The sequence below is a fragment of the Heptranchias perlo genome, chromosome 6 (assembly GCF_035084215.1).
Source record: "Heptranchias perlo isolate sHepPer1 chromosome 6, sHepPer1.hap1, whole genome shotgun sequence".
Lineage (NCBI taxonomy): Eukaryota > Metazoa > Chordata > Chondrichthyes > Hexanchiformes > Hexanchidae > Heptranchias > Heptranchias perlo.
Window position 1 is genome coordinate 1,002,774 of NC_090330.1, and position 72,089 is coordinate 1,074,862.

Here is a 72,089-nt window from a genome sequence, read left to right on the forward strand (position 1 = left end):
AAACTTGCAAGGGATATCAAAACCAATACGAAGAACTTTTATAGTGATATTAGGAAAAAGAGGGTGGTCAGGAGCAGTGTTGGCCCCTGAAAAACTGAAAGTGGGGATATTGTCATTGACAATGGGGAAATGGCGGACATGTTGAATAATTACTTTGTGTCAGTATTTACAGTCGAAAAAGAGGATAGCATGCCGGAAATCCCAAGAAAACTTATATTGAATCGGGGACAGGGACTCAATAAAATTAACATAAGTAAAGCAACAGTAATGAAGAAAATAATAGCACTGAAGAGTGACAAATCCCCAGGACCGGATGGTTTCCATCCCAGGGTTTTAAAGGAAGTAGGTGAGCACATTGCAGATGCCCTAACTATAATCTTTCAAAGTTCTCTAGATTCAGGAACTGTCCCTCTGGATTGGAAAATTGCACATGTCACTCTGCTTTTTAAGAAAGGAGAGAGAGGGAAACCGGGGAATTATAGACCAGTTAGCCTAACATCTGTTGTGGGGAAAATGCTGGAGTCTATAATTAAGGATAGGGTGACTGAAAACCTCGAGAATTTTCAGTTAATCAGAGAGAGCCAGCATGGATTTGTGAAAGGTAGGTCGTGCCTGACAAACCTGATTGAATTTTTTGAAGAGACGACTAAAGTAGTGGACAGGGGAATGTCAATGGATGTTATTTATATGGACTTCCAGAAGGCATTTGATAAGGTCCCACATAAGAGACTGTTAGCTAAGATAGAAGCCCATGGAATCAAGGGAAAAGTACGGACTTGGTTAGGAAGTTGGCTGAGCGTAAGGCGACAGAGAGTAGGGATAATGGGAAGATACTCACATTGGCAGGATGTGACTAGTGGAGTCCCGCAGGGATCTGTCTTGGGGCCTCAATTATTCACAATATTTATTAACGACTTAGATGCAGGGATAGAAAGTCTCATATCTAAGTTTGCCGATGACACAAAGATTGGTGGCATTGTAAGCAATGTAGATGAAAACATAAAATTACAAAGGGATATTGATAGATTAGGTGAATGGGCAAAACTGTGGCAAATGGAATTCAATGTAGACAAATGTGAGGTCATCCACTTTGGATCAAAAAAGGATAGAACAGGGTACTTTCTAAATGGTAAAAAGTTAAAAACAGTGGATGTCCAAAGGGACTTAGGGGTTCAGGTACAAGGACCATTGAAGTGTCATGAACAGGTGCAGAAAATAATCAAGAAGGCAAATGGAATGTTGGCCTTTATATCTAGAGGACTGGAGTACAAGGGGGCAGAAGTTATGCTGCAGCTATACAAAACCCTGGTTAGACCGCACCTGGAGTACTGTGAGCAGTTCTGGGCACCGCACCTTCGGAAGGACATAATGGCCTTGGAGGGAGTGCAGCGTAGGTTTACTAGAATGATACCCGGACTTCAAGGGTTAAGTTACGAGGAGAGATTACACAAATTGGGGTTGTATTCTCTGGAGTTTTGAAGGTTAAGGGCTGATCTGATTGAAGTTTATAAGATATTAAGGGGAACAGATAGGGTGGATAGAGAGAAACTATTCCCGCTGGTTGGGGATTTTAGGAGTGGGGGCACAGTCTAAAAATTAGAGCCAGACCTTTCAGGAGCGAGATTCGAAAACATTTCTACACACAAAGGGTGGTAGAAGTTTGGAACTCTCTTCCGCAAACGGCAATTGATACTAGCTCAATTGCTAAATTTAAATCTGAGATAGATAGCTTTTTGGCAACCAAAGGTATTAAGGGATATGGGCCAAAGGCAGGTATATGGAGTTAGATCACAGATCAGCCATGATCTTATCCAATGGCGGAGCAGGCACGAGGGGCTGAATGGCCTACTCCTGTTCCTATGTTCCTAACAATTAAAACATTGTACCTTTTGCATAGATTTCACTGTCTGTCTACGCACCCGGACTCCTAAAGCTAACAGACAGCACAGACCAAACACTGTGGGACATGGGGAAGAGAGGGAGTAAGGACTCAGGCGAGTGCCACCTTGGCAGTCGATCAGATACCAGCCCCGCATCAGAAGAGGTGCAGGATCACTTGAACAAGTGGAAGTGAGGAGAGCGGGTGAATGAGGGATCAGCTGAAGGGGGAATCAGGGAATCGTATTAACTGTGGGAGCATCTGGTCACAATTTATATCAACACCTGTACTCCCTCTTCAGAGACCCAGACAGTAAGTAAACCTACAGGTCAGCTCTCTAGTGTGTGAAACCAATCTTACACCAGGGGCCCGACTTAAAATTACATTCTAGATTCAGAATCATCGCAAAACCATCAGCTGAAAATTTGGTGAAAAGAAAATGTTATTTGCAGATTTGGTTAAACAAACCCAGTGCGATTATACTACTGTTCAATGCTGGGGTCTTCAGATCAACACGGCCGTAACCACTCTTACATTTTAATGTGAATTTTTGTGCTCCTCAAACACTCCCAGGGCAGGTACAGCACAGGTTAGATACAGAGTAAAGCTCCCTCTACACTGTCCCATCAAACACTCCCAGGGCAGGTACAGCACGGGTTAGATACAGAGTAAAGCTCCCTCGGCACTGTCCCATCAAACACTCCCAGGGCAGGTACAGCACGGGTTAGATACAGAGTAAAGCTCCCTCTACACTGTCCCATCAAACACTCCCAGGGCAGGTACAGCACGGGTTAGATACAGAGTAAAGCTCCCTCTACACTGTCCCATCAAACACTCCCAGGGCAGGTACAGCACGGGTTAGATACAGAGTAAAGCCCCCTCTACACTGTCCCATCAAACACTCCCAGGGCAGGTACAGCACGGGTTAGATACAGAGTAAAGCTCCCTCTACACTGTCCCATCAAACACTCCCAGGGCAGGTACAGCACGGGTTAGATACAGAGTAAAGCTCCCTCTACACTGTCCCATCAAACACTCCCAGGGCAGGTACAGGGTTAGATACAGAGTAAAGCTCCCTCTACACTGTCCCATCAAACACTCCCAGGTCAGATGCCCATTAGAAACAAGATTGAGACTGCCCTAAACTCATTTTAGTTCTTACAGCCATCAGAGAGGAGCCCTTCACCCCCTCTGTCTGGGGCTGGATTTGACCCAGAGTCCCAGAGGGTGAAAGGTCAGTGTTGGACCCCCTGCAGCAGTCCGTTCCTCATTTCAGCCCACTTTCCGTGTGATTGGCGTCGACATAATTCGATCCGTTACTCAGCACCAACTCCTGAAGCCACGGTCAGTTTTACCCGCAGTAAGAGGTTACCTTGCTACATGCCTGCATTGCAGTTATACTGCCTCCTGCGAGCAGCCAACCTCTTCCTCTGTAACATTCTGCGCTGCTCTCCGAAGGCACCAACTCTCCAGTTAGGCTATTTCCTAATGAATGTGTTCTGCTGATTCCATTCCGTGGATGGAGTCCTGTGAATCCTGGTGGATCAGGCACTGAAGATACATTGCATTTTCTCCCTTCCTCTCCATGTTCGATTCAGTTCAGGCCAACAGTGTGTGCTGGCCATGAGGGGTCAGTGAATCACAGCCTGGTCTGAACCGCCTCAAACACAACTTTCCATGGTAATACTAACCCCATACCAATCACAGTACAGTATGGGATGGAACTTTTGAACTTTGAGATAAACTCATAGAATCATACAGCACAGAAGGAAGCCATCTGGCCCATCGTACCTATCTTTGAAAGAGCTATCTAATTAGTCCCACTCCCCCGCTCTTTCCCCAGAGTCCTGCAAATTTTTCCTTTTCAAGTATTTATCCAATTCCCTTTTGAAAGTTATTATTGAATCTGCTTCCACCGCCCTTTCAGGCAGTGAATTCCAGATCAGAACAACTCACTGTGTAAAAAACATTCTCATTTCCCCCCTAGATTTTTAAATCTGTGTCCTCTGGTTACTGACCCTTCTGCCACTGGAAACAGTTTCTCCTTATTTACTCTATCAAAACCGTTCATGATTTTGAATACCTCGATTAAATCTCCCCTTAACCTTCTCTGTTCTAAGAACAATCCCAGCTTCTCCAGTCTCTCCACGTAACTCAAGTCCCTCATCACTGGTACCATTCTAGTAAATCTCCTCTGCACCCTCTCTAAGGCCTTCACATCTTTCCTAAAGTGCGGTGCCCACAAAACTGCCAGTCTTTCCCAACCCCCCATATTCCTATGAAGATGTTGCCTGTGTGATTGGGGACTGGGTGATGCAGTGGGTCAGAGTTTGTGCAAAGTCAGCAGAGAGGATAGAAACAGAGGGACTGGATAATGTCGACCATGACAAGCTCTTTCACCTTGTTCAGAATAGTAAAACCAGAGGACACGGCCTGCATTTGAAGGGGGTAAATTCAAAACTAATCTGCGGGGAACATTATTTCAGTGAGCGAGTGGTCAATATATGGAACAGGTTCCCGAGGGAGACGGTGGGAACAGAGTATTGATTCATTCAAATGCAAATTAGAGAGATTTCTTTCAGAGAATAACGTTTTGCGATACAATATATGAGTAATTTAAGACATGACCTGTGGTAACTGTATGACTTTGAGCCTATGGTTCCCTGAGCTCTCCCCCACTGGGGATTTTCCTCACCTCATGTCTGGGTCAGTTGTAGACTCATTGGCCTAAATTTTAACACGGAGGCGGGAAGGCAGTGGAGGCAGGGGGGCGGGGGTGAGGGTGGGGGTGTGTGGAATTCCTGACGGGAAACCCGGAAGTACAGGTTTCCGGTGGGATTGAAACTAAGGACCAGCCTGCGCCTTTAAAGGAGGAGGAGGAGGAGAGAAAACGTGGAAAATAAAAGGTCAGGAAATGCAACCTCTGCGGAGGAGCTGCTTCATTCAGGGACCTCACCAGTCTCCAATTGGCAAAATCTGACCATAAACCTACATTTAAATTACATAAAATAAAGGAGCTGGTGGGAGTCAGTAAATGGGTGAGGTGTGTCGGCACCGTGGAGGATTTACTGGTTACCCCGGAGTAGGGGGTGAGATATAGAGAATGAAAACCTGGGAGATCTGTACCTCACGCCGCAACCACCCAAAGACTTGTTCATCAAAAAGCTTGTCCCCTACAAGAAAAGGTCAGGTTTAAAAAGAGAAACGAAATGAACTTTGAGAAGACGTTTGTTTTTTTAAAAAAATATTGCAACATTTACACAGCAGAAATCTCTGCTCTACATCATCATAAAATGGCTGCTTGTGTGTGTTTGAGTCTTTGGACCTGCAGCCCGATCCAAGATTTCCCGAGGATTGATCTCTCTTTCTCTCTCATTCCCCCTGACGTGCAGCTGAGGTCAGAGAGGGTGTTTTTGTTCTTTTTGCACAATGCCCAGTGAGAGATGCGTCTCAGGAGGGCAGCCAGACCAGCGGTGGAGGGAACGCTATCAGCAGCACACTATGGAGACCTGATGGGAACATCACGGAAAATATTCCGCTTCCAGAAGCCGATGAAGAACTTGGAATTAAGATCGAAACTTCTGAAGCTCCACTTGCCGGAGTGTTGGGTGCCTTATTTACAGATCCTGGACGGCATGGTGAACTTTAAAGTGAGCGGAGTCCGCACTCCGGGTCAGTGCGAGTGTTGCTTGCTGGCTGGCTGGCCGACTCCCTGCTCTCCGTGTCCTGCGGTCACTCCTCCCTGTCTTCGAGTAGAAAGGGTGAGGTGACAGTGTGCTCCTGAGCGATGGCCGCCAGCTCCTTCAGGAACTCCGCAAAGATAACGGAGCAGTAAACGGCGTTCTTCACACGGAGTGCTTCGTTCTGCTTCTCCGCAGAACTCTTGAAGATTGAACTCCCCGTCAGGGCGTGTAGGACCTGACCTTCTCGCACATGTTGGAGTGCGAGCTGGGCAGCTTGTCGTGCCCTGGTGGGACTGTTAGTGTGTCGCAGAATCAGCTCACCGAGTGAGGGCTTCCGGCTCTTCACTGACAAATACAACACACAACAGGTTCAGTCACAGGCGCAATCTTTATATCCGGAGTTACAAAACACACCCGGACACTCACCGACAATTAAACACACCCGGACACTCACCGACAATTAAACACACCCGGACACTCACCGACAATTAAACACACCCGTACACTCACCGACAATTAAACACACCCGGACACTCACCAACAGTTAAACACACCCGGACACTCACCGACAGTTAAACACACCCGTACACTCACCGACAATTAAACACACCCGTACACTCACCAACAGTTAAACACACCCGGACACTCACCAACAATTAAACACACCCGGACACTCACCGACAATTAAACACACCCGGACACTCACCGACAATTAAACACACCCGGACACTCACCGACAATTAAACACACCCGTACACTCACCGACAGTTAAACACACCCGTACACTCACCGACAATTAAACACACCCGTACACTCACCAACAGTTAAACACACCCGGACACTCACCAACAATTAAACACACCCGGACACTCACCGACAATTAAACACACCCGTACACTCACCGACAATTAAACACACCCGGACACTCACCGACAGTTAAACACACCCGGACACTCACCGACAATTAAACACACCCGTACACTCACCGACAGTTAAACACACCCGTACACTCACCGACAGTTAAACACACCCGTACACTCACCGACAATTAAACACACCCGTACACTCACCGACAATTAAACACACCCGGACACTCACCAACAGTTAAACACACCCGGACACTCACCGACAGTTAAACACACCCGGACACTCACCGACAGTTAAACACACCCGGACACTCACCGACAATTAAACACACCCGGACACTCACCGACAGTTAAACACACCCGGACACTCACCGACAGTTAAACACACCCGGACACTCACCGACAATTAAACACACCCGGACACTCACCGACAATTAAACACACCCGTACACTCACCGACAATTAAACACACCCGTACACTCACCGACAATTAAACACACCCGGACACTCACCGACAATTAAACACACCCGGACACTCACCGACAATTAAACACACCCGGACACTCACCGACAATTAAACACACCCGGACACTCACCGACAGTTAAACACACCCGGACACTCACCGACAGTTAAACACACCCGGACACTCACCGACAATTAAACACACCCGGACACTCACCGACAATTAAACACACCCGGACACTCACCGACAGTTAAACACACCCGGACACTCACCGACAGTTAAACACACCCGGACACTCACCGACAATTAAACACACCCGGACACTCACCGACAATTAAACACACCCGTACACTCACCGACAATTAAACACACCCGTACACTCACCGACAATTAAACACACCCGGACACTCACCGACAATTAAACACACCCGTACACTCACCGACAATTAAACACACCCGTACACTCACCGACAATTAAACACACCCGGACACTCACCAACAGTTAAACACACCCGGACACTCACCGACAGTTAAACACACCCGGACACTCACCGACAGTTAAACACACCCGGACACTCACCGACAATTAAACACACCCGGACACTCACCGACAGTTAAACACACCCGGACACTCACCGACAGTTAAACACACCCGGACACTCACCGACAATTAAACACACCCGGACACTCACCGACAATTAAACACACCCGGACACTCACCGACAATTAAACACACCCGTACACTCACCGACAATTAAACACACCCGTACACTCACCGACAATTAAACACACCCGGACACTCACCGACAATTAAACACACCCGGACACTCACCGACAATTAAACACACCCGTACACTCACCGACAATTAAACACACCGGGACACTCACCGACAATTAAACACACCCGGACACTCACCGACAATTAAACACACCCGTACACTCACCGACAATTAAACACACCCGTACACTCACCGACAATTAAACACACCCGTACACTCACCGACAGTTAAACACACCCGTACACTCACCGACAATTAAACACACCCGTACACTCACCGACAGTTAAACACACCCGTACACTCACCGACAATTAAACACACCCGGACACTCACCGACAATTAAACACACCCGTACACTCACCGACAATTAAACACACCCGTACACTCACCGACAATTAAACACACCCGGACACTCACCGACAATTAAACACACCCGGACACTCACCGACAATTAAACACACCCGGACACTCACCGACAATTAAACACACCCGTACACTCACCGACAGTTAAACACACCTGTACACTCACCGACAATTAAACACACCCGTACACTCACCGACAATTAAACACACCCGGACACTCACCGACAATTAAACACACCCGTACACTCACCGACAATTAAACACACCCGGACACTCACCGACAATTAAACACACCCGGACACTCACCGACAATTAAACACACCCGTACACTCACCGACAATTAAACACACCCGGACACTCACCGACAGTTAAACACACCCGTACACTCACCGACAGTTAAACACACCCGTACACTCACCGACAATTAAACACACCCGTACACTCACCGACAATTAAACACACCCGTACACTCACCGACAATTAAACACACCCGTACACTCACCGACAATTAAACACACCCGTACACTCACCGACAATTAAACACACCCGTACACTCACCGACAATTAAACACACCCGTACACTCACCGACAATTAAACACACCCGGACACTCACCGACAATTAAACACACCCGTACACTCACCGACAATTAAACACACCCGTACACTCACCGACAATTAAACACACCCGTACACTCACCGACAATTAAACACACCCGTACACTCACCGACAATTAAACACACCCGTACACTCACCGACAGTTAAACACACCCGTACACTCACCGACAGTTAAACACACCCGTACACTCACCGACAGTTAAACACACCCGTACACTCACCGACAATTAAACACACCCGTACACTCACCGACAATTAAACACACCCGTACACTCACCGACAATTAAACACACCCGTACACTCACCGACAATTAAACACACCCGTACACTCACCGACAATTAAACACACCCGTACACTCACCGACAATTAAACACACCCGGACACTCACCGACAATTAAACACACCCGGACACTCACCGACAATTAAACACACCCGTACACTCACCGACAATTAAACACACCCGTACACTCACCGACAATTAAACACACCCGTACACTCACCGACAATTAAACACACCCGTACACTCACCGACAGTTAAACACACCCGTACACTCACCGACAGTTAAACACACCCGTACACTCACCGACAGTTAAACACACCCGTACACTCACCGACAATTAAACACACCCGTACACTCACCGACAATTAAACACACCCGTACACTCACCGACAATTAAACACACCCGTACACTCACCGACAGTTATACACACCCGGACACTCACCGACAATTAAACACACCCGGACACTCACCGACAATTAAACACACCCGGACACTCACCGACAATTAAACACACCCGTACACTCACCGACAGTTAAACACACCCGGACACTCACCGACAGTTAAACACACCCGTACACTCACCGACAGTTAAACACACCCGTACACTCACCGACAATTAAACACACCCGTACACTCACCGACAATTAAACACACCCGTACACTCACCGACAATTAAACACACCCGTACACTCACCGACAATTAAACACACCCGTACACTCACCGACAGTTAAACACACCCGTACACTCACCGACTCATACACTTAGAGCACGGTTAATAATTTAGTACATGGGTCTATCAGAGTACACCAACATGTTTGAAATAGAACTGGGTATCAGTCTGAGGAGGAAATTAATCAACTAAACGTAAAGCGGACCCCATATGATGCTGTTTGGACAGGAGGGTCCGCAATTCGAACAGGAAGAATTGGGATTGGGATTCGGAATTTAACAGGACGGAGTGGGATTGGGATTTGAACAGGAGCGACTGGGATTGGGATTCAAACAGGAGGGACTGGGATTGGGATTGAACAGGAGGGATTGGGATTGGGATTGAACAGGAGGGACTGGGATTGGGATTCAACAGGAGGGACTGGGATTGGGATTTTAACAGGAGGGACTGGGATTGGGATTTTAACAGGAGGGACTGAGATTGGGATTTTAACAGGAGGGACTAGGATTGGGATTTTAACAGGAAGGACTAGGATTGGGATTGGAGCAGGAGTGACTGGGATTGAGATTTTAACAGGAGGGACTGGGATTGGGATTCAACAGCAGCGATTGGGATTGGGATTCAACTGGAGCGATTGGGATTGGGATTTTAACAGGATGGATTGGGATTTTAACAGGAGGGACTTGGATTGGGATTTTAACCGGAGGGACTGGGATTGAGATTGGGATATGAACAGGATGGACAGGGATTGGGGATCACAGAACAGGAAGGTCTAGGATACACGGAACAGAAGCTCACATATGTTATTGAATGGCGGAGCAGGCTCGAGGGGCCGATTGGCCTACTCCTGCTCCTATTTCTTATGTTCTTATATATGGAACCGGAACGACGTGGCCAGTCAACTGTTTTGAAGGGTACGAATTCCACCCAGCCGATCGGCCTATCCTGGTCTGACCAAAAATGGAACCCGAGAGGAGGGAAAGTAAAAAGTAGGGAGCGAGATTTACCAAGGTTCTCCGAGCGTCGGAGTGGGGGTACAGAGTTGGGGGATTCTGACCAATCGAGCTTCCCTCTGGCGATTAAATATTTCCTGGCTTTATAGAGCATCATGGGAAAGTCTTCCTGCGTGGCGGCAAACACCTCAATCTTGTTCTTCACCGACCCAAGTACCTGAGGGGTGAGGGGTCACAGAAAAGGCTTAAAACAAAGGAATTGCAGTTAGCGCTCTCAGTCCCTACAACGAGTACAAGTCAAGTGGGGGGATGGCCAGTCCAGTATAGTGCGGAGATCCCAGCATTGCTTCCTGGTCTGTACAGAGTTAGCTGGGCCAGCAACAGGGGGAGCTAAAACTGGCCTCAGTACCCATGGGATAGAGAGGGAGAAACATCAGCCAAGGCTCCTGCTCCTCATCACTGTCCTATGACTCCTGCTATCTGTCAACAATGGCTCAGTGGGTGGCACTCTCACTTCTAAGTCAGAAGGTCATTGGTTCAAGTCCCATTCCAGGGAGGGTCAGTACTGAGGGAGCGCCGCACTGTCGGAGGGTCAGTACTGAGGGAGCGCCGCACTGTCGGAGGGTCAGTACTGAGGGAGCGCCGCACTGTCGGAGGGTCAGTACTGAGGGAGCGCCGCACTGTCGGAGGGTCAGTACTGAGGGAGTGCTGCACTGTCGGAGGGTCAGTACTGAGGGAGCGCTGCACTGTCGGAGGGTCAGTACTGAGGGAGCGCCGCACTGTCGGAGGGTCAGTACTGAGGGAGTGCCGCACTGTCGGAGGGTCAGTACTGAGGGAGTGCTGCACTGTCGGAGGGTCAGTACTGAGGGAGCGCTGCACTGTCGGAGGGTCAGTACTGAGGGAGCGCCGCACTGTCGGAGGGTCAGTACTGAGGGAGCGCTGCACTGTCGGAGGGTCAGTACTGAGGGAGCGCTGCACTGTCGGAGGGTCAGTACTGAGGGAGCGCTGAGCTGTCGGAGGGTCAGTACTGAGGGAGTGATGATATGTTAAACCAAGGCCCCGTCTCAGTGGTACGATTTTGAAGAGGAGCAGGGGAGTTCTCCCTGGTGTCCTGGCCAATATCGATCCCTCAAACAACACCTAAAAACAGATTATCTGGTCATTATCACATTACTGTTTGAATCAGAGGCTGAGAATCAGGGTCTTCGGATATGTATGGGTCAGTGGGCTGGCTCAACCGGGGGGAGTCTCACGGAGAAAGAGGAGTGTCAATAATACAGAACTTTGGAACCACTGGCAGGACTACGGCCAATCCGCCCCTGGGCTGGGGGGGGCCAATGGTTGGAATGAATCAGCCTTCGGCTCAGTGGGTAGCACTCTCCCACCTCGAAGTCTGAAGGATATGGGTTCAAGTCCCACTCCAGAGACTTCAACATACAACCTAGGCTGACATTCCCAGTGCTGCTCTGGATATGCAACACTCTGGGCCGACAGGAATGCTAATTGGCAGGTAGGCAGGCATGTGGTGTCAGCTTTATAAATCAGTGCTCAGTGTAGTGGGGTCCTACCTGGATGAGAGACTTGACACTGGGTTGGAATACCATGTTGGTGTTGAGTAGGAAGGAGCGGAGGAGGGGTTGGGGGTAACAAGCTAGCTGTGCAATAATTCCAGTTAGTAAGAAATTGACGTAGAGTGAGTTCTGTAACATATTCTCCAGCTTGGAAAACAGAACTGCGATAAACGAACCTGGTGGGGAGAGAGAGAGAGAGGCAATCAACATCTGAGAGAGCAAGACTAACTCACCACAGAGACCAAAATAGAGGGAGGGAGAGAGAGAGAGAGAAAATCAACATCTGAGAGAGCACAGACTAACTCACTACAGAGAGGGGGAGAGGGAGAGAGAGAGGGAGAGAGAGAGGGAGAGAGAGAGGGGGAGAGAGAGGGAGAGAGAGAGGGGGAGAGAGAGGGGGAGAGAGAGGGGAGAGAGAGAGAGGGGGGGAGAGAGAGAGGGGGGAGAGAGAGAGGGGGGAGAGAGAGAGAGGGGGGAGAGAGAGAGAGAGGGGGAGAGAGAGAGAGAGGGGGAGAGAGAGAGAGAGGGGGAGAGAGAGAGGGAGGGGAGAGAGAGAGAGGGAGGGAGAGAGAGAGAGAGGGAGGGAGAGAGAGAGAGGGAGAGAGAGATGTCAGGTAGGGAGATGGGGGGGTGGGGAGAGAGAGAGAGAGATAATCAACATCTGAGAGAGCACACACTAACTCACTACAGGGAGGGGGAGAGGGAGAGAGAGAGGGAGAGAAAGGCATACACAGAGACAGAGAGCAAAGAGAGAGAGACACACACACAGACAGCGAGAGAGACAGAGAGACAAAGAAAGGGACAGAGAGAGACACACACACAGACAGAGAGAGACAGATACACATACAGAGACAGACAGACAGAGAGAAGGAGGCAGGGAGAGAGAACACGGTAATCAACATCCGAGAGAGCACAGACTAACTCACCACAAAGAGGGATACAGAGACACAGACAGAGAGTGCAGACAGATCAGACTTGTGATCAATACCTGGGACACAACTCCACAGAAATAACAGAAATAAGAAACTCACGAGGGAGAGAGGCACGCACGTGAGAACTACCTGAAGTAACTAATGTCAAATCAGCAGAGAGACTGAGAGAGGCAGACAGAGACAGAAGAAGGAGGGAGAATGAACAAGAGAGAGAGAACGAGGGAGACAGAGAGAAACTGAGGGTAAAGAGTGAGAGCACATCCTTAACTAACTAACTCGCACAAGATTAAGAGTTAGAGACAGAGAAAGAGAGGACGAGAGAGAGGGGGAAAGCAAGTGAGTGAGAGACAGAGAAAGCAAGACTGTGAGAAAGCGTGCCTGGCCTGAAATAAATAACTGGCCCTGCACTTCGATTTCTTCAGGTCACACACTTTCACGTCACATGGTGCACAAACCAATTTTGCAGGAATGTGCTAACGACGACCCCCGGGTGACGAAACCCTGGTCACTGTTTAATTTAAGTTAGGATCATGCTGGTGTAGTTCTGTAATGAACTATAAGCGAGCGGCCAGCCTTCGTCCGACAGTGTGCACATTCACTGCACCAATCACCACTCAAACTGCCCAGCAACGCGCGGTTACTAACACAAGAACTGGCATGAGAACAGGAGGAAGCCATTCAGCCCCTCGAGCCTGTTCCGCCACTCTATCAGATCATGGCTGATCTGCACCTCAACTCCATTTTCTCGCCTTTGCTCCATATCTCTTGATACCCTTACCCAACAAAAATCCTACTGATCTCTTAAAAGCTCCAACAGCTTTTTGGGGGAAGAGAGTTCCAGATTTCCACTCCCCTTTGTGTGAAGAAATGCTTCCTGACATCACCCCTGAACGGCCGAGCTCTAATTTTAAGGTTATGCCCCCTTGTTCTGGATTCCCCCCACCAGAGGAAATAGTTTCTCTCTATCTAATGTAGCGAGTGCCTTAATCATTTTAAGCCCTTCAAATAGCTCAGCCCCCTCCATGGGCACCATGGGCCTTACTTTTCCTGCAGGCATTTCCACTGGGCGCACACAGGCCCTGAGGGTGTCTGCTGCCCTCCCAGTGACCGGCCAGTGCTCCTCCTGACCCACTGCACCAATGGTCTGGACAGTTCATAGAATGATATAGCAAAGAAGGAGGCCATTCGGCCCATTGTGCCTGCGCCGGCTCTTTGAAAGAGCTATCCAATTAGTCCCACTCCCCCTGCTCTTTCCCCATAGTCCTGCAATTTTCTCCACTTCAAATATTTATCCAATTCCCTTTTGAAAGTTATTATTGAATCTGCTTCCACCGCCCTTTCAGGCAGCACATTCCAGATCAGAACAACTCGCTGCATAAAAAATATTCTCATCTCCCCCTCTGGCTCTTTTGCCAATCACCTTAAATCTGTGTCCTCTGGTTACCGACCCTCCTGCCACTGGAAACAGTTTCTCCTTATTTACTTTGTCAAAACCCTTCATGATTTTGAACACCTCTATTAAATCTCCCCTTAACCTTCTCTGTTCTAAGGAGAACAACCCCAGCTTCTCCAGTCTCTCCACATAACTGAAGTCCCTCAGTTACTTTCCAGTAAATCTCTTCTGAGCCCTCTCTAAGGTCTTGACGTCCTTCCTAAAGTGTGGTGTCCAGAATACTCCAGCTGAGGCCTAACCAGTGTTTTATAAAGGTTTAGTGTAACATTCCTGTGTTTGCCCTGGGCCTGTGCCCTCCTACCTGTGAAAGGCTGCGGCTGAGCTTGCCCAGGTCGCTGAGGGCTGACTATTATCTGCGCCTCGACTCTCGCTAACGCCCGACTCCCATGGGCTGCCGGGCAGTCGTTGTTGTTATGCGAGGAGAAGCTCTCGTCCTCTTCTTCCTCCTCCTCCTCCTCCTCGGACAACAGGCCCCCTCCGTCTTCAGCCCTCTCCTCCACTTGGCCCTGGCCTGCCATCTGGGCCTCCATCTCCCGCAACTCCTCCGTGAACTTCTCGACGTTGAGCCCTTTCCCATTGAACTTCTCGACGTTGAGCCCTTTCCCATTGGCCTCAGCGGGCGCCCGGTCCAGCAGCTCGTCTATCAGGCTGTCGATGCTCTCGGACTTTGCTGTGGGCTGAGCAATGCTGGACGCGCCCTCCGGACAACCCTCGGGTGCTGCTTCGCGTTTCTGCGTCCCTTCGGCCGCTGGCGATCCATGGAGGCGGCGGGCCTGGTCTCCCAGAGCCTCTCCCTTCCAGTCCCCACTCACTCGCCCCTCCTTCCTCTGGCGGTTTCGCTCGGGCCCGTCCCTCCGTACCTTCTTCACCACCAGGCAGTTCTCGCTCCGCTCCGAGGCTCCGGGAAGCTTCCCTCCCCCATCTGTCCCGCCAGAGCCGTTCAGTAAGGAGCTGACGCACTGCTTCCCACCCGCCCGCTCCTGGCCTGTGCGGGGCTCGTCACGTTTAGCGGCCGAGGCCAGCTGCATCCCGGGGTCACTCGGCCCCGTTTCTCTCTGCAGGCCGCGTTTCTTGCTCCGAGGCGTGATGACGATACTCCGATTATTGTACTTTACGTCCCAGTCGCCATTTTCCAGCCCGTCCCTCTTGGCGTAAGTGTCCGGTTTGAGCCGCTCTTCGGTTTGGCTGGAGGGCTGGAGTGAACTCTCCCCTCGCTGCTCCGGACCAAAGTGATCCAAACAGAGGTTGATGACATTGGCATCGGACGGGAGGGGTGGGGCAGTGCGAGGGTCTGGCTTCTCCCCATCGTACGGCGCTGACCACTTGCCGCAGGCCCTGACACAGAGGTCGATGTGGTGCCTGGCATCTCGCAGGTACTCCAGGTAGTTCGAGTCCAGCTCGGAGACCTCCTCCCACTTGCCATGGGCGGGGCTGCAGGCGGGCGAGTCGGGCGTGCCCCCTCCTGGAGATCGGGGAGTGTTACCCACCTCGGAGCCCGTGCCCTGCTGCCTCATGAAGAATGCGATGCGGGAGGGAGTCGAGGGCTTGGGCACCGCGGCCGTGACAGACGACGTGTCAATACTCGGACTCCCGTGAGCTGGGGACAGACAGGAAGATAATGAGCTGACCAGGCTGGTGAACCCGGTGCCGATGGTTCCTCATTTGGACCACCAGCACCTTCTAAATAACCGGCTTCCCGCCCCGGGAATAGCAGGAGAGCGTAACCATAACTGTAGAATCAGTGGAGGGAAAAGAAAGAACGGACTCCCATTTCTACAGTGCCTTTCACCTCAGGACGTCCCAAAACGCTTTACAGTCAACTTAAAAAAAACATCCATTCTTGGGATATGGGTGTTTCGAGCAAGGTGATCCTCACCTGCTGCCCTTATCCTTCCAGGTGATGGAGGCCGCAGGTTTGGTACATGTACAGCCAGGCCCTCCACCATCAACATCCTGGGGGTCACCATTGACTAGAAACTCTAATGGACCATCCATATAAATGCCGTGCCTACAAGAGCAGGTCAGAGGCTGGGTATTCTGCGGCGAGTGACTCACCTCCTGACTCCCCAAAGCCTGTCTGCCATCTTCAAGGCACAAGTCAGGAGTGTGATGGAATACTCTCCACTTGCCTGGATGAGTGCAGCTCCAACAACACTCAAGAAGCTCGACAACATCCAGGACAAAGCAGCCCGCTTTATTGGCACCCCATCCACCACCCTAAACGTTCACTCCCTTCACCACCGGCGCACTGTGGCTGCAGTGTGTACCATCCACAGGATGCACTGCAGCAACTCGCCAAGGCTTCTTCAACAGCACCTCCCAAACCCGCAACCTCTACCACCTAGAAGGACAAGAGCAGCAGGCACATGGGAACACCACCACCTGCACGTTCCCCTCCAAGTCACACACCATCCCGACTTGGAAATATATCGCCGTTCCTTCATCGTCACTGGGTCAAAATCCTGGAACTCCCTTCCTAACAGCACTGTGGGAGAACCTTCACCACACGGACTGCAGCGGTTCAAGAAGGCGGCTCACCACCACCTTCTCAAGGGCAATTAGGGATGGGCAATAAATGCCGGCCTCGCCAATGACACCCACATCCTGAGAATAAATATGACAAAACATGGTGGCCAATTTGAGCACTGCAAACAGCAATGAAACAAGCCCACCTTTCAGAAAGAGAACAAACCACATGAATGGGATTGAGAATTCCACCAGTGTGAGTCAGGCCACTCAGTAAACGTCTAATCCCTGCAGTAACTCGTGTCAGCCACAGGATGGAGCACGGATATTTACCTCTCTAACCCAAGGGTCACTCTCACCGGGGTCGTGGTTTATGGTCACAGAACAAGCTCAACTCTGTTTTTATTACATGGGATTTAGAGATCTTTCGGGGATCAAATTCCACAATCCAGTCCTTCTAGCTGCCTAGATCTGAACTGCCAACCTTGCCCACTGTGGGATCAGTGGGGGTCAGTAGGGGTCATGTAGGCTCGGTTCTCAGCTCATATCACCAATACCCCCAACCCCACCTACCCCCATATGCCACAATCCCACCTACCCACCTTCTCACCATATGCACAACTCAATTCCCCTTTGGGTGAATAAATTCCCCCTGATTTACCTCTAAACTCCCTCATTTTTTACTCGTATCCTTGGGGTTTGAACCATTCAACACAGGGAAGTATTTCCCTGGATTAGTTTAGTTAATTCCCTTCAGAATCCAGAAAACTTCTGTCAGGTCACCTCAAAGTCGCCCTGTTTCAAAAGAAAACAACTTCAACCTCCGTAATCTTTCCACAGAACTGAAGTTCCCGATACCTGGAATCATTTTTGTTGCTCAGTTTGTATCAGAGCACAGGAGGAATTCTCGCTGCTGTGCAAGATGGGCGTTCCATAGATCGGCCATAGTGAACAGGTCCCGGGTCTCCAGGACGCTGATCATGGGATGCTATAAAAATGCGCAACTCCGTGACCAAGAGCTGGGAACAATACTGAACGAAGATGGCGGGAGTAAGGCCGAGGCTCAGTGGGTGTCACTCTCGCTTCTGAGTCTCCACTATTCCAATGCTCTCCTGGCCGGCCTCCCACCTTCCACCCACCATAAACTTCAGCTCATCCAAAACTCTGCTGCCCGTATCCTAACTCACACCAAGTCCCGTTCACCCATCACCCCCTGTGCTCACTGACCTACATTGGCTCCCAGTCCGGGAACACCTCGATTTTAAAATTCTCATCCTTGTTTTCAAATCCCTCCATGGCCTCCTCGCCCCTCCCTGTCTCTGTAACCTCCTCCAGCCCTACAACCCTCCCAGATCTCTGCGCTCCTCCAATTCTGGCCTCTTGCACATCCCCGATTTTAATCGCTCCACCATTGGCAGCCGTGCCTTCAGCTGCCTGGGCCCTAAGCTCTGGAATTCCCTCCCTAAACTTCTCCGCCTCTCTCTCTCCTTCTTTAATACGCCGCTTAAAACCTACCACTTGGACCGAGCTTTTGGTCACCTGTCCTAATATCTCCTTATGTGGCTCCTGCGAAGCAGACTGGGACGTTTTACTACATTTTTTTGTTGTTGTTGTTGAGTCAGGAGGTCGTGGGTTTGAGATCCACTCCAGAGACTCGAGCAATCCAGGCTGTCACTCCCAGTGCAGTACTGAGGGAGCGCTGCACTGTGGGAGGGTCAGTACTGAGGGAGCGCTGCACTGTGGGAGGGTCAGTACTGAGGGAGCGCCGCACTGTCGGAGGGTCAGTACTGAGGGAGCGCTGCACTGTCGGAGGGTCAGTACTGAGGGAGCGCTGCACTGTCGGAGGGTCAGTACTGAGGGAGCACTGCACTGTCGGAGGGTCAGTACTGAGGGAGTGCTGCACTGTGGGAGGGTCAGTACTGAGGGAGCGCTGCACTGTCCGAGGGTCAGTACTGAGGGAGCGCTGCACTGTCGGAGGGTCAGTACTGAGGGAGCGCTGCACTGTCGGAGGGTCAGTACCGAGGGAGCGCTGCACCGTCGGAGGGTCAGTACCGAGGGAGCGCTGCACTGTCGGAGGGTCAGTACCGAGGGAGCCCTGTACTGTGGGAGGGTCAGTACCGAGGGAGCACTGCACTGTCGGAGGGTCAGTACTGAGGGAGCGCTGCACTGTCGGAGGTGCCGTCTTTCAGATGAGACGTTAAACCGAAGCCCCATCTGCCCTCTCAGGTGGACGTAAAAGATCCCACGGCCACTATTTCAAAGAAGAGCAGGGGAGTTCTCCCCGGTGTCCTGGTCAATATTTATCCCTCAACCAACATCACTGAAACAGATTATCTGGTCATTATCACATGGCTGTTTGTGGGATCTTGCTGTGCGCAAATTGGCTGCCACATTTCCTACATTACAACAGTGACTACACTTCAAAGGTACTTCATTGGCTGTAAAGTGCTTTGGGATGTCCTGAGGTGGTGAAAGGTGCTGTAGAAATGCAAGTTATTTCTTCTTTTCTTTGCTGTACGAAGACTGAGAATGGGATGTTGGGGACCCATGGCCTGCACCTCTCAGCAGCTCTGCTCACATCTCTGACATGGGATAGCGACGCACGGGTTCAAATTGGTGAACGGCTAATTGATCAGGTGACACGAGGAGCAGTTTTGTTGATGCGCAAACACCATCCACCCATGGGACATAATTCTGTGTCTGGGAACAAAAACCCCGGAATCATTTAAGAAATGGTTGGATATTGTGGTGGGGGAGCAGAGATGAACGAGGTGGGATGGGTCTGATGGACATCCAGCCATGTGAAGGATTTTCCAATATCTTGGGGTCGTTCCCTGGCCCTTCCTTACTCTCCCTCGACGTCACAATCACTCTTTAACTTTACTGTTCCTCTCCCCCTCCCTCGATCCTCTCAGTTCCTTCGCCCTCCCTCCCCCATACGATTTGTCCGACCCCCCACATGCTCCCTTTCAGCTGTCGGGATTAATCAAAGTGGAAGCTCACCTTTCGACCAGATCGCATGCTCCTCCTCTCGCTCCGTGCCTCCCAGGTTCTCCGGCTTACAGCATTCTGGGATCAGGGACAGGAACTTGTCTGCAGTCTTCCCGTAAAAATCCTGATCCTTGACGGCACGGCGCTGGCTGAGCATCACATGATTGCAGGGAATCAGATACCTGCCAGGGTCATGGGGAAGGGGGAAGGAAGGAGGGGAGTGAGGGAGGGAGGGGGAGGGAAGGAGGGGGAGGGAAGGAGGGGGAGGGAGAGGGAGAGGAGGGGAGGGAGGGAGGGGGAGGGGAGAGAGGGAGGGGAGGGAGGGAGATCCAAGATTAACAAATGGGTTCTCGGTCTTATAGAGTCCATTGCAGGGTCCTGCAGTCATTGATGACACCACAATATCATCGAGGCCAGCAACAGTTCATCACCTCTGGCTTGTTCATTGTGTGAGAGACCTGCACCCGATTGAGTTTACAAAACTCAACAGAGCACTTGTCACGTTAGTCGGGGTTTTTTTTTTAAAACAGGCCTCCAAACGGAATCATAGAATCTTACAGCACAGGAGGCCATTCGGCCCATCGTGCGTGTGCCGGCTCTTTGAAAGATCTATCCAATTAGTCCCACTCCCCTGCTCTTTCCCCAGAGCGACTTCAAATTTTTCCTCTTCAAGTATTTATCCAATTCCCTTTTGAAAATTATCATTGGATCTGCTTCCACCGCCCTTTCAGGCAGCGCATTCCTGATCAGAACAACTCACTACGTAAAAAAAATTCTCCTCATCTCCCCTCTGGTTCTTTTGCCGATCACCTTAAATCTGGTTACCAACCCTCCCGCCACTGGAAACAGTTTCTCCTTATTTACTCTATCAAAACCAGTCAGAATTTTGAACACCTCTATTAAATCTCCCCTTAACCTTCTCTGCTCTAAGGGGAACCCCAGCTTCTCCATTCTGGTAAATTGTTGGGAGGAAATGGAAGAGGAAATCTGCAGTCAGATTAAAGAGACAAATAAGAATAACATAATTATTGTTCTGGGAGGTTTTAATTATCCAATTATCGATGGGGACAGAGAGGGAATAAAGGGAATGGAATTCCTGCAATGTGCATGGGGCTCCTTCCTCAAGCAGGTTGTTAAACTTGTTTTCATCCTTGTGTTCAAATCCCTCCATGGCCTCGCCCCTCCCTATCTCTGTAACCTCCTCCAGCCCTACAACCCTCCGAGATCTCTGCGCTCCTCCAATTCTGGCCTCTTGCACATTCCCAATTTTCATTGCTCCACCATTGGCGGCCGTGCCTTCAGCTGCCTGGGCCCTAAGCTCTGGAATTCCCTCCCTAAACCTCTCCGCCTCTCTCTCTCCTAGTTTAAGATGCTCCTTAAAACCTACCGCTTTGACCAAGCTTTTGGTCACCTGTCCTAATATCTCCTTATGTGGCTCGGTGTCAAATTTTGTTTGATAATCGCTCCTGTGAAGTGCCTTGGGACATTTTACTATGTTGAAGGCACGAAATAAATGCAAGTTGGTGGTGTTCGTCAGGAGGTTAGGATGGAGCTGTTGCTAGGTCTGCTGATGAGGAATGCAATGATCAGGTCGATGAGCTAAACGGGTTGAGCACCGTGGGAGTAGTGCCCAGAATATGATAAGGGTTAAGATACAACTAGAAAGGGAAAAAGTCAGTACAAAAATTAGACCAGGTTGGAGTGAGCTAGCTGGGGTGAGGTGGAAGGAGAAATCGGCACATGGGACTGTAGGAAAACAGTAGGATGTTTTAAAGAGAGAGATTGCAAAGGTACAGAATAAGTACATTCCATTAAAACAGAAGGAAACTACTGAGAGTTTTAAAAACCAATGGATAAATAAAGGTTAGGAACCAATTAAAATTGAAGAAGGGGGTCTTTGTGGGACAATAAGAATAATAATGAACAAACTAAAGGAGATTGTGGGAAAATAAGAAAAATTAAGAGCAGGATAAGGACAACCGTGGGAGTCGAGGACAAAAATTCAAAAAAAGGGACTGTAAAGTATTTCACAAATATATCAGTATCAGAGAATTGTTTTCAGTGAGATGGGACCCCCGAGGAGACGACTGTCAATCTGTAGCTGATCATTAAACGGTGGAGATATTTACTAAGTCTTCACTGTGCATTGGTCTTTACTAAAGAGAAGGATATCGGAGAGGAGATCAATCCTGAAGTGAGTGAGAGGGAGATGAGCAATATTGTGATGGATAAAATATTTTTTATATATAAGAGAAGTTAGTGAAACTAAAATAAGTCAAAGCCCAATGGGATAAATCCCAGGACCATGAGGGAGGGGAGGCAGGAAATTGCGGAGGGCCTAGAAATTATATTTCAGGCTCTATTGAGTGTGGATGTGTGTCGAAGGATTGGAGAGTGGCCAATATAGGGCGCATTTTTAAAAAGGAAGACACAGCTAATCCAGGTAATTACCCGAGGGAATAGTTTTTCTGTATTTACCTTATTGAATCCCTTTATCATTTTAAATACCTCAATCAGATCACCCTTCAACCTTCTAAACTCGAGGGAATACAAGCTCGGTCTATGGGAACATTCCTCATAATTTAACCCCTTTAGCCCCGGTATCATTCTGGTGAATTTGGGCTGTACCCCCTCCAAGGCCAATATATCCTTCCTGAGGTATCCGAGGTATGGGTCAGTGTCCCGCCCACCTCCAGTGTCCCGTGGTCACACACTGCCAGTTACCTGAGTACGAGTTGAAGCATGATGTCCTCACAGCTGAGGGTCAGCAAGGTCCTGAAGAGACTGAGGGACACCATACAAAGCTGGGGGAAGATCGAGGGCAGAGTTACAGAGCTGCAAGAAAACGGTCAGCGAGAAGGAAACAGGGACTCAAAACCCAGTCCTTCTCACACCCAACACCACCCCTCTCACACCCAAAACCCAACCCCCAACCCAACCCCTCTCACACCCAAAATCCAACCCCCAACCCAACCCCTCTCACACCCAAAACCCAAACTCAACCCCCCCTCACACCCAACACAACCCCTCTCACACCCAAAACCCAACCCCCAACCCCACCCCTCTCACACCCAAAACCCAACCCCCAACCCAACCCCTCTCACACCCAAAACCCAACTCAACCCCCCCTCACACCCAACACAACCCTTCTCACACTCAACACTCAACCCAACACAACCCCTCTCACACCCAAAACCCAACCCCTCTCACACCCAAAACCCAACCCAACACAACACAACCCCTCTCACACTCAACCCAACCCCTCTCACACCCAAAACCCAACCCCTCTCACACCCAACCCAACCCCTCTCACACCAAATCCCCAACCCAACCCCTCTCACACTCAACACCCAACCCAACCCAACCCCTCTCACACCCAAAACCCAACACAACCCCTCTCACACCCAACACCACCCCTCTCACACCCAACACCACCCCTCTCACACCCAAAACCCAACCCAACTCCTCTCACACCCAACACAACCCCTCTCATACCCAACCCAACCCCTCTCACACCCAACCCCACCCCTCTCACACCCAACCCCACCCCTCTCACACCCAACCCCACCCCTCTCACACCCAACCCCACCCCTCTCACACCCAACCCCACCCCTCTCACACCCAACCCCACCCCTCTCACACCCAACCCCACCCCTCTCACACCCAACCCCACCCCTCTCACACCCAACCCCACCCCTCTCACACCCAACCCAACCCCACCCCTCTCACACCCAACCCAACCCCTCTCACACCCAACCCAACCCCACCCCTCTCACACCCAACCCCACCCCTCTCACACCCAACCCAACCCCACCCCTCTCACACCCAACCCCACCCCTCTCACACCCAACCCCACCCCTCTCACACCCAACCCAACCCCACCCCTCTCACACCCAACCCAACACCACCCCTCTCACACCCAACCCAACACCACCCCTCTCACACCCAACCCAACCCCACCCCTCTCACACCCAACCCAACCCCACCCCTCTCACACCCAACCCAACACCACCCCTCTCACACCCAACCCAACACCACCCCTCTCACACCCAACACCACCCCTCTCACACCCAACACCACCCCTCTCACACCCAACACCACCCCTCTCACACCCAACACCACCCCTCTCACACCCAACACCACCCCTCTCACACCCAACACCACCCCTCTCACACCCAACACCCAACCCAACCCCTCTCACACCCAACCCCTGTCACACCCAACCCCTGTCACACCCAACACCCAACCCAACCCCTTTCAAACCAAACCCTCAATCCGATCCTGCACACACCAAACACCTAACCCCTCACACCCAACATCCAACCCAGCCCCTCTGTATGTATGAATTTCAGGCTAAACTTCAAATTATATTTATTGTAAGGTGTAAATTTATATAGAAGCGCAACAGCAGGCTCGAGGGGCCGTGTAGTCTACTCCTACTTCTTATGTTCTTATCAGATGACTTTTTGACATTTTCAATCATCTCCTGTAACCAAAATAAAATGCTTCAAAATTGTTAGAGTCCTTTAACTCAGCTTGAGTTGACTAAAATGGGAGCCCCTAATGGGACTGCCTACGTCTGTGATGTTCTGGCTCATCTCTGTAAAACAGTACTCCTGTTCCTGAGTGAACCAAAGGCATAATGAAAGGATAGAGCAGAACTTGGCCTAATCAGTTTCTAATGGCTCAAGCTAAAAGCAGGCCTGTCACAACAGGCAGTGTCTTTGAAGGAAGCTCCAACTCTTTCTCAATAGCCTGATGAAAAACTATTAATTATTTCTACCAACTGGGTGGATGCGAAATAGCTGAGTGAAGGAGTTGGTCTGTGACTCTGTTGGAATCTGAAGTCTGGTTGGCCAACTTTGTGGTCTCAGCGAGCTACAACATGTCAGCAGACATGACAGAAACCAGTGGGAGTCACAGTGCCATTAACACGTATTACAAAACACGCTCTCAAAACAAGAAAAGGTTACAGGAATTCTTATCGTGAACAGCAGCCAGGGTGTCCATTTAAAAATAAAAACTTGTGGCCCTGTCCTAGCTACATTTTAATTGAAAAGATGTAACACAGGAGTTTTATTATTTGAAACAGGATGGAACTGTTTCGTAGGAAGTGTGACGATTTTGGCAGCCAATTTGTGCACAGCAAGATCCCACAAACAGCAGTGAGATAATGACCAGATAATCTGTTTGAGTGATGTTGGTTGAGGGATAAATATTGACCAGGATACTGGGGAGAACTCCCCTGCTCTTCTTTGAAATATGGCTGTGGGATCTTTTACATCCACCTGAGAGGGCAGACAGGGCCTCAATTTAATGTCTCATTAGACGGCCCCTGTGACAGTGCAGCGCTCCCTCAGTACTGACCCTCCGACAGTGCAGCGCTCTCTCAGTACTGACCCTCCGACAGTGCAGCGCTCCCTCAGTACTGACCCTCCGACAGTGCAGCGCTCCCTCAGTACTGACCCTCCGACAGTGCAGCGTTCCCTCAGTACTGACCCTCCGACAGTGCAGCGTTCCCTCAGTACTGACCCTCCGACAGTGCAGCGCTCCCTCAGTACTGACCCTCCGACAGTGCAGCGTTCCCTCAGTACTGACCCTCCGACAGTGCAGCGCTCTCTCAGTACTGACCCTCCGACAGTGCAGCGCTCCCTCAGTACTGACCCTCCGACAGTGCAGCGCTCCCTCAGTACTGACCCTCCGACAGTGCAGCGCTCCCTCAGTACTGACCCTCCGACAGTGCAGCGCTCCCTCAGTACTGACCCTCCGACAGTGCAGCGCTCCCTCAGTACTGGCCCTCCGACAGTGCAGCGCTCCCTCAGTACTGGCCCTCCGACAGTGCAGCACTCCCTCAGTACTGGCCCTCCGACAGTGCAGCGCTCCCTCAGTACTGACCCTCCGACAGTGCAGCGCTCCCTCAGTACTGACCCTCCGACAGTGCAGCGCTCCCTCAGTACTGGCCCTCCGACAGTGCAGCGCTCCCTCAGTACTGACCCTCCGACAGTGCAGCGCTCCCTCAGTACTGACCCTCCGACAGTGCAGCGCTCCCTCAGTACTGACCCTCCGACAGTGCAGCGCTCCCTCAGTACTGACCCTCCGACAGTGCAGCGCTCCCTCAGTACTGACCCTCCGACAGTGCAGCGCTCCCTCAGTACTGACCCTCCGACAGTGCAGCGCTCCCTCAGTACTGACCCTCCGACAGTGCAGCGCTCCCTCAGTACTGACCCTCCGACAGTGCAGCGCTCCCTCAGTACTGCACTGGAAGTGTCAGCCTGGATTATGGGCTCAAGTCTCTGGAGTGGGGACTTGAACCCACGACCTTCTGACTCCGAGGCGAGAGTGCTGCCCACTGAGCCCCGGCTGACACGTGTCACACCCGGCTGGCACTCACTGTCTAGGTTGACGCGCGGAGAAGGGGCGTTTGGATGAGGCACCGAGAGGTGACCAACACACGGCGACTACAGGCAAGGAGAAACTGAACTCTCCGGAGCTCCGGCCAAATTGAGACTCACCCTGGAGTTGCTGCTGATGCGGCTGATCAAAGTGTCGAGGATGGTGATATTCTCGTGCCTGTGCAGGACCACGAATCGCAGGAAGGTTTTGAGAAGTGCCACCTCCGTGATGCTGCGCAGGAAGAGGTCCAGGTAGGCCGTGCTGGCGATCATCTCCTCAATGGACGTCTGCAGAGATCAGAACGAGCACACAGTGAGCTCAGAATGACCTTTCGCAACTGAAAGCTTCGATTCGGAGCGGTCTCCGCGACAAAGGGCGGATCAGACACTGTGGCTTGGTCCTGGGACCAAGCCCGAATCCAGTGGGCGATCTGGGTGCAGTGGTCACACGAAATTTGTCCACTGGCCTCTTTTAAGAAAGGGCTTGTTTTTCTACACCGCCTTTCACAATCTCAGGATGTCCCAAAGTTCTTTACAGCCAATGAAGCACTTTTTGAAGTGTAGTCACTGTTGTAATGCAGGAAATGCGGCAGCAAATTTGTGCACAGCAAGATCCCACGGACAGCAATGTGATAATGACCAGATAATCTGTTTTAATGATGTTGATTGAGGGATAAATATTGGCCATGGAAACTGGGAGAATTCCCCTGCTCTCCTTCGAATTAGTGTCCGTGGGATCTTTTACATCCACCTGAGAGGGCAGATGGGACCTTGGTTTAACGTCTCATCTCAGTACTGACCCTCCGACAGTGCGGCGCTCCCTCAGTACTGACCCTCCGACAGTGCAGCGCTCCCTCAGTACTGACCCTCCGACAGTGCAGCGCTCCCTCAGTACTGACCCTCCGACAGTGCAGCGCTCTCTCAGTACTGACCCTCCGACAGTGCAGCGCTCCCTCAGTGCTGACCCTCCGACAGTGCAGCGCTCCCTCAGTACTGACCCTCCGACAGTGCAGCGCTCCCTCAGTACTGACCCTCCGACAGTGCGGCGCTCCCTCAGTACTGACCCTCCGACAGTGCAGCGCTCCCTCAGTACTGACCCTCCGACAGTGCGGCGCTCCCTCAGTACTGACCCTCCGACAGTGCAGCGCTCCCTCAGTACTGACCCTCCGACAGTGCAGCGCTCCCTCAGTACTGACCCTCCGACAGTGCAGCACTCCCTCAGTACTGACCCTCCGACAGTGCAGCACTCCCTCAGTATTGCACTGGGAGGGTCAGCCTGGATTTTGTGCCTTGTCTCTGGAGTGGGGCTCGAACCCACAACCTCCTAACTCAGAGGCGAGAGTGCCACCCACTGAGCTACGGGCGCCAGTCGCGGTCCCAGGGGCAGCTGGCCGCTCGTGGGGTGCAGCATTAACTGGACGCCGGGGTTGGAATGTCTGAACGTTTTTCACCAATGGAGAAGTGTGTTTGGGGGTGGACGGGGGAGATACACAAGAGGCCACGGGCTGGAGCAGAGGTAAGGGGGGGGGTGGGTGCGGGCGAGGTCGTGAATAGGGTTTTTAATAATAAGGAGGAGGATTTGGAATTCAGTGCTTTGGGCGGAAGAGGGCGGCGACAGGGGGCCACTGCAGATGGGTGGGGTATGATGGGCGAGTGGGACGTGAGGCAGGCCTCCGGCTTACCTTGTGGAGTGCGGGCCCCATGACAGGCACCAAGAAGCCGTTGTGAACATAATCCACCAGCTGGTTCCGGACGAGAGGATGGGCTACCTAGAAAAAGTAGATACCAAACTTTTGATAAACAAGACAAAAATTCCAGGGTGCAGGTCCAATCCGTGAGACTCAAAAGATATTTGAAGGACTGATGTGAGCAGACCTGAGAGGTGCAGGCCCAGGTTCACTGAGATCCCAGCTCTGTGCTCGTAAACCAAAGAAAAGAATGAACTTGCATTTCTATAGCGCCTTTCACATCCTCAGGACAACCCAAAGCTCTTTACAGCCAATGAAGCACTTTTTTTGTTGAAGTGTAGTCAATGTTGTAATGTAGGAAACGGGGCAGCCAATTTGTGCACAGCAAGATCCCGCAAACAGCAATGTGATAATGCCCAGATAATGTTTTTTTAAAATCAGGGATGCCATTGAATCCATCTAGGTCATCCTTCCATAGAAACCTCTAATTGCCCCCATTATCGCCTCCAATTGCCCCTTGAATGATTCTGGATGTTTTGCCCCTCCCCCTTTCCCGGTTACTATTCACTCTCTCTGTGATGTGAAGGGCCTCCTGACCTTGGTCTTGAACCTTTTTCCCCCGTTTGTACCTGTGTCCCCTTGTCCTGCAGGCATGCCGAGGACTAGGCAGTCTTCAGGAAAATTCCCCTTGAGGATGTTAACTACAGCACCCACTGTGCACCTGTCCCTCCTGTCACGTCTCCTAGAAACATAAATTGGCCACAAGGCAAGGAAAATGTCCAGCTGCCGACCTACCACTAAACTTCATCTTCCAGAATTGGAAGGTAGCAAATGTAACCCCGCTGTTCAAGAAAGGAGGGAGAGAGAAAACAGGGAACTACAGACATCAGTCATTGGGAAAATGCTGGAATCCATTATTAAGGAAGTGGTAACAGGGCACTTAGAAAATCATAATATGATTAGGCAGAGTCAACATGGTTTTATGAAAGGGAAATCATATTTGACAAACCTATTAGTATTTTTTGAGGATGTAACTAGCAGGGTGGATAAAGGGGAACCAGTGCATGTCGTATATTTGGTTTTTCAAAAAGCATTCGATAAGGTGCCACATAAAAGGTTGTTACACAAGATAAGGGCTCATGGGATTGGGGGTAATATATTAGCATGGATAGAGGATTGGTTAAGGACAGAAAACAGAGAGTAGGGATAAACGGGTCATTTTCAGGTGGTCATGCTGTAACTAGTGGGGTGCCGTAAGGATCAGTGCTTGGGCCTCAGCTATTTACAATCTATATTAATGATTTAGGGACTTCAGTTATGTGGAGAGTCTGGAGAAGCTGGGGTTGTTCTCCTTAGACAGAGAAGGTTATGGGGAGATTTAATAGAGGTGTTCAAAATCATGAATGGTTTTGATAGAGTAAATAAGGAGAAACTGTTTCCAGTGGCAGAAGGGTCGGTAACCAGAGGACACAGATTTAAGGTGATCGGCAAAAGAGCCAGAGGGGAGTTGGGGAAACGTTTTTTTACGCAGCGAGTTGTTATGATCTGGAATGCGCTGCCTGAAAGGGCGGTGGAAGCAGATTCAATAATAACTTTCAAAAGGGAATTGGATAAATACTTGGAAGGGAAAAAATTTACAGGGGAATGGGACAAATTGAATAGATCTTTCAAAGAGCCGGCACAGGCAAGATGGGCCGAATGGCCTCCTCCTGTGCTATATACTAGATGAAGGGACCGAGTGTAATGTATCCAAGTTTGCTGATGATACAAAGCTAAACGGGAAAGAGGGGAGGACACAAAGAGTCTGCAAAGGGATATAGACAGGTTAAGTGAGTGGGCAAGAAGGTGGCAGATGGGAGTATAATGTGGGGAAATGTGAGGTTATTCACTTTGGTAGGAAGAATAGAAAAACAGAATATTTTTTAAAAGGTGAGAGACCAAGAAATGTTGGTGTTCAGAGGGATTTGGGTATCCTTGTACACGAATCACAGAAAGTTAACATGCAGGTACAGCAAGCAATTAGGAAAGCAAATGGTATGTTAGCCTTTATTGCAAGAGGGTTGGAGTACAAGAGTAAGGAAGTCTTACTGCAATTATATAGGGCTCTGGTGAGACCTCACCTGGAGTACTGTGTGCAGTTTTGGTCTCCTTACCTAAGGAAGGACATATTTGCCTTAGAGGTCGTGCAACAAAGGTTCACTAGATTAATTCCTGGGATGAGAGGGTTGTCCTATGAGGAGAGATTGAGTAGAATGGGTCTATATTCTCTGGAGTTTAGAAGAATGAGAGGAGATCTCTTTGAAATGTACAAAATTCTTAGAGGGCTTGACAGGGTAGATGCTGAGAGGCTGTTTCCCCTGGCTGGAGAGTCTAGAACTAGGGGGCATAGTCTCAGGATAAGGGGTCGGCCATTTAGGACTGAGATGAGGAGGAATTTCTTCACTCAGAGGGTTGTGAATCTTTGGAATTCTCTACCCCAGAGGGCTGTGGATGCTCAGTCGTTGAGTATATTCAAGACTGAGATCGATGAATTTTTGGACACTAAGGGAATCAAGGGATATGGGAAAGGGAGGGAAAGCGGAGTTGAGGTCGAAGATCAGCCACGATCTTAATAAATGGCAGAGCTGGCTCGAGGGGCCGTATGGCCGACTCCAGGGGGCTCTAGATTTGGCAGTCCCACCCTTTTTCTTTGTGGGAACATGTCTACTCTGAACCCCTTGAATCTCCCCCTTGAATGTCTCCCACTGTTGTGACACTGATTTACCTTCAAGTAGCTGTTTCCAGTCCACTTTTGCTAAATCATTTCTTAGCTTAGTAAAATTTGCTTTTCCCTAATTGAGAACTTTTATTCCTGTTCTATCTTTGTCCTTTTCCATAACCATGCTAAAACTAACTGTATTATGATCACTACGACCAAAATGCTCTCTCACTGATACTCCTTCCACCTGTCCAGCTTCATTCCCAAAAACTAAATCCAGAACTGCCCCCTCTCTTGTTGGGCTTGCTACGTACTGGCTAAAAAAGTTCTCCTGAATGCAATTTAAGAATTTTGTTCCCTCCATACCCTTCACACTGATTCTTTCCCAGTTAATATTAGGGTAGTTGAAATCCCCTACTATTACTGCCCTACTCTTTTTGCACTTCTCAGAAATTTGCCTACATATTTGCTCTTCTATCTCCCTCTGACTATTTGGGGGTCTATAGTACAATCCCAGCAATGTGACTGCCCCTTTTTTGTTCCTTAGCTGAACTCATATGGCCTCATTTGATGATCCTTCGAACAGATCATCCCTCCTCATAGCTGTAATTGTTTCTTTAACCAATATTGCCACCCCCCTCCTTTTTTATCCCCCTCTCTATCTCGTCTAAAAACCCTATAACCAGGAATGTTGAGCTGCCATTCCTGCCCCTGTTTAAGCCATGTTTCAGTAATAGCTAAGATATTGTACTTCCACGTGTCGATCTGTGCCCCCAACTCATCTGCCTTATTCACTAGACTCCTTGCACTGACCATTAAACACTGTCAAACTCCCTCGCTGTTCATTTTCTAACCTTTGTTTCCTCTGCCTTCCTAAGTCATTTACTAATTTTCTGCCCCATCTCCAACCTCTCTTTCCACTCCAATGTCCTTGAACATGTTGTCACCTCCCAAATCCATGCCCACTTTTTATCTCTCCAATCAGGTTTCTGTCCCTGTCACAACATCGAAACGGCCCCAAGTAAAGTCACAAATGACATTCTCGGTGACTGTGACCATAGCCATTCTCCCTCCTCAACCACACTAACCTCCTCCAATGTCTCTCCTCCGCTGGCCAGCTCACGGGGACTACCAACTCGTGTTTCCAATCGCACCCAAATATTTCCAGCAATGGTGTCTCTCCCCGCCCTGCACTGTCACCTTTAGAGTTCCACAAGGATCTATCCTTGGCTCCCTCTTCCTCAGCTACTCGCTGACATTCGGCAATATCATCCGAAGAAATGGAGTCAGCTTCCACATCTTCGTTGACGACACCCAGCTCTATCTCTCCCCCATCACCTCTCCCCCTCTCCCCGCCAGCACCTCTCCCCCATCACCTCTCCCCCTCTCCCCGCCAGCACCTCTCCCCCTCTCTCCGCCAGCACCTCTCCCCCTCTCTCCGCCAGCACCTCTCCCCCTCTCCCCGCCAGCACCTCTCCCCCTCTCTCCGCCAGCACCTCTCCCCCTCTCCCCCCGCCAGCACCTCTCCCCCTCTCTCCCCACCAGCACCTCTCCCCCTCTCTCCCCACCAGCACCTCTCCCCCTCTCTCCCCGCCAGCACCTCTCCCCCTCTCCCCGCCAGCACCTCTCCCCCTCTCTCCCCGCCAGCACCTCTCCCCCTCTCCCCGCCAGCACCTCTCCCCCTCTCCCCGCCAGCACCTCTCCCCCTCTCTCCCCGCCAGCACCTCTCCCCCCTCTCCCCCCGCCAGCACCTCTCCCCCCTCTCTCCCCACCAGCACCTCTCCCCCTCTCCCCCCGCCAGCACCTCTCCCCCTCTCTCCCCCACCAGCACCTCTCCCCCTCTCCCCGCCAGCACCTCTCCCCCTCTCCCCGCCAGCACCTCTCCCCCTCTCTCCCCGCCAGCACCTCTCCCCCTCTCTCCCCGCCAGCACCTCTCCCCCTCTCTCCCCGCCAGCACCTCTCCCCCTCTCTCCCCGCCAGCACCTCTCCCCCTCTCTCCCCGCCAGCACCTCTCCCCTCTCTCCCCGCCAGCACCTCTCCCCCTCTCCCCGCCAGCACTTCTCCCCCTCTCTCCCCCACCGCCCCTCCCCACCTCTGTTTCCAGTGGCGGAAGGGTCAGTAATCAGAGGACACAGATTTAAAGTGATCGGCAAAAGGGCCAGAGGGGGAGATGAGGAAACATTTTTTTTTACGCAGCGAGTTGTTCTGATCTGGAATGCGCTGCCTGAAAGGGCGGTGGAAGCAGATCAAGAGTGACTTTCAAAGAGCCGACACAGGCACGATGGGTCGAATGGCCTCCTTCTGTGCTATTCCACTCTTTAAAAAAAAAGAGCGAGGGATTGTGCTCTGGACCACTATATAGTGACTGAGACTGGAAACTGAGCAGGTGTGGGCATCGAGTGAGGTGCCCATGGTCAATCAGCCTGCCGACGGTCACTGAAACAATGGCATGGGGTGAGATACCAGGGCTAATGGAACCCATTCAGCACCAACATGGAGCAGCCCAACAGAGCAGAGAAAACTACAAGAGGAGAAGATTGTCGGAAAGGTCCGGATTTGAACCTGAAGGAAACACTGAGCAAAAACCATGGACTCACTCAGTGCAACCCCTCGATTAGATTCCAGCCTGTAACTCACTCCCGGGTATCTGTTATTCTATATATAAACCCCCCGAATCCCTCGATTAGATTCCAGCCTGTAACTCACTCCCGGGTATCTGTTATTCTATATATAAACCCCCCGAACCCCTCGATTAGATTCCAGCCTGTAACTCACTCCCGGGTATCTGTTATTCTATATATAAACCCCCCGAATCCCTCGATTAGATTCCAGCCTGTAACTCACTCCCGGTATCTGTTATTCTATATATAAACCCCCCGAATCCCTCGATTAGATTCCAGTCTGTAACTCACTCCCGGGTATCTGTTATTCTATATATAAACCCCCCGAACCCCTCGATTAGATTCCAGCCTGTAACTCACTCCCGGGTATCTGTTATTCTATATATAAACCCCCGAACCCCTCGATTAGATTCCAGCCTGTAACTCACTCCCGGGTATCTGTTATTCTATATATAAACCCCCCGAACCCCTCGATTAGATTCCAGCCTGTAACTCACTCCCGGGTATCTGTTATTCTATATATAAACCCCCCGAATCCCTCGATTAGATTCCAGCCTGTAACTCACTCCCGGGTATCTGTTATTCTATATATAAACCCCCCGAATCCCTCGATTAGATTCCAGCCTGTAACTCACTCCCGGGTATCTGTTATTCTATATATAAACCCCCCGAACCCCTCGATTAGATTCCAGTCTGTAACTCACTCCCGGGTATCTGTTATTCTATATATAAACCCCCCGAGCCCCTCGATTAGATTCCAGTCTGTAACTCACTCCCGGGTATTGTAGATGACCCATCCCGTCCCCTTGATCAGATTACGGCCTGTGACTGATAATTGAAGAGTGATGTTACCAACAGGCCGTTTTTGGCAGTCGCGCTGTGGACTGTTTCTACCTGAATGACAGCGTTACAGAATTCCAGGGAGTTCATGAACATGGTCAGTGAGGAGACTCCCATCCAATCTTCTCGCCGCAGCGCATGCCAATCATCTCCTCGCACTTCGATCTTTCGAGGTAAAGAGGAATAAAGTGCACTGAGTCCCGTGGCCAGCACCTGTGGGGGAAAGGTGAAAGGACAGAAGGACATGTCACTTCAGCAACAACAACTTCCATCTTACACGCTCCATAAACTGGAGCTCATCAAAACCTCTGCTGCCCGTATCCTAACTCGCACCAAGTCCCGTTCTCCCATCACCCCCTGTGCTCACTGACTGACACTGGCTCCCAGTCGGGCAACACCTCGATTTTAAAATTCTCCTTGTGTTCAAATCCCTCCATGGCCTCGCCCCTCCCTATCTCTGTAACCTCCTCCAGCCCTACAACCCCCCCGAGATCTCTGCGCTCCTCCAATTCTGGCCTCTTGCACATCCCCGGTTTTAAATCGCTCCACCATTGGCGGCCGTGCCTTCAGCTGCCTCGACCCTAAGCTCTGGAATTCCCTCCCTAAACCTCTCCGCCTCTCTCTCCTCCTTTAAGACGCTCCTTAAAACCTCCCTCTTTGACCAAGCTTTTGGTCACCTGTCCTAATATCTCCTTATGTGGCTCGGTGTGTAATTTTGTTTGATAATCGCTCCTTTGAAACACCCTGGGACGTTTTACTACATTAAAGGCGTGGAATAAATGCAAGTTGTTGTTGTTCTGGACTTCTCCTCCCTATCAAATCCCTTTAATCATCTTAAACACCTCATTTAGATCACCCCTTAATCTTCGATACTCAAGGAAATACAAGCAGAGTCCGTGCAACCTGTACTTATAATTTAACCCTTTTAGCCCCGGTATCATTCTGGTGAATCCGCGCTGCGCCCTCTCCAAGGCCAATATCTCCTTCCTGAGGGGCGGTGCCCAGAACTGAACGCAGTCTCCAGATGGGGTCTGACCAGGGCTCTGTACAACTGAAGCTTCACTTCCTCCCCTTTAAATTCCAGCCCCCCTGAGATAAAGGGCAACATTCCATTAGCCTTTTTGATTACTTTTTGTACCTGTCCACTAGCTTTTGGTGATTTGTGTATGTGGTCTCCCAAATCCCTTTGCTTCCCCACAGCAGTGGGCTCTGGGGATTAGGGTTTAAGAATCATCGAAGAACTCCCTGGGAATAAGCTGAGTGTTCATCTGAAAGTAAACTCGCTGGCATAACACAGGGTAGGGTTCAACGGGCTGAGGGGGAATAGGTGGGGTACTGGAGAGTGCCCGGGCTGTGCAGTGTAGGGCACTGGCACCCCATGAAACCTAATATAAAAGCACCCTCAGTAACGTCTCCACAGAGTTCTGATCAGGGCAGGACCAGCTCTGTTATTGGGAAGTGTTTGTATCTGTCTCCTGAGAGCAAAGGGAACACACCCTGTCCGACTGTTTCTGTAACCGCCCAGGACACTGCAAACATTCCGCTCACTCCCGACACACCGAGTGGGGCTGAAGCTGCTGTTCCGGCCAGCTCTGTGGTCACACGTTAGGGCTGCTCGCGGAGGCTGCGACTGGACATGAGCCTGCTTCATTCGTCAGCACAGAGCTAAAGGCCACGAGGGCTGGGATCGGTCCCTCATTAACAACAAGGTCGGTTCAACAACAACAACTTGTATTTATAAAGTGCCTCTAACAAAGTAAAACGTCCCAAGGCACTTCAATCAGACAAAACTTTGACATAATATTAATGGCTGTGCTGTTGAGCAAGCTTGATGGCTCAGCACATAAATAAATGTGTCCCTTCCCCAGGATGGAACAGGGCCATAGAGCTCAGGAAGGTCCCAGGTTCGATTCCATGTCTATGCTCATTTATTAATCCCGATCAGGGCCTCCACAGTGGACCTCAGTGATGCTGGGCTAAGGAGGAGGGCAAGGGACAGGGGGACCATCGGCCAGGGTTGCTATCCAGTGCATAGCCGAGAGAGCGCGAGCGAGCGCCTTCAGGAGGGGAAGCCGAGGAGTCCAGAGTTTGACCTGGAGCCTGACCCCAGTCTGACCCTGAGCAGTGATCCCAGTCTGGCCCCGGTCTGACCCGGAGCAGCGGCCCCGGTCTGACCCGGAGCAGCGATACGCGGCCTGCACTCACCGGGCAAAAGTAGGAGTTCTCTGCGATGTACCTCCCCACAGTGTCGTTCTCTGCAGATATTGCCATGATGAGGAGGAGTGCGTCTCGGGCCTGCTGTCCAATCAGCCCCTCGCGATGAATGAAGGGGATGAGGATGGAGAAGATGAGGAGATTCGCTGGGCCCTGGTTGGTCTTGGTGTGGAAGAAGAGTTCCAGGATGGAGGGCTCCTTGGCCAGGGACACACAGATCTGGTTCAGCAGCAACACCAAGTTATTTTCCACCACCGGGGACCGGGGCTCTGCGCACGCACTCAGCAACCTCATCAACGGGTTGAGGATGGGCTTGTGTCGCAGCAGGGGCTGACGGGACTGGCTGACCAGTAGGTCGTACAGCTTCAGTTGTTGGACCTTCTTGTCATCGGTGAGCTGCCACTGCAGGTTCCAGTGCAGCAGCCTCTCCAGGATATCCTCCAAGATTACCAGCTCCAGGATGGGGCCAATTCCCGTGTCCTCCTGCGGCCTCTCCTCCGCCAACAGGTACATCATCTGGTCTGTGTAATTGCGCACTGCGCTTGCCTCATCCACGGTCCGCGAATCCTGATGCTCCAAAATCCTGCTCACCTGCAAAATACAACGACCGTTGCAAAATTGTTTTAATTCACTGGTTAGGCCTCAGCTGGAGTTAGGAGCACGAGGAGGCCATTCAGCCCCTCGAGCCTGTTCAACCATTCAATAGATCATGGCTGATCTGTATCTTAACTCCATCTACCTGCCTTGTTTCTGTAGCCCTTAATACACCTTACCCAACAGAAATCTACCGCTCTCAGTCTTGAAATTTTCAATTGACCCCCAGCCTCAACAGCTTTTTGGGGGAGAGAGTTCCAGATTTCCACTCCCCTTTGTGTGAAGAAGTGCTTCCTGACATCACCCCTGAACGGCCTGGCTCTAATTTTAAGGTTCTGCCCCCTTGTTCCAGACTCTCCCACCAGAGGAAATAGTTTCTCTCTATCCACCCTATCAAATCCTTTAATCATCTCAAACACTTCAATTAGCTCACAGTATCATTCTGGTGAATCTGTGCTGCACCCTCTCCAAGGCCAATATATCCTTCCTGAGGAACTGAATGCAGTATCTCCAGATGGGGCTTGACCAGAGCTTTATATAAACTGTAACATAACCTCCACCCCTTTGTATTCCAGCCCACTGGAGATAAAGGCCAACATTCCGTTAGTCTTTTAAATTAATTTTTGTACCTGTCCACTAGTTTTTAGTGATTTGTGTACGGACCCTAAATCTCTCTCTTCCACAGTTCCTATCTTCTCACCATTTAGAAAATATTGTGTCCAATTCTGGGCACCACACTTTAGGAAGAATGTCAAGGCCTTGGAGAGGGTGCAGTCTTAGGGATGAGGAATGTTCTCTGTGAAGGCAGCTGGCCAGGGAGATGGGAGATGGACGGATTTTACATGATTCCCTTTGGGAATTTATAAAAGATCTTTTCCTGAGGAAATGGGTGGAGTCGGGTCCTTGATACAGTACAGTGTCCATGGACTGTGGTGGAGATTAAATGGGTGGGGAGAGTCTGTGATAGGGGAGAGTGTACATGGGCTGTGGGGGGAGATTAAATGGGGGGGGGGGGTAGAGTCCATGATAGGGGAGAGTGTACATGGACTGTGGGAGGAGATTAAATGGGTGGGTAGAGTCCATGATAGGGGAGAGTGTACAGGGACTGTGGGGGGAGATTAAATGGGGGGGGGGGGTAGAGTCCATGATAGGGGAGAGTGTACAGGGACTGTGGGGGGAGATTAAATGGGTGGGGAGAGTCCATGATAGGGGAGAGTGTACAGGGACTGTGGGGGGAGATTAAATGGGTGGGGAGAGTCCATGATAGGGGAGAGTGTACAGGGACTGTGGGGGGGGGGATTAAATGGGTGGGTAGGGTCCATGATAGGATAACATGGGTTAGATAGAAAGCTAAGCTCCCTCTACACTGCCGCACTGATATATCCTGGAAGAGCATCTCCTATTCCACTAGTGAAAACACCATTTCGTGTCTGCCATGTTCCTATACCCAATAAGAGCCAAGCTGAGACTGCCCAAACTCATTTCACATGGATCCCTGCAGCCAGGAGGAGACTTTCACCCAGACACCATGGGCTGAGTTTGAACTCAGGTTCCACAGACATGAGGCTCCAGTCTAACTCATTGTACCTCCCAGTCCCAAAGTATTTGCCACTAAACAGCTTCCTGTGGCTGTTGGCAAAGAGTTTCTTTAAAATATGGCCAGTTGGATCCAGTTACAGCAGGGCTGGCTGACTCTCGCGTATGTGAGTGAAATGTGGTAAATTGACATTACTTATCGGAGGCCAACAGCAGCAGAGATAAGAGAGAATGCAAAACTTCCACATTACTCCCACAGCATTCATGTATCCCGTCGACAGACACACACCAGTGAGACATTCCCATTGCCCAAATCAGCGTTGGCTTGGGGCTGTCGATCTGTGATTGCCCAACGAATGCTGAGTCACAGGAAAACACTGTGCTGTAGACTCCGGTTTCAAAGTGGAGACTTCTGAACAAATTTCATTTCAGAAAGTTAAGATCAGCTCTGATTTAAAACTAGTTCAACTGTAAAGCGGCGGAGCGATCAGGAAAGATTTGAGAAATTCTAGATTTATAGCCTGGAGAGGTGCAAATCCCAATTTGAACTGGGGTGTCCTATGCTGGAGAAGTAACAAATGCATCCCAAACTGGGACACCCGACACAAACCCAATCTAACTGGGACACTCGACACAAACCCAATCTAACTGGGACACCCGACACAAACCCAATCTAACTGGGACACCCGACACAAACCCAATCTAACTGGGACACCCGACACAAACCCAATCTAACTGGGACACTCGACACAAACCCAATCTAACTGGGACACTCGACACAAACCCAATCTAACTGGGACACTCGACACAAACACAATCTAACTGGGAAACTCGACACAAACCCAATCTAACTGGGACAATCGTCACGAACCCAATCCAACTGGGACACTCGTCACAAACCCAATCTAACCGGGAAACTCGACACAAACCCAATCTAACTGGGACACTCGACACAAACCCAATCTAACTGGGAAACTCGACACAAACCCAATCTAACTGGGACACTCGACACAAACCCAATCTAACTGGGACACTCGACACAAACACAATCTAACTGGGAAACTCGACACAAACCCAATCGAACTGGGACAATCGTCACAAACCCAATCTAACTGGGAAACTCGACACAAACCCAATCTAACTGGGACACTCGACACAAACCCAATCTAACTGGGACACTCGACACAAACACAATCTAACTGGGAAACTCGACACAAACCCAATCTAACTGGGACACTCGACACAAACCCAATCTAACTGGGACACTCGACACAAACCCAATCTAACTGGGAAACTCGACACAAACCCAATCTAACTGGGACACTCGACACAAACCCAATCTAACTGGGACACTCGACACAAACACAATCTAACTGGGAAACTCGACACAAACCCAATCTAACTGGGACACTCGACACAAACCCAATCGAACTGGGACACTCGACACAAACCCAATCTAACTGGGAAACGCGACACAAACCCAATCTAACTGGGACACCCGACACAAACCCAATCTAACTGGGACACCCGACACAAACCCAATCTAACTGGGACAATCATCACAAACCCAATCTAACTGGGACACTCGACACAAACCCAATCCAACTGGGACACTCGTCACAAACCCAATCTAACCGGGAAACTCGACACAAACCCAATCTAACTGGGACACTCGACACAAACCCAATCTAACTGGGAAACTCGACACAAACCCAATCTAACTGGGACACTCGACACAAACCCAATCTAACTGGGACACTCGACACAAACCCAATCTAACTAGGAAACTCGACACAAACCCAATCGAACTGGGACAATCGTCACAAACCCAATCTAACTGGGAAACTCGACACAAACCCAATCTAACTGGGACACTCGACACAAACCCAATCTAACTGGGACACTCGACACAAACACAATCTAACTGGGAAACTCGACACAAACCCAATCTAACTGGGACACTCGACACAAACCCAATCTAACTGGGAAACTCGACACAAACCCAATCTAACTGGGACACTCGACACAAACCCAATCTAACTGGGACACTCGACACAAACACAATCTAACTGGGAAACTCGACACAAACCCAATCTAACTGGGACACTCGACACAAAACCAATCTAACTGGGACACCCGACACAAAACCAATCTAACTGGGACACCCGACACAAACCCAATCTAACTGGGACACTCGACACAAACCCAATCTAACTGGGACACTCGACACAAAACCAATCTAACTGGGACACTCGACACAAAACCAATCTAACTGGGACACCCGACACAAACCCAATCTAACTGGGACACCCGACACAAACCCAATCTAACTGGGACACCCGACACAAACCCAATCTAACTGGGACACCCGACACAAACCCAATCTAACTGGGACACCCGACACAAACCCAATCTAACTGGGACACTCGTCACAAACCCAATCTAACTGGGACACTCGACACAAACCCAATCTAACTGGGACACCCGACACAAACCCAATCTAACTGGGACACCCGACACAAACCCAATCTAACTGGGAAACTCGACACAAACCCAATCTAACTGGGACACCCGACACAAACCCAATCTAACTGGGACACTCGACACAAACCCAATCTAACTGGGACACTCGACACAAACCCAATCTAACTGGGACACCCGACACAAACCCAATCTAACCGGGACACTCGACACAAACCCAATCTAACTGGGACACCCGACACAAACCCAATCTAACTGGGACACCCGACACAAACCCAATCTAACTGGGACACCCGACACAAACGCAATCTAACTGGGAAACTCGACACAAACCCAATCTAACTGGGACACCCGACACAAACCCAATCTAACTGGGACACTCGACACAAACCCAATCTAACTGGGACACCCGACACAAACCCAATCTAACTGGGACACTCGACACAAACCCAATCTAACCGGGACACCCGACACAAACCCAATCTAACCGGGACACTCGACACAAACCCAATCTAACTGGGACACCCGACACAAACCCAATCTAACTGGGACACCCGACACAAACCCAATCTAACTGGGACAATCGTCACAAACCCAATCTAACTGGGACACCCGACACAAACCCAATCTAACTGGGAAACTCGACACAAACCCAATCTAACTGGGAAACTCGACACAAACCCAATCTAACTGGGACAATCGTCACAAACCCAATCTAACTGGGACACCCAACACAAACCCAATCTAACTGGGACACCCGACACAAACCCAATCTAACTGGGACACCCGACACAAACCCAATCTAACTGGGACACTCGACACAAACCCAATCTAACTGGGACAATCGACATAAACCCAATCTAACTGGGACAATCGTCACAAACCCAATCTAACTGGGACACCCGACACAAACCCAATCTAACTGGGACACCCGACACAAACCCAATTTAACTGGGACACTCGTCACAAACCCAAGCTAACTGGGACACTCGACACAAACCCAATCTAACTGGGACACCCGACACAAACCCAATCTAACTGGGACACCCGACACAAACCCAATCTCATTGGGACACTCGACACAAACCCAATCTAACTGGGACACTCGACACAAACCCAATCTAACTGGGAAACTCGACACAAACCCAATCTAACTGGGACACCCGACACAAACCCAATCTAACTGGGACACCCGACACAAACCCAATTTAACTGGGACACTCGACACAAACCCAATCTAACTGGGACACTCGACACAAACCCAATCTAACTGGGACACTCGACACAAACCCAATCTAACTGGGACACCCGACACAAACCCAATCTCACTGGGACACCCGACACAAACCCAATCTCACTGGGACACCCGACACAAACCCAATTTAACTGGGAAACTCGACACAAACCCAATCTAACTGGGACACCCGACACAAACCCAATCTCACTGGGACACTCGACACAAACCCAATCTAACTGGGACACTCGACACAAACCCAATCTAACTGGGACACCCGACACAAACCCAATCTCACTGGGACACCCGACACAAACCCAATCTCACTGGGACACTCGACACAAACCCAATCTCACTGGGACACCCGACACAAACCCAATTTAACTGGGAAACTCGACACAAACCCAATCTAACTGGGACACTCGACACAAACCCAATCTAACTGGGACACCCGACACAAACCCAATCTCACTGGGACACTCGACACAAACCCAATCTAACTGGGACACCCGACACAAACCCAATTTAACTGGGAAACTCGACACAAACCGAATCTAACTGGGACAATCGTCACAAACCCAATCTAACTGGGACAATCGACACAACCCAATCTAACTGGGACACTCGTCACAAACCCAAGCTAACTGGGACACCCGACACAAACCCAATCTAACTGGGACACCCGACACAAACCCAATCTAACTGGGACACCCGACACAAACCCAATCTAACTGGGACACTCGACACAAACCCCATCTAACTGGGACACCCGACACAAACCCAATCTAACTGGGACACCCGACACAAACCCAATCTAACTGGGACACCCGACACAAACCCAATCTAACTGGGACAATCGTCACAAACCCAATCTAACTGGGACACCCGACACAAACCCAATCTAACTGGGACACCCGACACAAACCCAATTTAACTGGGAAACTCGACACAAACCCAATCTAACTGGGACACTCGACACAAACCCAATCTAACTGGGACACTCGACACAAACCCAATCTAACTGGGACACCCGACACAAACCCAATCTCACTGGGACACTCGACACAAACCCAATCTCACTGGGACACTCGACACAAACCCAATCTAACTGGGACACTCGACACAAACACAATCTAACTGGGAAACTCGACACAAACCCAATCTAACTGGGACACACGACACAAACCCAATCTAACTGGGACAATCGACACAAACCCAATCTAACTGGGACACACGACACAAACCCAATCTAACTGGGACACACGACACAAACCCAATCTAACTGGGACAATCGACACAAACCCAATCTAACTGGGACACTCGACACAAACCCAATCTAACTGGGAAACTCGACACAAACCCAATCTAACTGGGACACCCGACACAAACCCAATCTAACTGGGACACCCGACACAAACCCAATCTCACTGGGACACTCGACACAAACCCAATCTCACTGGGACACTCGACACAAACCCAATCTAACTGGGACACTCGACACAAACCCAATCTAACTGGGACACTCGACACAAACCCAATCTAACTGGGAAACTCGACACAAACCCAATCTAACTGGGACACACGACACAAACCCAATCTAACTGGGACAATCGACACAAACCCAATCTAACTGGGACACACGACACAAACCCAATCTAACTGGGACACCCGACACAAACCCAATCTAACTGGGACACTCGACACAAACCCAATCTAACTGGGAAACTCGACACAAACCCAATCTAACTGGGAAACTCGACACAAACCCAATCTAACTGGGACACTCGACACAAACCCAATCTGTGACTTTACTGTTCTGTGTCTATAATGTGCGTGTACAAGTCCTTACCTGTACCCAGTGATTTTTAAATACCATATAGCAGGTCTCGGGGTCGGCTGTGACCGGGGTCCGGGAGCCCACAGCTCGGCTCACCCTGTTCCCGGCTCCTCTAGGGTTCAGCTTACTCAGCCAGCTCATTCTTTCCACACGCTTCGGAGGTCGGGGTGCCGGGTGGGAGGGAGAGGTCGGGGTACGGTGTTAAGTGGGATGGGTTGGGTGGGTGGGGGTTGGGGGACTAGGGGGTTAGGAAGAGTGAGGGGTAGTGGGGTATAACTCTGCAAGGGCACTTTGTGTCTGCACTATCCAGTCAGTTTTCTCCTTAGCCAGTATTGCGACTGGTATCATCCTGTCTGGAGGAATCTCCCCTCCATGCTGCATCAATCACCATGCATTACTGTAAAAAAACAGAAATGGAAGCTTTAATTCATGAGGAGTTAGAGAGGAGAATGCTGCAGCATGCTGTGAACATGTAAATTGCCCAACCCTCACTGTACTGCCCTACTGTCATCTCCCTTAAACGGGACCTGCCAACATCACCTTGCACTTCCCCACCAAATCTCGATCCAGATCCCAAGGTCAAACCTGATCAGGTCAATTGATTCATTTGTACGCACTTAATGTGGAGTGATTATATCGTTCCCTGGAACTGCCCAGTCATGTATTAATTGTAAATTTTGACACACTCCCCGGGGTCCCCCTGTAAACACTGACACACTCCCCGGGGTCCCCCTGTAAATACTGACACACTCCCCGGGGTCCCCCTGTAAATACTGACACACTCCCGGGGACCCCCTGTAAATACTGACACACTCCCCGGGGTCCCCCTGTAAATACTGACACACTCCCGGGGACCCCCTGTAAATACTGACACACTCCCGGGGACCCCCTGTAAATACTGACACACTCCCCGGGGTCCCCCTGTAAATACTGACACACTCCCGGGGACCCCCTGTAAATACTGACACACTCCCGGGGACCCCCTGTAAATACTGACACACTCCCGGGGACCCCCTGTAAATACTGACACACTCCCGGGGACCCCCTGTAAATACTGACACACTCCCCGGGGTCCCCCTGTAAATACTGACACACTCCCGGGGACCCCCTGTAAATACTGACACACTCCCGGGGACCCCCTGTAAATACTGACACACTCCCGGGGACCCCCTGTAAATACTGACACACTCCCGGGGACCCCCTGTAAATACTGACACACTCCCGGGGACCCCCTGTAAATACTGACACACTCCCGGGGACCCCCTGTAAATACTGACACACTCCCGGGGACCCCCTGTAAATACTGACACACTCCCCGGGGTCCCCCTGTAAATACTGACACACTCCCGGGGACCCCCTGTAAATACTGACACACTCCCGGGGACCCCCTGTAAATACTGACACACTCCCGGGGACCCCCTGTAAATACTGACACACTCCCCGGGGTCCCCCTGTAAATACTGACACACTCCCGGGGACCCCCTGTAAATACTGACACACTCCCAGGGACCCCCTGTAAATACTGACACACTCCCGGGGACCCCCTGTAAATACTGACACACTCCCCGGGGTCCCCCTGTAAATACAGACACACTCCCAGGGACCCCCTGTAAATACTGACACACTCCCAGGGACCCCCTGTAAATACTGACACACTCCCAGGGACCCCCTGTACATACTGACACACTCCCGGGGACCCCCTGTAAATACTGACACACTCCCGGGGACCCCCTGTAAATACTGACACACTCCCGGGGACCCCCTGTAAATACTGACACACTCCCGGGGACCCCCTGTAAATACTGACACACTCCCCGGGATCCCCCTGTAAACAATGACACACTCCCGGGGACCCCCTGTAAATACTGACACACTCCCCGGGATCCCCCTGTAAATACTGACACACTCCCGGGGACCCCCTGTAAATACTGACACACTCCCCCGGGGACCCCCTGTGAACACTGACACACTCCCGGGGACCCCCTGTAAATACTGACACACACCCAGGGGCCCCCTGTAAATACTCACACACACCCGGGGACCCCCTGTAAATACTGACACACTCCCGGGGACCCCCTGTAAATACTGACACACTCCCAGGGACCCCCTGTAAATACTGACACACTCCCAGGGACCCCCTGTAAATACTGACACACATACAGACACACAGATACAAAGACACACACACACTCACACATGCACAAAGATAAACACATATACACAAGAACATAGAAACAGAAGTAGGCTATTCAGCCCCTCAAGCCTGTTCTGCCATTCAATTAAATAATAGCTGATCTGTGGCTTAACTCCATTACCTGTGTCAGCTTCATATCCCTTAATACCCTTACCACACACACACACACACACACACACACACACACAGACACACACACACACACCCTCCCTGGCAGCTCTGTGTTAACAGCACTCACTTCTCAGTGTGATACAGGCCTTTAGCACTGCCGAGGTGTTGTTTAAATAAAGACAAAATTCCATTCACAGCAGCATAATGTCACCCTGACAGGAACAGCTCAAGGTTCACTCCACATAATCAACCCTGTGCGGCTGTACATCAGGGAAAGGCCTCCCCTCCTCACCACCCAGCAAAGGGAAAAGCGCAGAATCTGCAACGCAGGGCAGCCGGGGAGAATTACCGAGAGCATCGATCAGCACCATCACTGCCAGACATTCGGAATCGTGAGACAGGCACTGTATTAATCACCACACACAGCATTCCTCTGCCAGAGCTGGGACACACACCAGCCCGCCCTTTCCCTCTATAACCAACTCAACAATTTCCTTCAGAGATTACAGCAGTAGTTACGCCGCCTTTCCCTTCCTCTTGGTTACTGGTGCACTGACCCTGGGATCACATTACGTCCCAGGCATTCCGCACACTAGAGTCTCTCGACAGATAACCTCTTTCTGATGCAAAATAGAACCTGCCTTAAAGAAATAAACCCTCAGAGTGTGAGAGCATTTCCTGAATATAATCTCTTTTCTAAAAAAAGAATTTTTTTTTAAAAAAAGCCCTTGATGGTATTTGCAGGGGAAATACCCCAATTAGAGAATTAATTTCATTCCATTCCAGGTGTGCGTTGATGTGTAACACAGTGATTTCTCACCCGATTCTTCCCACTCAGTGACACACTTACGGTGAAGGGCGTGCAGAATAAACTGCATGGTTCTTGTCAGAAATTTCTCAATAGAGGGAGTCTGGGGGCAGATTTTCAAAGCTCATTTTCTGCTCCAAGGAGTTTTTTTTTTAAAACATAGAATTACATAGAATTTACAGCACAGGAACAGGCCATTCGGCCCAACAGGTCCATGCTGGTGTTTATGCTCCACACGAGCCTCCTCCCTCCCTACTTCATCTCACCCTATCACCATATCCTTCTATTCCTTTCTCCCTCATGTGTTTATCCAGCTTCCCCTTAAATGCATCTTTACTATTCGCCTCAATTACTACTACAAAAGGAAAAATTTGCAGGGCTATGAGGAAAGAGCAGGGGAGTGGGACAAATTGGATAGTTCTTTCAAAGAGCCGGCACTGGCACGATGGGCCAAATGGCCTCTTTCTGTGCTGTATGATTCTATGAAATAGCGAGTTCCACATTCTAACCACTCTCTGGGTAAAGAAGTTTCTCCTGAGTTATTGGATCCTATTGGATTTATAAGTGACTATCTTATATTTATGGCCCCTAGTTTTTGATTCCCGCAGATCCTTGAGCTCCCTGCACTAAGCACCACTGCGAGGGTCGAAGAGCAGGCAGGACTAATGAGTTAGACCGAGTAATTACAGGCCAGTCAGTCTAACCTTGGTGGTGGGCAAATTATTGGAATCGATTCTGAGGGATAGGATAAATCATCATTTAGAAAGGCACAGGTTAATCAAGGACAGTCAGGGTGGATTTGTTGAGGGAAGGTCGTGTCTGACTAACTTGATTGAATTTTTTGAGCAGGTAACAAGGAGGGTTGATGAGGGTAACACGTTTGATGTAGTGAACGTGGATTTTAGCAAAGCTTCTAACAAGGTCCTACACGGTAGACTGGTCAAATAAGTAAAAGCCCATGGGGTCCAAGGGAAAGTGGCAAGTTGGATCCAAAATTGGCTCAGTGGCAGGAAGCAAAGGGTAATGGTTGACTGGTGTTTTTGTGACTGGAAGGCTGTTTCCAGTGGGGTTCCGCAAGGCTCAGTACTGGGTCCCTTGCTTTTTGTGGTATATATTAATGATTTGGACTTGAATGTGGGGGGCTTGATCAAGAAGTTTGCAGATGATACAAAAGTTGGCCATGTGGTTGATAGTGAGGAGGAAAGCTGTAGACTGCAGGAAGATATCAATGGACTGGTCAGGTGGGCAGAAAAGTGGCAAATGGAATTCAATCCGGAGAAGTGTGAGGTAATGCATTTGGGGAGGGCAAACAAGGCAAGGGAATACACAATAAATGGGAGGATACTGAGAGGTGTAGAGGAAGTGAGGGACCTTGAAGAGCATGTCCACAGATCCCTGAAGGTAGCAGGACAGATAGATAAGGTGGTTAAGAAGGCATATGGGATACTTTCCTTTATTAGCCGAGGCATAGAATATAAGAGCAGGGAGGTTATACTAGAACTGTATTAAACACTATTTAGGCCACAGCTTGAGTATTGCGTATAGTTCTGGTCACCACATTACAGGAAAAGATGTGATTTCACTAGAGAGGGTACAGAGGAGATTTACGAGGATGTTGCCAGGACTGGAGAATTTTAGCTACCAGAAAAGATTGGATAGGCTGGGGTTGTTTTCTTTGAAACAAAGGAGGCTGAGGGGAGATTTAATTGAGGTGAATAAAATTATGAGGGGACAAGATAGAGTGGATAGGGAGGACCTATTTCCCTTAGCAGAGGGGTCAGTGACCAGGGGGCATAGATTTAAAGTAAATGGTAGAAGGATTAGAGGGGAGCTGAGGAGAAATGTTTTCACCCAGAGGGTGGTGGGGGTCTGGAACTCACTGCCTGAAAGGGTGGTAGAGGCAGAAACCCTCATCACATTTAAAAAGTACTTGGATGTGCACTTGAAGTGCCGTAACCTACAGGGCTACGGACCAAGAGCTGGGAAGTGGGATTAGGCTGGGTGGCTCTTTTTCAGCTGGCATGGATACGATGGGCCGAATGGCCTCCTCCTGTGCCGTAACTTTCTATGATTCTATGACATCCACACACAGCCCTCTGGGAATGTCTGCCTGGTCACGTCTCACTATGCCTCGCTCGACGCTCTCCCCTCCCCGCGAGGGTCAGGTCAAAGGTGAGCGCTCGCTATCCAGGAAATGGCCAGCCTGACACAGACCACAGACACTCAAACTATAAAGCCCAAGGCTCACTGCCCGGCCTGTGCTTTTCATAGAATCTTACAGCACAGGAGGAGGCCATTCGACCCATCGCTCCTCTGCCGACTCTTCGAAAGAGCTATCCAATTAATCCCACTCCCCTGCTCTTCCCCCACAGCCCTGCAAATTTTTCCCCTTCAAGTATTTATCCAAATCATTTTTAGCTAATTTCTGCTGCGCCTCAGATACTCTACATAAGAAATTGGAAAAACAATCAGAAGGGTTTGTGTTCTTGATCGCAATCCATGTGCGTGTGCTGGAGGGCAGCATCAGGCTGGCTTATGATACCTTACATGGTTGAACACCCCAGGGACACTCGCTGGCTCGGCTAAGGCATGAGGTATGGGCACTTGGGCGAGAAACTGGAGAGAAAAGGGTAACCTGTACCCCAGTGAGAGTCAGTGTCTGTGGGACCTGTACCCCAGTGAGAGTCAGTGTGTGTGGGACCTGTACCCCAGTGAGAGTCAGTGTGTGTGGGACCCGTACCACAGTGAGAGTCAGTGTGTGTGGGACCCGTACCCCAGTGAGAGTCAGTGTGTGTGGGACCTGTACCCCAGTGAGAGTCAGTGTCTGTGGGACCTGTACCCCAGTGAGAGTCAGTGTGTGTGGGACCCGTACCCCAGTGAGAGTCAGTGTGTGTGGGACCCGTACCCCAGTGAGAGTCAGTGTCTGTGGGACCTGTACCCCAGTGAGAGTCAGTGTGTGTGGGACCCGTACCCCAGTGAGAGTCAGTGTCTGTGGGACCTGTACCCCAGTGAGAGTCAGTGTGTGTGGGACCCGTACCCCAGTGAGAGTCAGTGTGTGTGGGACCTGTACCCCAGTGAGAGTCAGTGTGTGTGGGACCTGTACCCCAGTGAGAGTCAGTGTGTGTGGGACCCGTACCCCAGTGAGAGTCAGTGTCTGTGGGACCTGTACCCCAGTGAGAGTCAGTGTCTGTGGGACCTGTACCCCAGTGAGAGTCAGTGTCTGTGGGACCTGTACCCCAGTGAGAGTCAGTGTGTGTGGGACCTGTACCCCAGTGAGAGTCAGTGTCTGTGGGACCCGTACCCCAGTGAGAGTCAGTGTGTGTGGGACCTGTACCCCAGTGAGAGTCAGTGTGTGTGGGACCTGTACCCCAGTGAGAGTCAGTGTCTGTGGGACCTGTACCCCAGTGAGAGTCAGTGTGTGTGGGACCCGTACCCCAGTGAGAGTCAGTGTGTGTGGGACCCGTACCTCAGTGAGAGTCAGTGTGTGTGGGACCCGTACCCCAGTGAGAATCAGTGTCTGTGGGACCTGTACCCCAGTGAGAGTCAGTGTGTGTGGGACCCGTACCCCAGTGAGAGTCGGAGTGTGTGGGACCCGTACCCCAGTGAGAGTCAGTGTGTGTGGGACCCGTACCCCAGTGAGAGTCAGTGTGTGTGGGACCCGTACCCCAGTGAGAGTCAGTGTGTGTGGGACCCGTACCCCAGTGAGAGTCAGTGTCTGTGGGACCCGTACCCCAGTGAGAGTCAGTGTCTGTGGGACCCGTACCCCAGTGAGAGTCGGTGTCTGTGGGACCTGTACCCCAGTGAGAGTCAGTGTGTGTGGGACCCGTACCCCAGTGAGAGTCGGTGTCTGTGGGACCTGTACCCCAGTGAGAGTCAGTGTGTGTGGGACCCGTACCCCAGTGAGAGTCGGTGTCTGTGGGACCCGTACCCCAGTGAGAGTCAGTGTCTGTGGGACCCGTACCCCAGTGAGAGTCAGTGTGTGTGGGACCCGTACCCCAGTGAGAGTCAGTGCGTGTGGGACCCGTACCCCAGTGAGAGTCAGTGTCTGTGGGACCCGTACCCCAGTGAGAGTCAGTGTCTGTGGGACCCGTACCCCAGTGAGAGTCAGTGCGTGTGGGACCCGTACCCCAGTGTGAGTCAGTGTCTGTGGGACCCGTACCCCAGTGAACGTCAGTGTTTTCAGGAGAGATGGGGGGGGGAAGAAATTAAACATTGATAGGGATGATTGAGATGTTCGACTTTTTTTCCTCGAAACATGAGATGAGAATAATCAGGTGGGAGGCAAGGGGAATTCTGTAGTTGTTTTGAGTAACGCTGTGAAGAGACAGGTGTTACTGTCCCACAGAGCACCTACAACAGCAGCTGAGGGTTACAAAGCATCCCACCCCAATCTTGCATCGGTCACCGAGGACTTTGGTTGTGTTGTGTAAGGGCTTTATAAAACTAATTGGCTGGGGATATGAGGCAGACAGCAATCTGCTCGTCATCAGGAAAGCAACAAGAAAGGAATAACAGCAATTAATGTTAATTAACAGAATGACAGGATACCTGATACAGGGAAAGTTAAGACTCAGAATGGACCTCTCATCCGGCACTAAACAACGCTCAGTAACAAGCAGCAACTCAGTGAGCTGAAGGAGGCTACCAGGCATCGGATCCAAGAGATCAGAAAACAACATGAACCACAAGACAGAAGCTGAGGGGGTTAACAATCTCCGGCTGCACCACAAATTCAGCTTACGGCTATCAGCGTTCGTTCTCACTCATATGTTTTAACAAACTATGTCCAGGTTTGAATAAAATTCACTTGGATTCCCATCTCCTCCACAAAAATCACTGACTCTCACTGGGGTACGGGTCCCACAGACACCGACTCTCACTGGGGTACGGGTCCCACAGACACTGACTCTCACTGGGGTAGGGGTCCCACACACACTGACTCTCACTGGGGTACGGGTCCCACAGACACTGACTCTCACTGGGGTACGGGTCCCACACACACTGACTCTCACTGGGGTACGGGTCCCACACACACTGACTCTCACTGGGGTACGGGTCCCACACACACTGACTCTCACTGGGGTACGGGTCCCACAGACACTGACTCTCACTGGGGTACGGGTCCCACACACACTGACTCTCACTGGGGTATGGGTCCCACACACACTGACTCTCACTGGGGTACGGGTCCCACACACACTGACTCTCACTGGGGTACGGGTCCCACACACACTGACTCTCACTGGGGTACGGGTCCCACACACACTGACTCTCACTGGGGTACGGGTCCCACACACACTGACTCTCACTGGGGTACGGGTCCCACACACACTGACTCTCACTGGGGTACGGGTCCCACACACACTGACTCTCACTGGGGTACAGTGTCTCGCTCATTGTAACTGTACAGAGTCACTATTTATTCAGGGTAAGGGTCACTCACTGTGTAACCGTACAGAGTCACTGTTTATTCAGGGTAAGGGTCACTCACTGTGTAACTGTACAGAGTCACTGTTTATTCAGGGTAAGGGTCACTCACTGTGTAACTGTACAGAGTCCCTGTTTATTCAGGGTGAGGGTCACTCACTGTGTAACTGTACAGAGTCCCTGTTTATTCAGGGTGAGGGTCACTCACTGTGTAACTGTACAGAGTCCCTGTTTATTCAGGGCGAGGGTCACTCACTGTGTAACTGTACAGAGTCCCTGTTTATTCAGGGTGAGGGTCACTCACTGTGTAACTGTACAGAGTCCCTGTTTATTCAGGGCGAGGGTCACTCACTGTGTAACTGTACAGAGTCCCTGTTTATTCAGGGTGAGGGTCACTCACTGTGTAACTGTACAGAGTCATTGTTTATTTAGGGTAAGGGTCACTCACTGTGTAACTGTACAGAGTCCCTGTTTATTCAGGGTAAGGGTCACTCACTGTAACTGTACAGGGTCCCTGTTTATTCAGGGTAAGGGTCACTCACTGTGTAACTGAGTGGAGTTATTGTTTAATGTGCAGGGTAAGGGTGAAGCTTCCATTGGTATAATGGGTGTGATTACCGAGTCTCCCCGGGGAAGCACGTGCTGTGCTATCGTGTTCAGGATCAGACTGGCTCTGCAGGTGGAAAGACAAGAGGTTGTGATCACTGACCTTCCTACAGTCCGATCTATGAGTGTCTCTGGGGGAAGCCTCAGGAAGAGTTACGTTGGATTAAAGGGCGGCACATGTCAGGAAGTTTAACAGCTACAGACAGGAAATGCTGGGGTCAGCGAGAGCACTGCGGGAGTTTGGGGGCATCGGTGAGCTGACACTGCGTCGCACCGCGCGAAGGAACCACCAATCCCTCAGTGAGATCTTTCTCCTCACCCACTGGCGCTAAGATCTCTGCACCATCTCACCCAGGGCACCAGGCATGGTCCCTCGATTCTCAAGTTACCGAATTTTGCTGGGGTTCCTTGGGTGAGTGCTAGCAGGGTATACATAGAATTACTTGGAGTCTAAAGCACAGAAACAGGCCATTCGGCCCAAATGGTCTATGCTGGTGTTTATGCTCCACACGAGCCTCCTCCCTCCCTACTTCATCTCACCCTATCAGCATATCCTTCAATTGCTTTCTCCCTCATGTGTTTATCCAGCTTCCCCTTAAATGTATCCACACTATTCACCTCAACTACTCCTTGTGGTAGTGAGTTCCACATTCTCACCACTCTCTGGGTAAAAAGTTTCTCCTGAATTCCCTATTGGATTTATTAGTGACTATCTTATATTTATGGCCCCTAGTTTTGGTCGCCCCCACAAGTGGGAACATCTTCAGAATCTTACATATTGTAAATATTTTATGCACTTTCTCCAGTGCTTCTATATCCTTTTTATAAAATGGAGACCAGAACTGTGCACAGTACTTAGTAAGTTTAACATAACCTCTCTGCTTTTCAATTCTAACCCTCTAGAAATGAACCCCAGTGCCTGATTTGCCTTTTTAAATGGCCTTATTAACCCACCCCGCTACTTTTAGTGATTTTTGGATAATCAACCGTGGAAGGGCCGTCACAGCCCATCCTGACCCTGCCCTCCGCACATATTCCAGTCGGATAGCGATCAGGAGCAGAAACCCTGGGTGAATGTTCCTCTCTCAGGGATCCTCAGGCTAACTGTGGAACCCGAACCTCCCTTGTTCCTTCCTGCTCTGGGTGGCTCAACAACAACAAACTCCCATTTATATAGCACCCTTAACGTAGTAAAACATCCCAAGGTGCTTCACAGGAGCGATAATCCGATGCTCAGTTTGGGTTCCGCCAGGACCACTCGGCTCCAGACCTCATTACAGCCTTGGTCCAAACATGGACAAAAGAGCTGAATTCCAGAGGTGAGGTGAGAGTGACTGCCCTTGACATCAAAGCAGCATTTGACCGAGTGTGGCACCAAAGAGCCCTAGTAAAATTGAAGTCAATGGGAATCAGGGGGAAAACTCTCCAGTGGCTGGAGTCATACTTAGCACAAAGGAAGATGGTAGTGGTTGTTGGAGGCCAATCATCTCAGCCCCAGGACATTGCTGCAGGAGTTCCTCAGGGCAGTGTCCTAGGCCCAACCATCTTCAGCTGCTTCATGAATGACCTTCCCTCCATCATAAGATCAGAAGTGAGGATGTTCGCTGATGATTGCACAGTGTTCAGTTCCATTCCCAACTCCTCAGATAATGAAGCAGTCCGTGCCTGCATGCAGCAAGACGTGGACAACATCCAGGCTTGGGCTGATAAATGGCAAGTAACATTCGCGCCAGACAAGTGCCAGGCAATGACCATCTCCAACAAAAGAGAGTCTAACCACCTCCCCATGACATTCAACAGCATTACCATCACCGAATCCCCCATCATCAACATCCTGGGGATCACCACTGACCAGAAACTTATCTGGACCAGCCATATAAATACTATGGCTACAAGAGCAGGTCAGAGGTTGGGTATTCTGCAGCAAGTGACTCACCTTCTGACTTCCCAAAGCCTTTCCACCATCTACAAGGCACAAGTCAGCAGTCTGATGGAATACTCTCCACTTGCCTGGATGAGTACAGCTCCAACAACACTCAAGAAGCTCGACACCATCCAAGACAAAGCAGCCCGCTTGATTGGCACCCCATCCACCACCCTAAACATTCACTCCATTCACCACCGGTGCACAGTGGCTGCAGTGTGTACCATCCACAGGATGCACTGCAGCAACTCGGCAAGGCTTCTTCGACAGCACCTCCCAAACCCACGACCTCTACTACCTAGAAGAACAAGGGCAGTAGGTACATGGGAACAACACCACCTGCACGTTCCCCTCCAAGTCACACACCATCCCGACTTGGAAATGTATCGCCGTTCCTTCATTGTCGCTGGGTCAAAATCCTGGAACTCCCTTCCTAACAGCACTGTGGGAGAACCTTCATCACACAGATTACAGCAGTTCAAAAAGGCGGCTCACCAGCACCTTCTCAAGGGCAATTAGGGATGGGCAATAAATGCCGGCCTCACCAGCGGCGCCCACATCCCATGAACGAATAATAAAAAAAATTAACATTTGACACCGAACCACATAAGGAGATATTAGGACAGGTGATCAAAAGCTTGGACAAAGAGATAGATTTTAAGGAGCGTCTTAAAGGAACAGAGAGAGAGGCGGAGAGGTTTAGGGAGGGAATTCCAGAGCTTAGGAAGCTGAAGGCACGGCCGCCACTGGTGCAGTGATTAAAATCGGGGATGCGCAAGAGGCCAGAATTGGAGGAGCGCAGAGATCTCAAAGGGTTGTAGGGCTGGAGGAGGTTACAGAGATAGGGAGGGGCGAGGCCATGGAGGGATTTGAACACAAGGATGAGAATTTTAAAGTTGAGTTGTTGCTGGACCGGGAGCCAATGTCGGTCAGCAAACATGGGTGACGGATGAATGGCCCTGGCACGTGGCGCAACATTACCTGCAGCCCTCCAAACTCACCTGAGTGAAGTTGTCTCGGTCATATAGTCCGAGCATTCATCGGGAAGTAAACGACTGCACAGGGTTTGTGGGTTCACGCCCACGCCAGGACTCGAGCCCATGATCTAGGCTGACGATCCCAGGGAAGTACTGAGGGAGCGCCGCACTGTCGGGGGGTCAGTACTGAGGGAGCGCCGCACTGTCGGGGGGTCAGGACTGAGGGAGCGCCGCACTGTCGGGGGGTCAGGACTGAGGGAGCGCCGCACTGTCGGGGGGGGGGTCAGGAGTGAGGGAGCGCTGCACTGTCGGGGGGGGTCAGGACTGAGGGAGCGCCGCACTGTCGGGGGGGGTCAGGACTGAGGGAGCGCCGCACTGTCGGGGGGGGTCAGGACTGAGGGAGCGCCGCACTGTCGGGGGGGGTCAGGACTGAGGGAGCACCGCACTGTCGGGGGGGGTCAGGACTGAGGGAGCACCGCACTGTCGGGGGGGGGTCAGGACTGAGGGAGCGCCGCACTGTCGGGGGGGGTCAGGACTGAGGGAGCGCCGCACTGTCGGGGGGGGGGGTCAGGACTGAGGGAGCGCCGCACTGTCGGGGGGGGGGGTCAGGACTGAGGGAGCACCGCACTGTCGGGGGGGGTCAGGACTGAGGGAGTGCTGCACTGTCGGGGGGTCAGGACTGAGGGAGCGCCGCACTGTCGGGGGGTCAGGACTGAGGGAGCGCCGCACTGTCGGGGGGGGTCAGGACTGAGGGAGCGCCGCACTGTCGGGGGGGGTCAGGACTGAGGGAGCGCCGCACTGTCGGGGGGGGTCAGGACTGAGGGAGCGCCGCACTGTCGGGGGGTCAGGACTGAGGGAGCGCCGCACTGTCGGGGGGGGTCAGGACTGAGGGAGCGCCGCACTGTCGGGGGGGGTCAGGACTGAGGGAGCACCGCACTGTCGGGGGGGGTCAGGACTGAGGGAGCGCCGCACTGTCGGGGGGGGTCAGGACTGAGGGAGCGCCGCACTGTCGGGGGGGTCAGGACTGAGGGTGTGCTGCACTGCCGGAGGTGTTGACTCTCAGATGAGACGTTAAACCAAAGCCCTGCGTGCCTGTAAACGATCCCATGATGTGATTGGAAGAAGAGCAAGGGAGTTCTCCCGATGTCCTGGCCAATATTCCTCCCTCAAGAAGTAGATTAACTGACTATTTGTCTCATTGCCACTTTTTGGGATCTTGCTGTGCATCAAAATGGTTGTGTACAGGAGAAACTGTTTCCACTGGCAGGAGGGTCGGTAACCAGAGGGCACAAATTTAAGGTGATCGGCAAAAGAACCAGAGGGGAGATGAGGAAACATATTGAGTTGTTCTGATCTGGAATGCGCTGCCTGAAAGGGCGGTGGAAGCAGATTCAATAATAACTTTCAAAAGGGAATTGGATAAATACTTGAAAGGGAAAAATTTGCAGGGCTCTGGGGGAAGAGCAGGAGGAGTGGGAGTTATTGGATAGTGCTGTGCTGCTTCTATGACTACAAAATGACTGGTTACATGTGAAGTACATGTGATGTTTGATTTTTTTGACACATACACCTAACAAGTGAAAGCTGCAAGACCAGGGGTGATCTGCGATCATGGGGTGCAGCGCACTGAGGAGCCACACTCAGGCCCATGAGGCAGATTAAAAATAACAGTACTCACTGGCATCAGGACCTGAGCTGTCTACAACGGACCCGGCACAGTGCAGCTCCCCGCACAAGGCCACCCAGTGGGAGAGGTGAAGCTCACCAATGTCATGGGAACTGAAGGTGGCATCGAGCAGCTGCTCGGAGCTGCCATCCGTCTCTCTCTGTCCGTCCGTCTCTCTCTCTCTCAGATCTGGCGGAGAGGAAGTGCTGCAACAGCCAGTGAGTCCTGTGACACAATGCAGCATCCCAGCACTATAACATCAGGTTAAACCCATCTAGAGATGTTTATCAGGACAGACACCTTTCAGCACAGCATAAATAGGTAACTCCTAACTTGAGATATGGGGAGCAGCGGGTCATGAACTAAAAAGAGGACTGCTCCAATCAGGGACCATGCAGTGTAAACAGGGCACCGATAGAATGGGCACCATGCAGTGTAAACAGGGCACCGATAGAATGGGCACCATGCAGTGTAAACGGGGCACCGATAGAATGGGCACCATGCAGTGTAAACAGGGCACCGATCGACCTGGCACCATGCAGTGTAAACGGGGCACCGATAGAACTGGCACTAGGCCAGGTGGCAAGTGACTGTCCAGCATTGGTAAGCTGAAAAGCAAAATGACTGCCTCTCCCCGACTGTAACAGCTGTTTCTTCTCTTTCCTTCTCTCCACTAATGCCGCCCGTGGTTCTGATGGTATCACTCTCACGTCAGAGTCAGAAGGTTGTGGGTTCAAGACCCACTTCTCAGCAGATAATCCAAGCTGACACTTCAGTTCAGTACAGAGGGAGCGCCGCACTGTCGGAGGGTCAGTACTGAGGGAGCGCCGCACTGTCGGAGGGTCAGTACTGAGGGAGCGCCGCACTGTCGGAGGGTCAGTACTGAGGGAGCGCCGCACTGTCGGAGGGTCAGTACTGAGGGAGCGCCGCACTGTCGGAGGGTCAGTACTGAGGGAGCGCCGCACTGTCGGAGGGTCAGTACTGAGGGAGCGCCGCACTGTCGGAGGGTCAGTACTGAGGGAGCGCCGCACTGTCGGAGGGTCAGTACTGAGGGAGCGCCGCACTGTCGGAGGGTCAGTACTGAGGGAGCGCCGCACTGTCGGAGGGTCAGTACTGAGGGAGCGCCGCACTGTCGGAGGGTCAGTACTGAAGGAGCGCCGCACTGTCGGAGGGTCAGTACTGAGGGAGCGCCGCACTGTCGGAGGGTCAGTACTGAGGGAGCGCCGCACTGTCGGAGGTGCCACCTTTCGGTTGAGACGTTAAAGTGAGGCCCCGTCTGCCCTCTCAGGTGGATGTAAAAGATCCCATGGAACTATTTCGAAGCAGGGGAGTTTTCCCGGTGTCCTGGCCAATATTTATCCCTCAACCAACACCTAAAACAGATCATTTATTCCATTGCTGTTTGTGGGATCTTGCTGTGCGCAAATTGGCTGCCATGTTTCCTACATTACAACAGTGACCACACTTCAATTGACTATGAAGTGCTCTGGGACGTACTGAAAGGCGTTATAGAAATGGACGTTCTTTCCTTCCCTAAAGGACATTAATGAACCAGTTGGGTTTTTACGACAATCTGACAGCTTCACGGTCACTTTTACTGAGACCAGCTTTTTATTTCCAGATTTTTAAAACTAAGTTCAAATTCCCAAATTGCCCTGGTGGGATTTGAAAGCACATTCTCTGGATTACTGGCCCACAGTCTACCGCACCTCATCGCTACTTGTTCTTCTGAGACGGTGGGAAATACCGCCATATCGATAATATTCACAGTTGTGAGGCGCCTAAAAGATCCCAAAACCCATTCCCACCCTCCTTGCCTTGCACCATCATCCCTTTTGTCATTTAATCACTCCTGCCCTCCACCCTATCTCCCTTTCCCTGGCTCTGTACTTGTTTAAAAACTGTTAAATCTCCTTCATCTTCCAGTTCTGAGCAAAGGTCTTGGACCTGAAACCTTAACTCTCTTTCTCTCTCCACAGACGCTGCCTCACCTGCTAAGTGTTTCCAGCATTTTCTGCTTTTAATTCAGATTTCCAGCACCCATGTTTGTTTTCTCTTAACAATCTTTGTTCACAGTTCAAGTGGACAGTTTGAAAATATCACAGTGCACGTTACTGAAATCCTGTCTTGTGTTACTATTTTCTGTCGTATTCTTATGCCAGCAAAAACTTCTCAACTTCCTACTGTACACTGTAACCTGCAGCGTGGGTTAATGCCTTGTAGGCTGTATATAGAGCAAAACGCCCCACAGAATACTGACAGGGTGTACAGCTGATGCAGGTTTCAACAAAGAACACCGTCTAGTATGACAACATAACTCAGCGCAAAAGAAACAGAACGTACAGTTCAACAACAGCCCCACCTGCTCCAGGACATTCTGATAAAGTGGCTGCTTCGAGAGATACAACAATAACTTGTATTCATACAGCGCCTTTAATGTAGGAAATAAACATCCTGAGGCTCTTCACATGGACAACGGGCTAAAGAAGGAGAGATTAGGACAGGTGACCAAAAGCTTGGTCAAAGAGGTGGGATTTAAGGAGGAGAGAGAGGTGGAGAGATTTAGGGAGGGAATTCCAGAGCTTAGGATCTAGGCAGCTGAAGGCACGGCCGCCAATGGTGCAGCGATGAGCCGGAGGGGATGTGTAAGAGGCCAGAGTCAGAGGAAGAGAGTTTAGAGGGGGAGGGGGATTGTAGGGCTGGAGGAGGTTACAGAGATAGGGAGGGACGAGGCCATGGAGGGATTTGAAAACATGGATGAGAATTTTAAACTGAAGGTGTTGGGGGAGAAAAAAAGGAGAAGGAATGAGAAAAACAGAGAGAAAGCTGAGAAAGGGGGAGGGAGGAAAGAGATAGAGATGGAGGGAAAAAGAGATGAGAGAGAATGAGAGAAATGAGAGGGGAGAGAGAGAGAGAAATATAAACAAAGAGATAGAGAGATACAGAGATCAGTGCCAGAGTGAGTTTCAGATCACATTGGGAGCCAAGGATGAGGTGAGGGAGTGTTCAGAGAATTAAAAGTGGGAGTGTAAAGAGCAGAAGGCAGGGTCAGAGTAAAGTGTTTACACAATCTGAGTGTTTACACAGGTCTGGTTATACAGATTAAACCAAAAATACAAGCAGGGAGCTGAAACACTCAATAAAACCAGCTCCCAGAAACTGCGAAATATCGGAAAACAGTGAGCTCAATTAAAAAAAACTGGGGAGGCTGGAAATATATAGTGGATCAGTGAAACACAGGGTAAGATAAGGCAGAAAAGGAAAGCTTATGTCGGATACCAAGAACTCAATACTACAAGAAGCCTAGAGGAGTATAGAAAGTGCAAGGGTGAAATTAAAAAGGAAATTAGGAAAGCAAAGAGAGGGCATGAAAAAATTAAGGAAAACCCAAAAATATTTTATAAATACATAAAGAGCAAGAAGATAACTAAGGAAAGAGTAGGGCCTATTAGAGACCAAAAAGGTAAACTGTGTGTGGAGGCGGAAGATGTGGGTATGGTTCTTAATGAATACTTTGCGTCTGTCTTCACAAAAGAGAGGGACGATACAGAGATTATAGTTAAGGAGGAGGAGTGTGAAATATTGGATGGGATAAACATAGAGAGGAAGTATTAAGGGGTTTAGCATCGTTGAAAGTAGATAATTTGCCAGGCCTGGATGAAATGTATCCCAGGCTGTTAAAAGAAGCCAGGGAGGAAATAGCAGATGCTCTGACCATCATTTTCCAATCCTCCCTGGCCACAGGGATGATGCCGGAGGATTGGAGGATTGCTAATGTTGTACCATTGTTTAAAAAGGGGAGAAAGAGATAGACCGAGTAATTACAGGCCAGTCAGTCCAACCTCAGTGGTGGGCAAATTATTGGAATCGATTCTGAGGGACAGCAGAAATCGTCATTTAGAAAGGCACGGGTTAATCAAGGACAGTCAGCATGGATTTGTTAAGGGAAGGTCGAGTCTGAGTAACTTGACTGAATTTTTTGAGCAGGTAACAAGGAAGGTCGATAAGGGTAACGCGTTTGAAGTAGTGTAAGTAGATTTTAGCAAGGCTTTTGACAAGGTCCCACACGGCAGACTGGTCAAAAAAGTAAAAACTCATGGGATCCAAGGGAAAGTGGCAAGTTGGATCCAAAATTGGCTCAGTGGCAGGAAGCAAAGGGTAATGGTTGACTGGTGTTTTTGTGACTGGAAGGCTGTTTCCAGTGGGGTTCCGCAAGGCTCAGTACTGGGTCCCTTGCTTTTTGTGGTATATATTAATGATTTGGACTTGAATGTGGGGGGCTTAATCAAGAAGTTTGCAGATGACAGAAAAATTGGCTGTGTGGTTGATAGTGAGGAGGAAAGCTGTAGACTGCAGGAAGATATCAATGGACTGGTCAGGTGGGCAGAAAAGTGGCAAATGGAATTCAATCCGGAGAAGTGTGAGGTAATGCATTTGGGGAGGGCAAACAAGGCAAGGGAGTACATAATAAATGGGAGGATACTGAGAGGTATAGAGGAACAAAGGGACCTTGGAGAGCATGTCCACAGATCCCTGAAGGTAGCAGGACAGGTAGATAAGGTGGTTAAAAAGGTATACGGGATACTTTCCTTTATTAGCCGAGGCATAGAATATAAGAGAAGGGAGGTTATGCTGGAACTGTATAAAACACTAGTTAGGCCACAGCTCGAGTACGGTGTACAGTTCTGGTCACCACATTACAGGAAAGATGTGATTGCACTAGAGAGGATACAGAGGAGATTTCCGAGGATGTTGCCAGGGCTGGAGAATTTTAGCTATGAGAAACGATTGGATAGGCCAGGGTTGTTTTCTTTGGAACAAAGGAGGCTGAGGGGAGATTTAATTGAGGTGTATAAAATTATGAGGGGACCAGATAGAGTGGATAGGGAGGACCTATTTCCCTTAGCAGAGGGGTCAGTGACCAGTGGGCATAGATTTAAATTATACAACACCAAGTTATAGTCCAACAATTTTATTTTTAATTCCACAAGCTTTCGGAGGCTTCCTCCTTCCTCAGGTGGTGTGGAAATGACATTTTCGAATCCTTCGCATTTTAAAATCACAGAACAATGCCTGGTGATTACTGCCCGTTGCCAAGGCAATCACAGTGAGCAGACAGAAAGGTGTCACCTAAAAGGGCCACCGAATATACAAACCCCCCAAAAAAGAGAGAGATAGAAGGAAGACAGTCAATGACCCGTTATATTAAATGATGTGGAGATGCCGGTGATGGACTGGGGTTGACAATTGTAAACAATTTTACAACACCAAGTTATAGTCCAGCAATTTTATTTTAAATTCACAAGCCTCCGAAAGCTTGTGAATTTAAAATAAAATTGTTGGACTATAACTTGGTGTTGTAAAATTGTTTACAACCGTTATATTAAAAACAGATAACATTTGTTCGCTGGTGGGGTTACGTGTAGTGTGACATGAACCCAAGATCCCGGTTGAGGCCGTCCTCATGGGTGCGGAACTTGGCTATCAACTCATTTAAAAAGTACTTGGATATGCACTTCAAGTGCCGTAACCTACAGGGCTACGGACCAAGTACTGGAAAGTGGAATTAAGCTGGATAGCTCTTTTTCGTCCGGCACGGACACAATGGGCCGAATGGCCTCCTTCTGTGCCATAACTTTCAATGATTCTATGAAAGAGAGGGTTAATGATCGATAATTGTCTCCATCTGACCCAATGAGCTGTCCCCTCTCGATTCACTTACGGTCCTGCTGAGTATTTCACTTTGTTCCGTTTGTATGTCACACCTCCTTTAACACAGCCAGCAGCCTCTGTTGGAACAGGAGCTGACTGACCTTGAAAAAGGTCCCAGCACTGGTGATAAGCAACACAGTGCCTCAGCAAATTCTTTTCGATTTGCAGGAGTTATTCAGGAGTCTCGGTATATGACTGATCTCTGCAATTAAGTTGTACCATGTCAGTAATTTACAGCACTTCCTTCATCAGATAGCACACGGATTGGTGTGAAAGTCCACTCCCTCCGATCACAAGACCTAGCTCATTTAGGTGAGAGATGGAACATTTGCCATTTAAGGCCCAAGTGTCAGCATCAAGCAGCACTTGGTTAGATACAGAGTAAAGCTCCCTCTACACTGTCCCATCAAACCCTCCCAGGGCAGGTACAGGGTTAGATACAGAGTAAAGCTCCCTCTACACTGTCCCATCAAACACTCCCAGGGCAGGTACAGGGTTAGATACAGAGTAAAGCTCCCTCTACACTGTCCCATCAAACACTCCCCGGGCAGGTACAGCACGGGTTAGATACAGAGTAAAGCTCCCTCTACACTGTCCCATCAAACACTCCCAGGGCAGGTACAGGGTTCGATACAGAGTAAAGCTCCCTCTACACTGTCCCATCAAACACTCCCAGGGGCAGGTACAGGGTTAGATACAGAGTAAAGCTCCCTCTACACTGTCCCATCAAACACTCCCAGGGCAGGTACAGGGTTAGATACAGAGTAAAGCTCCCTCTACGCTGTCCCATCAAACACTCCCAGGGCAGGTACAGGGTTAGATACAGAGTAAAGCTCCCTCTACACTGTCCCATCAAACACTCCCCGGGCAGGTACAGGGTTAGATACAGAGTAAAGCTCCCTCTACACTGTCCCATCAAACACTCCCAGGGCAGGTACAGGGTTAGATACAGAGTAAAGCTCCCTCTACACTGTCCCATCAAACACTCCCAGGGCAGGTACAGGGTTAGATACAGAGTAAAGCTCCCTCTACACTGTCCCATCAAACACTCCCAGGGCAGGTACAGGGTTAGATACAGAGTAAAGCTCCCTCTACACTGTCCCATCAAACACTCCCAGGGCAGGTACAGGGTTAGATACAGAGTAAAGCTCCCTCTACGCTGTCCCATCAAACACTCCCAGGGCAGGTACAGGGTTAGATACAGAGTAAAGCTCCCTCTACACTGTCCCATCAAACACTCCCCGGGCAGGTACAGGGTTAGATACAGAGTAAAGCTCCCTCTACACTGTCCCATCAAACACTCCCCGGGCAGGTACAGGGTTAGATACAGAGTAAAGCTCCCTCTACACTGTCCCATCAAACACTCCCAGGGCAGGTACAGGGTTAGATACAGAGTAAAGCTCCCTCTACACTGTCCCATCAAACACTCCCAGGGCAGGTACAGGGTTAGATACAGAGTAAAGCTCCCTCTACACTGTCCCATCAAACACTCCCAGGGCAGGTACAGGGTTAGATACAGAGTAAAGCTCCCTCTACACTGTCCCATCAAACACTCCCAGGGCAGGTACAGGGTTAGATACAGAGTAAAGCTCCCTCTACGCTGTCCCATCAAACACTCCCAGGGCAGGTACAGGGTTAGATACAGAGTAAAGCTCCCTCTACACTGTCCCATCAAACACTCCCCGGGCAGGTACAGGGTTAGATACAGAGTAAAGCTCCCTCTACACTGTCCCATCAAACACTCCCCGGGCAGGTACAGGGTTAGATACAGAGTAAAGCTCCCTCTACACTGTCCCATCAAACACTCCCAGGGCAGGTACAGGGTTAGATACAGAGTAAAGCTCCCTCTACACTGTCCCATCAAACACTCCCAGGGCAGGTACAGGGTTAGATACAGAGTAAAGCTCCCTCTACACTGTCCCATCAAACACTCCCAGGGCAGGTACAGGGTTAGATACAGAGTAAAGCTCCCTCTACACTGTCCCATCAAACACTCCCCGGGCAGGTACAGGGTTAGATACAGAGTAAAGCTCCCTCTACACTGTCCCATCAAACACTCCCAGGGCAGGTACAGGGTTAGATACAGAGTAAAGCTCCCTCTACACTGTCCCATCAAACACTCCCAGGGCAGGTACAGGGTTAGATACAGAGTAAAGCTCCCTCTACACTGTCCCATCAAACACTCCCAGGGCAGGTACAGCGTTAGATACAGAGTAAAGCTCCCTCTACACTGTCCCATCAAACACTCCCAGGGCAGGTACAGGGTTAGATACAGAGTAAAGCTCCCTCTACGCTGTCCCATCAAACACTCCCAGGGCAGGTACAGGGTTAGATACAGAGTAAAGCTCCCTCGACACTGTCCCATCAAACACTCCCCGGGCAGGTACAGGGTTAGATACAGAGTAAAGCTCCCTCTACGCTGTCCCATCAAACACTCCCAGGGCAGGTACAGGGTTAGATACAGAGTAAAGCTCCCTCTACACTGTCCCATCAAACACTCCCAGGGCAGGTACAGGGTTAGATACAGAGTAAAGCTCCCTCTACACTGTCCCATCAAACACTCCCAGGGCAGGTACAGGGTTAGATACAGAGTAAAGCTCCCTCTACACTGTCCCATCAAACACTCCCAGGGCAGGTACATCAATTGTCCAAATTCATTTGGTGTGGGACCTGTACAAATATCAGGGCGGAGACTTTCATCCCCTCTGTCTGGGCCGCATTTCAACTGAGAGACCAGCCTCTGACCCACTGCACCACCCAGTTCACTTAACGTGACTTTGGTGGGTATAAAGGTGATGTCACAGCTACTTGTCCAAACACGTGCAGCAGCTATGGGAAATCTACGGATTCTTTATAAGTCTACCCAACGATAATGTGGGCAGAGGTTGGATGAGGAATGTCATCATCCAAGGGAGCTTTCCTCATCGGGCTGAATAGGAAGATTGCTCCCACAGGTCAGGAGAAGTATCTGCCTGGATCGTCCCTCACCCTGAGCCTTTCACCACCTCAGGACGTCCCGAAGCGATTTACAGCCAATGAAGTACTTTTTGACGTCTAGTCACTGTTGTAATGTAAGAAACGTGGCAGCCAATTTGCGCACAGCAAGATCCCACGAACACCAACATGATAATGATCAGATCATTTGTTTTAAGGTGTTGGTTGAGCGGTTAATATTGGCCAGGACACCGGGGACAGCTCCACCGCTCTTCTTCGAAATAGTGCCACAGGATCTTTTACATCCACTTGAGAGGGCAGAAGGGGCCTCAGTTTAACTAATTCAAAAGACAGCACTCCTGACAGTGCGGCGCTCCTTCAGTACTGACCCTCCGACAGTGCAGCGCTCCCTCAGTACTGACCCTCCGACAGTGCAGCGCTCCCTCAGTACTGACCCTCCGACAGTGCAGCGCTCCCTCAGTACTGACCCTCCGACAGTGCAGCGCTCCCTCAGTACTGACCCTCCGACAGTGCGGCGCTCCCTCAGTACTGACCCTCCGACAGTGCAGCGCTCCCTCAGTACTGACCCTCCGACAGTGCAGCGCTCCCTCAGTACTGACCCTCCGACAGTGCAGCGCTCCCTCAGTACTGACCCTCCGACAGTGCAGCACTCCCTCAGTACTGACCCTCCGACAGTGCAGCGCTCCCTCAGTACTGACCCTCCGACAGTGCAGCGCTCCCTCAGTACTGTACTGGAGTGTCGGCCTGGACATTGTGCTCAGGTCTCTGGAGTGGGACTTGAACCCATGACCTTCTGAATCAGAGGCGAAAGAGCTACCTACTGAGCCAAGGGAGGGAAGGAGGGAGCGGGGGGAGGGAGAGAGAGAGAGAGAGAGAAAAGGAGAGAAAAAAACACTACTGCCTGAGATGATCAATAGCCCTGAATTTGCGACCCACCATCTTGAGTTCGTGGAACAGTGTGAAGTGGCTACTCGGGTGAGGTACTGGGAAGATACCTGGAGCGTGTGTGACCCGTACACCAGCCAGAGCCAGTGCCTGCAGGAGAGGAGGGGAACAGCATGTTCTAATGTAAATTCAGGCCGACAGGGTTAAGCCAGAACAAGTCACTGCAAATGCATTTTGAGCACCACTGATGGGGGTGGCTGGAGGTTAGAGCTTTAATGCAGTCATCCAGCTCGCCTCATAATTTTCTCAATCAGCAGTCTGCACATGCAATCCGATCCATTACACGTGCCTACTGAACAGCACTGAGAGCAGGCTGCCCCCACCTCACCCATAAACTCAGCAGAATAGGTGCGTAGTAAATGAATTACCAGAGCAAGCTCCCAGCTCAGCACATTGCAGACCCACTGAGAACTCCCCAGCAAGCGGAGCAGACACTGTCAAACCTTACATTAAACACAGAGTCACCCACTGCCGATTGACATCCCTGCTGGTAAGATACGATCACAGTGTCAGAACATCGAAGCGATCAATCTCCAGAGAGGTCTCTGTCCCAATATAAAGGCTTCACTCTGGTGACCTTCATCGGACTTGCCCAGTTATTATAGTGACCGCCATGGGTCAGATGTACACAGTTATACGGAGCCCTGGTCAGACCCCATCTGGAGATATTACTTTCAGTCCTGGGCACCGCACCTCAGGAAGGATATATTGGCCTTGGAGGGGGTGCAGCGCAGATTCACCAGAATGATACTGGGGCTAAAGGGGTTAAATTGTGAGGACAGGTTGCATAGATTTTACAGCACAGAAACAGGCCATTCGGCCCAACGGGTCCATGCTGGTGTTTATGCTCCACACGAGCCTCCTCCCTCCCTACTTCATCTCACCCTATCACCATATCCTTCTATTCCTTTCTCCCTCATGTGTTTATCGAGCTTCCCCTTAAATGTATCCACACTATTCACCTCAACTACTCCTTGTGGGAGCGAGTTCCACATTCTCACCACTCTCTGGGTAAAGAAGTTTCTCCTGAATTCCCTATTGGATTTATTAGTGACTATCTTATATTGATGGCCCCCTAGTTCTGGTCTCCCCCACAAGTGGAAACATCTTCTCCACGTCTACCCTATCAAACCCTTTCATAATCTTAAAGACCTCGATCAGGTCACCCCTCAGTCTTCTCTTTTCCAGAGAAAAGAGTCCCAGCCTGTTCAATCTTTCCTGATAGGTATATCCTCTAATTTCTGGTAGCACCCTTGTAAGTGGTGGGGGGGGGGGGTTAGAGGGGGACGGTGTGGGGGTTGGGGACGGTACAAGTGGTGGATCCAGGAGGGGGTAGGGAAGGTTGGGGGGGAGGGGGTAGGGAGTTGGGAGTGGTGGCGAGGGACGGTTGGGCAGGAGGAGTCGATCCGGGAGGGGGACGGTGGGGGTTGGAGGCGGGGGAGGGTGGGGTATGGAGGGGGACGGTGGGGGTTGGGGTGAGGTACGGAGGGGGACGGTGGGGGTTGGGGTGGGGTACGGAGGGGGGACGGTGGGGGTTGGGGTGGGGTACGGAGGGGGACGGTGGGGGTTGGGGTGGGGTACGGAGGGGGACGGTGGGGGTTGGGGTTAGAGGAGGGTGGGATATGGAGGGGGACGGTGGGGGTTGGGGTGGGGTACGGAGGGGGACGGTGGGTGGTTGGGAGGGTGGGGTGATGGCAGGGGGAGGGGGAAGGTGGGAGGGGAGAGTCCGGGAGGGAGGAGGGGAGGGTGGGGTTATGAGGGGTGGGAGGGTTGGAGAGGAGAGTCCGGGAGGAGGGGACCAGGAGAGGGGTGTGAGCGGTGGTTGCAGCAGCCCATAGTTTTAATGTGGAGCCAGGAAGGGGGGGGGGGGGGGGGACGGGGACGGCGGTGGGTGCCATTGGTGTTAGGCCCATTATCTGTGGAAATTGGGGGGCCCTAACGCTAGTTTCTGGCGGGCGGCCTAACCAATATGGCGAGTGGCCCACTTCCAATGCCATATTATGTCTTGCAACACCTCATCACATCTCACAGAAACATCTCAAACTACTTCATGAACAACAAATGACTTTGAACGCAAGAACATAAGAAATAGGAGCAGGAGTGGGCCATCCGGCCCCTCGAGCCTGCTCCGCCATTCAATCAGATCATGGCTGATCTTCTACCTCAACGCCATTTTCCTGCACTATCCCATATCCCTTGATGCCTTTAATATCTAGAAATCTATCGATCTCTGTTTTGAATGTACTCAATGACTGAGCCTCCACAGCCCTGGGGTAGAGAATTCCAAAGATTCACCACCCTCCGAGTGAAGAAATTTCTCCTCATCTCAGTCCTAAATGGCCGACCCCTTATCCTGAGACTGTGACCCCTGGTTCTAAAACCCCCCAGCCAGGGGAAACATCCTCCCTGCATCTACCCTGTCGAGCCCTGTAAGAATTTTATATGTTTCAATGAGATCCCCTCTCATTCTTCTAAACTCTAGAGAATACAGGCCTAGTCTACTCAATCTCTCCTCATACAACAATCCCGCCATCCCAAGAATCAGTCTGGTGAACCTTCGTTGCACTCCCTCTATGCAAGTATATTCTTTCTTAGATAAGGAAAATTGTACACAATTCTCCCAGGTGCGGTCTCACCAAGGCCCTGTATTATTGCAGTTACTATCGTTACGAAGGCAAATGAAACAGCCATTTTGTGCATCTTAAGATTCCATAAACAGCAACGGGAATCTGGGTTTGGGGGGGTGGGTGGGAGAGAAATGTCGGCCAAGATGCCCGAAGAAATCCCTTCTCCTTTTCGAATGCTGCCACAGGATCGTCAACATCCGCTGAAACAAGCTCAGTTTGACCATCGCATCATCAGAGGGCGGTAAGAGGAGGAGAGGAGGGTGGTTCCCGCTCTACAGAGCCCTTCTCCTCTCAAACTAACGTCAGCAAGCTTCAAACATCTGGCTACAAATTGACACCAATGTGGAGGGGCTTGGTGGAGTAAGTTAAACACACTGCTGCATGCCAGATGTGACCCACAGCCCAACGCGCCTGAATTGGGATGATCCTAATCTTCTTCATTATTCCACTGCTAACTCTGAGTCGAGCCACCCTCACCCTCCCTCCCTTGTTATCAAAGTCAACAGCAAGGATTGGAGCCTCTCGGATCATCAATACCAGAAGCAACAGTGAGATGGGCAGAAAACACATAGAAGTTACAACACAGAAATAGGCCATTCGGCCCAACCAGTCCGTGCTGGTGTTAGCCTCCACACGAGCAAATAATCCCGATCACATTTATCCGCCCTGTTCTCATATCCCTTTATCTCCTTTTCCTTCATCCACCTATCCAATCTAATCTTGAATGTTAACGTAGGCCCGGAGTTTCCACTTTGGGCGCAATCAGCATTTGGCTATAAACTGCCCTGGCGCATTTTACATCGAGTTTACGCTAAAATGCATTAACATAATCACAAATGTAGAACCTGCCACGAATCAGCACGATTTGGAAGCTTAACACAGCGTAGTCGTTTGGTTAAAAAATATTCATTGATGTATTTAAGAGATTGCCTTTAAGAGTGGTAGCCTGGTGCTGTTTTATTAATAAGCTGAAATGGGTTTATCACTAAAAATAAGCATTTTAAGCATGAAGAGTGTCCAGTCCTCTGCCTTGGAGTAACCTGATTTTAAATCACTGAAAATGTCTCAAAAAAAACTAAACTCAAGCATTTGCTACTTTCATTGGTGTACACTAGTCAGTTTCTTAGTAAATTAATATTTTTAATATTTAAAACCGTGCCTACTGATTCCTTTGTGCTTAAGAAACTGAGCGTAATTTTAAAACCCTCCTCGAACGGCCAAACACAGGCTGCACAATCAGCAGAAACTCACCATTATTTTTTAGCATTGATTAATAAATTAGGCCAAGTGCAAAATTTGGCGATGTTTTGTGCTGATTCTGCCAGATTGTGCTGAAAAAGCCAGCAGAAAACTCAGGGCCATAGTTTCTGCCTCAACCACTAACCCTGGGAATAAATCCCACAGCCTCACAACTCTCTGTGTGAAGAGGTTTCCCCCTGCCCTCTGTACGAAATCTCTTACATTTAATCTTGTATCTTTGGCCCCTCAGTCCAGACCCTCAACTACTAGAAACGGTCTGCTTCAATCTACCCCGTCCCATGCTTTCATAATTATAATGTGGAGATGCCGGTGATGGACTGGGGTGGACAAATGTAAGGAGTCTTACAACACCAGGTTATAGTCCAACAGTTTTATTTGAAAATCACAAAGCTTTCCAGTGGACGTAGTGTATTTAGACTTCCAGAAGGCATTTGACAAGGTGCCACATAAAAGATTATTGCTCAAGATAAAGAATCACTGGATTGGGGGTAATATTCTGGCATGGGTGGAGGATTGGTTATCTAACAGGAAGCAGAGAGTTGGGATAAATGGTTCATTCTCGGACTGGCAACCAGTAGCCAGTGGTGTTCCACAGGGGTCGGTGCTGGGTCCCCAACTCTTTACAATCTATATTAACGATTTGGAGGAGGGGACCGAGTGTAACATATCAGGACCGAGTGTAACATATCAAAGTTTGCAGATGATACAAAGATGGGAGGGAAAGTAGAGAGTGAGGAGGACATAAAAAACCCACAAGGGGGATATAGACAG

At 50.4% G+C, this 72,089-nt stretch overlaps 1 protein-coding gene across 1 annotated transcript; it reads right to left on the reverse strand.

The window, feature by feature from the left end:
* Positions 1–5,094: 5,094 nt before the first annotated feature.
* Positions 5,095–46,888, reverse strand: fhip1b (FHF complex subunit HOOK interacting protein 1B). Its single transcript, XM_067985558.1, has 12 exons — positions 46,761–46,888; positions 44,119–44,503; positions 36,416–37,015; positions 34,265–34,423; positions 28,046–28,132; positions 26,484–26,651; positions 22,696–22,775; positions 19,984–20,153; positions 14,816–16,111; positions 12,127–12,305; positions 10,613–10,775; positions 5,095–5,907 (listed from the first exon to the last, which is right to left on the reverse strand). The coding sequence occupies exons 2-12, from the start codon at positions 44,245–44,247 to the stop codon at positions 5,612–5,614; spliced, it is 3,327 nt and encodes a 1,108-aa protein (XP_067841659.1). The 5' UTR covers positions 44,248–44,503; positions 46,761–46,888; the 3' UTR covers positions 5,095–5,611.
* Positions 46,889–72,089: the final 25,201 nt, after the last annotated feature.

Bases quoted from the DNA above. Each gene is read 5' to 3' on its own strand.
- fhip1b (XM_067985558.1), bottom strand. From the start codon at position 44,247: ATGAGCTGGCTGAGTAAGCTGAACCCTAGAGGAGCCGGGAACAGGGTG. The intron at 37,016-44,118 runs GTAAGGACTTGT...TGTATTTTGCAG, and splicing joins TTAAAAATCACTGGGTACAG to GTGAGCAGGATTTTGGAGCA. The intron at 22,776-26,483 runs GTGAGTCTCAAT...ATCTTCCCCCAG, and splicing joins GCATCAGCAGCAACTCCAGG to CTTTGTATGGTGTCCCTCAG.